Below are 72,089 nucleotides of genomic sequence, written 5' to 3'. Positions count from 1 at the left end.
CTCTCGACTGGAACTCCGCTCAGGGGAGACGGCTTCTTGATAGAGCGATGCGGCCAGATAAATTTTGGGCGCTGCGGCATATTAAATATGATTAATAGTTTTTCTGCGTGAGACCGGCCCTCAAAACACTACCGGTCCACCGGGAAAAGTCCCGACTCTCCCGATTGCCACTCCGCTACTGACTGTAACACATTTCTGTAGTTTCTACAGCATTATTACTGCAAAATGAACAAATCCTTACTTTAGCAAATTTATACAATAAATATATTTATCATGTGAGTCATAAATCAGTTTTAGCAAATTTTTTCTCAAATGGATTAACCAACTTGAAACACATTAACATGCACATATTTTTCCAATTTTACCATAAAAATAATGAGCAACTATACGTTTCTGTTATATTCATTATTTTTTATATAATATTTGCTCTAATTGAAATTAAAGTATGTGATTATTACTGCAATTTAAATTTCAGTGATGAATTTTGACTGTGATTAAATCTACAGTAAGTTTACTGTAAAGTAGACTACAGCAACTTACTTGCCAATTGCTGTCAGCAAGTTACTGTAGATTTCATAGTATTTTTTACAGGCTACAAGTGAACTAAGTCCCTCGCATCACCACCAAGCTTCTGACAGCTCTTTCAAACTTTATTAAACAAATTAAAAAACATATTCCCTGATAAGGAAATACTCTGTGGATGAATCTTTGTTGGGAATTGTGCCTATTTTGCATTGTTTTTTGAGTTTTTGATTCCATTCCACGGAGTGAGTGCCATATCAGTCTCCATGGGATCTTCCATTAAAAAACCATGTAAAAATTTTAAATAGATTTCTGAGGTTGAATTATTTGGCACCCATATTGGAAGTGGTCTGCTGCTGTCTGGGATATATTAGCTACTACTATACCTGTCAAGATGACTCACAGCACCTAGATAAGGATGTGTTATTCCGTTCAGATAGGGGTTATGGGAATAACAAACCTCAGGAAGAGATTTTATTTAAAGTAAGATTTCTTAGGAAGAACTGCAGTGTGTCCAGATGGGGAAAGATGCACACACATATTTCACAGTAGATTGCTTTAATTATAAGTTTATAGTGAGGTTTATTTGAGCATTATACGGTTCATTTCTGTGGCATCTCAGGTCACTTCATAGATCCTACAGCAGTGTTTCTCAACTGCAGTCCTGTGGCCTCATTCATGTGAGCTGAAACTGTTCAAATCTCAATTTCTAGATTCATTTGCGATTTATAGATTTAACATTTAAAAGTGAGCATATGCACATTTTCTGTGCATTCATTCGTACCAGGGCTGGAATTACTGTACAAGACACTCAGATGGCTCATTATCAGTCCAGAAGCATGAACAAAAATGATGACAGTGTTCAATGATCCCCAAACATTCATAAATTCATTTTGTGCACTAAACACCCTTGTGTATTTGTGATATCTAAAGGATTTTATGTGTGCTATTAATTGACATTTATCTGTAGTTGCTTGGCTCTTCTGTTTTCTAATCTCTATATGTGTTCTTGGCAATGTTAGTTTTTAGAAAGCAGCACCTGCTCATTATCACATCTTTCATTTTCATCTTTTTATTTATTCTGGAGGTCTGGAAACAGATGGTACATGACAGGGATCACCGGTGAAAAACAACCATTACAACTGGAGTAAATGCACTCTAGATAATGGTTGTGAATTGAAAGGTAACTTTAAACAATAAAAAATGCAAGCACATGCTATTGTTATTGTTTTAACATTTATTTCCTTTCTCATAATGACAGAGAAAGACATACTGTTTTTCACCAGGTCATTATGTTAACATTATTTGTGCTATAAATATAAAAGATTACACATGAAAATGTAACATCATCACTATAACCTAATATAACATCAGAGTCTTTTCTCAGCACTCAACCAGTAGAGGGCAATGTCACATGTCACACAACTTTTCTGTAAGTAAAAGGACTGCAAAGATTTAAGTATGCCAAGAGTGCATTTAATATTTACATCTTTTATAGCAAATACAGCCCAAAACAACTTGATAAGTATTACAGTTTTTTGCAGACGCTGGGACACATTTCTCAGTGCTTGGGTCACTTTTGCAAAACTCTTCACACAGTGAGCACAACAGAAGTCTATGTGGGCTAAACTGAGGATCAATTATCATTGCTTTGGCATAAAATGCATTCAATGAATACATCTCTCAAATTTCATGAATTCTTTTCTCACTCAGACACAACAACTGCCAAAACTCTTTGTACGTACAGACCAATTTGCACATGCTTACATATTGTTTTCAAAACTATTATGTTCAAAACCATAACATGATATAAAACTGAATAAGACAACAATTTGCTACACTTCTACAGTAACATTGTAATGAAATATATTTTATATCTTAAAATTAAATGCTATAAAACAATTGGCCAAATGTAAAAGACCGATTAGATTAGCATTACTACTGTATCTGTACCAGTCGATGGTGTGTATACAAATTCCTGCACTTTGGAATTACGCAGTGGAAAAAAATAAACGACATAAAATATTGAAGAATTCTGCATCATGTCTGATTCATTCCAGTAACATATATTGCAGTGAATTATAAACAGAGATGTGTCCTTGTTTTACACAAGAAAACAATGTATAATGCTACGTGTTGTTAGTGTTTTTTTAGGTCATTGTTTTGTGGGTGACAAAGTGTGTTTGTCGGCTGTCAACCCCCGCCAGTGTTCCGGAAGAATGAGCCGACTCGACCTGAATAAAGTGTTTTGGCAGCCGTAGTGCACCCTGAATATGAAATTAACTGCTTTGCCAAGCTGAAAGTTGGTTAGGAGAGCTGTGTGAAGAGTTTTGCAAAAGTGACCTAAGTATTGAGAAATGTGTCCTAGCGTCTGTAAAAAACTGTAGTGCTGGGCAAAGATTAATCGCAATTAATTGCATACAAAATAAATGTGATATATAAAATATGAGTGTGTGCTGTGTGTAATTATTATGTATATACTAATACTAATACTAATACAATACATTCATGTATGTATTTAAGAAACATTTACATGTGTATATATATTTATTTATATTTTTATATATTCTATATGATATATACATTTTTAATTATATATGAATAAAGAAATTCTGAAATGAGTGGTGGTTAAATATACATAATAATTACACACAGTAGGTACACACACATATATTATGCAAAAAATCACTTTTGTTATTTTGTATTAATCATTGCCCGGCATTAATGTAAAATCAGATTAGACAGCTAAATTCTCACGCATTATTTTGCATAGAAAAAAAGATTTGAAAATGTATGATAATTATTTGTTCTGTGGTATACTGTAGTTGTTGTGTTTCTGAATATGTTAACAACAGACAACAGTCCTATATAGTTTTGATGGTATTAATAGAATAGAAAAGTTTGGAAATTGTGTAAACTAGCTATAGTACGTTAAATAATAGTAAATAGGCTTTACTGTATAATTTCATGGTAAAAGAGCATAATAAGAGTCTGTCTTTTGTGTTTATATCTGTAAACACAAGCTGCATTTCTTGACAAGAAAATATCTATTTGCCAGTTTCTCTTGAGTGTCTTTGGGTTTCCCCTGTTTGTTTCATCCACTCTTTCTATGTACGTTCTCTCCATGGCCCCTCCCCGTGGGAAAGTTGGCCTCATATGTGATTGTGGTGGCCCATACTGGAAGCTGTGGTCTTAGTCTGACTCTGCTGGTGCCAAAGGAATACAGATCTAGAGCCACATACACACACAAAGTCAAGTCTAACCATTCACACGCGAGTCTGTCTACACACAGCGCAGCACTTGCATGAGAATCTGCCGCATACTTCCTCACAGCGGCACGTCCCTCACAGACGCAGAGTCCCACCACACCAGTCTAAAACACGCATACACACATTCCATGCCCATTTTGAAGTACAAACTGAGGAAAACACACAAGCAAACAAACAACAAGCCCAGAACCGAAAACACTCTCGGATGCCTTTAAAAAACATCACTTGTCCATCACATCTCATCAAGGCTTTGATGTTTTGTTATGTTGGTGATTAAACACATCGTTATTTGATTTTCATTGTCAATCCCAATCCTCATTTGAGTCTGGTTAGCTAATGATGCGTTCTGCTTTTCCGCTGGTGTTGTTGGAAATCTGTTCTTCTGTTTCAAGACGATCCAGTGAATCAAGCAAGACATAATTGATGTCCTCTGTTCTACAATGTGTTCATTTGTGTTGTGGTCTCATGTTGTTATACAGCACTTTCCCCCTGCTGATAAAAATGTAAACCATCACAGAAATTCTAATGGTTATTGGTTTTAATGGAAACTGTAATGGGTCTAATGTGTTGACTTTTACTGGTGGCATGCTATCTAGTGCATAAGAACCAATAGACCGCCGTTAAATCCTCCTTCTGTAGACCCAAAACTATAGAAAGAAATGTTTGTAATGGTTCGAATGGCTGATTGTTCACAGTGGTATATGTAATGGAAATCTTTAGATGTCTATTGTTTATTCAGCAGGGTCGCAGTGTTCGTCTTTACTCACCAGCTGTGTGTACGTTGTGATGAACTACATTTTTAACAGAGCTTTGAACTAATTCACAAGAGAAATAATGAACACGTTTGAACAGAAATAATCATTACGCCTTTTCATAAATCCAACCTGTTGAACTGTAGTACACAATTCCTGATTCGAAATGATTTGGTGTGATGTGATGGGTTAATTAGTGTGCTGTTGTGAATTAGGCTAAGGATGCCATTTTTAACACTGATTTACTGTTTTTGTTTATTTTAATTTCAGACGTCAGCTTTAAATGATTATAGTTTAGCAGGTAAAAAAGGCAGTACATCAAAGTTTTGTGCTCAGCCCCAGTTTCATTTCCGGCAAGGTTAAACAGTCCCACCACAATTTCGCGACATTTTCGTGTTTAAGTGCTATAATTGGGTCATTCTAGAAAATGTGAAAAAGATCAACCCAGTAACTTGGTTTTGGTAAACCATTCTCTGCAAGCATGCGAAAAAATAGCTCATTGAAATTGACTGTAACTGTAATGCATGGGTCCAATAAACACACGTCCAAAACTAAATTTTCCCTAAACTGTGGGTTATATAAGCGTCTTTGTACCTATTTTTGACATTTTTACCTGTGTGTATGTGAGTGTTCAAGTGTAAAGCCCAAGTGTGCCGCACAAGCCCTGAAAAGTGAAGCCAAATCGTCTCAATCGCCCCCCAGTGACTGGTCCCAGTATAGGTCATAAACCCCGCCTCCCCATGTTATTCACTGGGACTTGAGACCAACTAAACAATTTAATTACACTTCAATTTTATTTTTCCGAAGCTGGTTTCTGTCATTCACGCTGATGTAAATGTAAGTGTTTGTTTTTTAAAATAAGTTTGTTTTTAGTTATTAATGCTGTAAAAATGGTGGTGTGACATCATGATTGACAGCTGTGATATGTGCATTCTGCGAGGGCGCATGACTGGTCCCGAAATCGTTACTGCGCAGACTCAAGACCCAATATGTCAGCGCCGTGTCGGGACACTGACGGCTTCACTTTTCACCAATGGAAGACAGTGAACGGGCATCGTCCATCTTTTTTTAGTCTATGGAAAAGCCTGAATGGAGAAAGACGTGTTGACAGGTGGCATGCCCAGAGTTGCCACAGTCCTGCATGTGAGTGGGTACCCCCTTTGATATAACAGGTTAAACAATTTTAACGTGTCATTTGCAGGTGCACTGTAAAAAGTAAAAAAGTTGGATCAACTTACATTTTGGGGTGTTACCCATTGTAGTCATTTTAAAGTTTTTGACTTTGGTTTCACTTTAGGTGAAAATTTTAAGTTTATTCAACTTTTCACTTTTTACAGTGGATGAATCAGGGGTGCGTTTCCCGAACAACAACGCAACTTGCTGCTGAACCAACATAGTACAATGCATAGTTGGAGAAACGAACTACCTTGGCATGACTGTTTCCCAAAAGCATAACTTTGTTGCACATTCATCATTTGAACCATGTTGGTTTAACAACATAGTTAATGTCAAGTGGAAGATGCAGTACTAATTAATCTGTGCAAATCGATTTAATGTCACATTATTGCTGTAAATAACATATCGTCGAAGTGAAAAAACACCGTATTTCAAAAGCAGTTGAATGTAGCGATGTCATACTTGGTATGGCATCTTTACATGTATACATATTCTTGACAGTTTAATGATATAATCCACATTTGACCAAAATTGAGTTTAAATGGACATACGTGCATATTTTACAGTAACGGTGGTCGATACGCGTTCTTCCGATCATAAATTAGAATGGCCAAGTCGCGTTTCATATTGACAGATGAATACGCTCAGTTTATTAAATAGCCTACGTCTTAGTTTATTAAATATGCTTAGTTTATTTAATATTAATTATAATTTTATTAAATGTCTCTTGCAAACTATGAAGGGACAATGAATCAATACACTGACATGGTCATGCTAGACAGATACTTTGTTTGCACAGTCCTACCGTAATTTTGTCACTCCTAGACGTACGTCTGGCGTCAGGGGGGAAACGTTTAACTCGATGAAGGAAAGTCATTCTCTCACCAGACTATGCTTATTCGGCTATCCAGTGCTGAGCTGGACCAGTGACCAGTGCTGAGCCGGCGAGATGCTTCCACAGGGCGGGAGATACGTGGCGTGATTGACAGCTTTGACACCAAATGGATATACGTGAAAATCAGATGACATGATTTCACAACTTTTCATTGGCCATTTAGATATGTGAAGCATACTGTATACGGAAATGAACCTGGACATTCAAAAATCTCAAAATCGGCAAAATGGACATACATGGTTTTCATCGGACAGCGACGATATATTGCATCAGAAGACGATTTTGATATCGTGATTTAGTTATCTGTTGTTTATTTTCCAGATACTCAATTTATGAGCAAGTTACCTCTTACGTCACTCCTCCCAAGGATTCCCCAGGGTCTCTTTGGAGCTCGTATGACTGTGAACATGCGCAGTTTTCAAATCTAGCGCTTTAATTCTGTTTACAAATTTAAAGACATAAAATAAAATTTTAATATATTTTGCTTATTTTGTTCAAAAGCATGATCAACGTAAGTCTACATATGATAATAACAAGGAACGATGCTACTAACGACAGGTCGCTGTCGTTCAACCACACAAGTTTGCGATGCAGCTTGTGAATGTTCATTTGGACTATGGTTTTGGGAAACACCAAATCGTTGAACTTTGTCAGTAATGACGAAACTTACGACAGTAGTTGGCTAACGATGCTTTCGGGAAATGCACCCCAGATGGGCATTGTGCGTTAGCAAACTAAAGCGAAAAATGCTACCCCGTACCATGACAGAATCTTAGATAATTTTATTAATTATTTTTAATTTTGCGATTATTTTGCGATGCAATTAGAACATTTTATTGATTTTGCGCTTTACTCCGCGATAGCCAACTGGAGGGATTGATTAAAGCTTGTCATTGCGTGTAATTACCAGGATCTATTTCCAGGCATTTTAACAAGAGCTGCTGTTAAGATTTCAGTGTTTTGAAAAGGGCTGTATGTTTATTTTTTCTTAAGTAGACGTGTAATAAGTGGGATCATAATTTAGTCAAGTTCCCATCATCCTCTCAGGTTTGTTTTTGTCATAATGACTCCTCTGACTGTTTCTGTGATGTGTGATAAAAAGGATCTGCTGTTTTTATTTCCTGTGTGTGTGTGTGTTTTGAAGAGAGATGGTTTGTGAGGTTGCACTCTAATGACAGCCTGTAGTTGACTGAGGCAATGAGAGGGCACACAGGTTTCCTCTTCTCCTGTTGGAGGACCAGGGCCCACTGAACCTCAGTCTTCTCATCATTAACCATCCTGCATGAAGAAAACACAGATGCTATAAATGCCACCTTACTCTTATACAGTAGCACCCGCTGTAGATGGCATAAACCTCTCAGCTAAAAATATCTTACAAGCACTTTCCTGCTTTTGCAAACTGGTTTATTTTTATTTGTGTTTTCAATTAAAGAATCCATCTGATGGGGTACAGAAATTAAAGAGATGTCACTGGTCATTGCTTTTCCATTGATGAAGTGATTCAGGAAAAGATAAACATTAACATACAATAAGTACACAGTTTGCTGAAATGCTGCCACCTCCTGGAGGTTTCCATATCCTTACACACGAGTATTGTATGTGCATTGCATTGCACCATTTGTGGAAGATTGTTTTATTAAGGCACATTTCTCTTTATGAAATTGTCACATGTATGATATATTTGACAGAATCTATGTGAATGTAAGGTTTAAATGACAGAGTAAACAAATACACAAATGTAACAAGAAGACAAAGCATCAAGGCTTTTCTATCACAAGCTTGCAATGCAAAATCAAAGCACTCGTTCAGTTTCACTGAGAGTCTACATGGAAATTTTCAAGTGCTGATTTTACCCTCATTCATCTGGCTCATGCTGGTTTTTTCTTTAATGTCTTTTTTTGTTTCTGAATGCCATTGCAGTTTTTAAAGGAACCAGCTTACAACTTGGCACTGTGTGTCAGACTGATCACATCTGCATGTGTCCCAATGCTTTGTAGTTCCTTTAAAACACGGTTGATATTTGTCACAGGCAAGTCCGAATGACCCAAAATGTTTCGTTCCTTTTAAACTCCAAAGTGAATCAGAATGCCCCAATCTCCGTTCCCCAGCCCTGTGCCGAATGACTGGAGGTACCCAAACCCCTACGAGCTGTTGTTGGAGACCCTAGAGGTGCAAAGGGTCTGAAGGACACCTGGGGAGGGGCAGTGGATGAGGAGGAGTTGGAAGAAGATGATGAAGGTGGAAGGACGGCCTGGAGTGGTGATGGGATCGTGGGTCCATCTGGGGAGTGCTGTTGAAGTCTATGAGGATTGCCGGGTACAGAGGGCACCCGACGCACCTGGGCCAATATCGCCCCCTGGGCGCCCAGAGATCCCACGCGCAGGGCAGGCGAGGGGTAGCCCAGCAGGGCAGCGGTGGCGTGAGGCGCCAGATCCCGGCGAGAGGTCTGGGGAAAGTGGGCAGTGGAACCAGGTGGGGACGTGGTGGAGAGCTGAGGAAAGGAGGACCAAGGCCATGGAGGGAACGGTATAGCGGCCGGGCTCTGAAGCAGAGGGTCCAACTCACTGGCACAGTGGCTGAGGTGGGACACGAGGCGTGCACCTATGGGGTCTGATGATTCAACCCCCTCCAGAGAGCTGAGGTATCTCACCACCTCTCCCACGCACTCCCGAAAACCCAAAGTCCTGTAATCCACCGCCAGAGCGCGAGCGTCGAAGTAGCCTGGGAGAGAAAACATATGACATTCTTACATTTTCTACTTTATAGATAAACAGATGATGCTGGTAAGTGTTTCATGCTCATAGTATAACCTAGAGTTTGCCTTTTATAGCTCAGGAGATTTCATGGAGATTTTATTGTATTATTAACTTTTATTGTATTATCAACTGTCTCAAATGTTTTTATTAAAATATATCACATGATATATTTATTATAAGTGCAAGTACAAAGTTTTTAATTGAATGTAGATTGTATATAGGTAGAAAAATCTGGATTGTAAAGCCCTATTCAGATTAGTTTAACATTGAGAGGTGGGGTAAAGCAATTATTACCAGAGCTTCTCAATGATTTTAGTCCCGTCAGAATGTGTCATCTCACTAATCATTACAAGTTTTCCCTTTTGTAAAAATGTCTGGAGAAATTACCGTGGGTAATACTAATCCCATGGGAATAGACCAAATATTCCAGCATGTCCTGTAATTTTTTGGAGTTTTTCAAAATGGAGGCGCGTTTAGTTGTGTACACGCATGCACGCGCACACACACGCACGCACGCACACACACAGTTTTTCTAGTTTTAGTTTTTCTATATTAACTATTTTTAAGATATGTATTTAAGTAAAATGGGGGAAAAAACTACCGACAACATTTCTGCTAAATTCTTAATAGCTGATGTTTTTATTTGCAGGTATTTACTGAAAATGGAAAACATTACATTTTGTAATAAATTATAAAAAGATGCCGTGTTTTCCAATGTTCAATACTGCAGAGAAAACAAGTTCATATGAATTTCTCAACAACAAAATGCTAATGTTTTTAAATGTATTTTAAGGTTTAAAAAAAACACTGACTTTTTGTCAAATCTTTCATTAGCCTTGTCACGCTCTCAGTCTTTTAGATTTACTTTTGGGTGAGTTTTATGTCACTCCCGAGGTTTGCTTTTGTTGGAATTCAACAGACGCTGGACTGAAATGGTCACCATACATCTAGAAATGATGATTAAAGTCAAAACTGGAGTGGTCTCTTACAGTACTTTTTTCCACGGCTGTATTAATTAAATAATAATATCATACAATGGTCATACACTGTAAAAAAAAATCCGTAGAAATTACAATGTTATTGCAGCTGGGTTGCCGGTAACTTACCGTAGATTGAATTTATGTTATTTACTGGCAAGAGTTTGTTCAAAGTTAAATAAATTTTAAATATTAACAAGTCTTTATCTTTACAGAATAAATTTATACAATAACAGCCTCATGCAAAGCATTCCCGGAACCAGAAATCATAATAATAATAATAATAATAGATTTTATTTATAAAGCGCTTTTCATTCCAAAGAATCTCAAAGTGCTACAGTATGTAGTAAATGTTTAATGTTCATTTAACTTTGACCAAAATGTTGCCAGTAAATAACATAAATTTAAATCTACGGTAAATTACCGGCAACCCAGCTGCAATAACACTGTAATTTCTACTGAATTTTTTTTATAGTGTATGTAATATCAGAAAGCAACATAATTCACACGTCACGAGAGGGATGTAACGGCGATGCATAATTGATTTACCCCTCCCATTTCTGAGTTTTACTGAGATTTCTTGCGCGTGCAAATTGACAATTAATATTACAGACGTCCTGTAAATAAAAGAAATCCATTGGTATAGGGCTAAAATTGATAAGAAATGCTTGAGATCACATTAAAGTCTTTAATAATATTGACTATTGATTTTCTCACCTTTGCCGCCCATGGCATGCAACAGTTTGAGATGATCCACAGTCATCTGAAGAATCTCAGCCTTTTCCAGTTTAGAGGAACCCTGGTCGATAAGTGAGAAAATAAATGCCTTAATATTTTAACTTGCTTTCATTGACATAACACCGAAGTGAAGTGACGCATTGAACTTTGTCATCTGTCGAAGAACAAAGTCTTACCTGTTTCTCGAAGGCACTGGGTACAAGTCTCCTCAGCTCTGACAGACTGTGGTTGATTCTGTCCCTGCGTCTCTTCTCAATTATCTGTGGAATCCAGTGGAATAAATTCAAAGACAGAACAAGATCTGCAATGGAAAGCATTTGCTAACTGGATTATTTTTGTGGTCGAGGCCCAGTCGCAGGATTCTTTAGATCAGATTTTGGAAAAAATAAACACAAATTAAAGTCAGAGAAGTGAATGTTGCTGCAGTGACTACAGAAACTGCATAGAGTTTTGAGAATAGCAAGACTAATCCTCCGAACCCTGTCCCGAAATGACACATGAATGAAGCTCAAGGTCTGTTCTTGAACAAGCATTTAGGGAAACTATGAAAGGGGGAATAAAGCAGCAGAGATTGACGCAAACTCACCCCTCTTCTCTTCTTGCGAGCCAGGATCTGAGAGCTACTGCCTGGAGACATGGAGCCAGTGACGGGGCTGAGAACGAGAAACAGCGAGCGGGGAAGGGAATAAAGATTGAAGCTTTGATGTCAATGCATATTGTTGTCATTACTGTACTTAATACAAGGCAGAAACCAAGTTGCACATCATCAAACCCAGTCTAATTTGTCTTGGGGAACAGCGAGACGCAGGAGCGCCGGGGTAAACAGAAAACAAGATTATTTTGGTTTAACGCGTTTCTGGACATTATTGTCAGATGGTTGATATGTTATGATTCTTATATTTTCCCCTGCGTTTTCTTTTAAAGCTCAAAAGACACGATGATTACAGACCCGCAGGGCATGCTGAAATAGTGGCTTGTGCGTGCGATTTGAAAACATCAATACTTGGTATTATCCTTCAATGTGGATCTGGTTTGCATGGGCATTCTCTGCGCTCTGCCAACAGAACGACAGTCTTTGTTTCGTTGTTAGTTTGACTTTGTTGACACGCATACAACTATTATTTTGATCGTTCCTTTTAACATAGAGTATCTTCATTTTGAAACGTTTGGGTTGTTTAGAAGCAAATAAATGTTGTCCATAAAGAAAAGCAGTTTCATGGAGCAACTCTGTAAAGTTTTCATCACGGATGAGAGTTTTGACAAATTGGGCTTATCAAACCCGATAAGCTGAGAAAGGATTGGTCACCGTGAGGTGCGATTCAAAGGGACCGAACGGCGGTCGCGTGTGTCTTCGGTCTGCTTTTGATTTGTGTCACAGCTTTACTGAAAAATCAAAAAATATGAGTAAAAATAAAAAACAGACAGTAAGAAACAAAGCAGGCAGCGCTTTATGCAAATACAAGAGCAAACCAAATAAGATCAGTATGGGCATCCATCAGTCGCCGCGTCGAGCACCGGCCCTATACACGTATGTGTGAGTTTGGCAACAGGTGCCCAATCTGGTAAACACCTTCAATGTGACCCTTTTCATCATTTTGAGGGGATAACAACTAGAAAATACAAACTATTTTACGTTTTTCCCAAAGCTGGGTAGTGTCCTCGGTGTCCCCCATGAATCTCTTGTTCGAATATTAACATCCACTAAACTGATCAACTTTTCAACTGGCAAAGATGACAAAATTAACAGCAAATGAAAAATGTTTCTTTGCATGATAAGAAATGATTTCTATTGCCAAAACGTTAACTTTCTAAAGCTGAGATGAGAGCTGATGTCTACATCAGAAACCCAGAAGGCCCACGAGAAACCTTCTCAAGATCTGGTGATTCAACTGTAGTCATAAAACTGCATTTGAACTCATAAACGACACTTCTTATTGATCGAGCACATGATTTTATTATATGTGGAGATTAAGAGCATTAAAGTTGGACTTTGACTTGCTAATTATTAAAGATATCAACGTTATATTTTCACAGAATGTTCTTTACATTATCTTATACATTATATATAGTTTATGTAAAAAAAAACGTAAATAACGTTCATCGGCAGGGTCAAATATCTTCAGTGTGAGCTCATTCCTTTAATCTAAAATAATGCTATGCATGTTCAAGAAGTCACACTCGATACTTATGCATAATTTAACGTCCTCACCAGTAGCCATCCTCCTGTCCAACATCGATGAGTTCATCCGTGTCTGAGTCCGGGGAACTGTAATCGTGAGGTCTCTTCATCTCCACGAGGTCGATGCCCTCAAGCGACTGCAGGATCGATAAAGCAACAGAGCTACGGAGAACTGCGGTCCAGTTGAGAAGTTGTCAGATGATGGATTCCTCTTCGACCCTTCAAATGCAACCGTAAGGAAACCAGCCACTTTCTAATGCCAGCATGCCCCTCCCTTTTTCTCTTCTCTCCTCCACCTTCTTCTCAATCTATGCTCTGTCTCTGCTTTCCAAAATAAAAGTATACAGCTTACAGGATTTTATTGGAACTTTCTCGATTAGTCTGTTCCTTGTTTCTGCCCTTGTGTATACCAGAGTTTTGACATTGCCACTGGACGATGCTCCTTAAGATACTCCGATAATTACACCGTACTCTCCTCTGTCACTATTCTGAGCCCTATAGTCAATCAGTCAAGTTGGCTACCGATGTCCCTTTCTGTGCTACAGCAACAAAATGCACTGCATTCAAGTTGGGCACTTTGGCAAAGTTGCCAGTTTTTACTCCCTCTTCCTTACACTCCCACATCCCCTCCTTTTTCTCAACCCTCCCTCCTACCCCTTCATCAACCCTCCCATCCCATGGCTCTCTCTGTCCTTTCTTTCCTTTTAGTTAGCTCTCATCTTTACCCTGCCTCCTTTTCTTTCCATTTCTCTTTCTGTGTCTCTTCCACTCCTTTAATTAGTTTCCATCCCTCGATCACAGGACAATAGAAGAGCTGCTGTGGGAACCCTGCCTTAAATATGAACCCACATGCACATACAGTCTGCAAACATGAGAATGTGTGACTAGAGGAGTGCCAGGGGATTCCCAGTATCTGCACAGCACACAGGTCATTGGTGCTTGCTAGTCATCGATCACTATTACAGGTCTGCAAGTTGTGAAGAAACATTTTGCCAAAGCGACTTAGACAGCATTCAGGCCATTCATTTGATCAATATGTGTGCTCATTTGGATTCAAGCCCCTCATTTGTCGGTGCTGGCCTGAGCAAAAAAGTAATCATATACACAAACATACAGTACAATGAAACGAATACAAGCTTTCTCCGTGTCTTAATTTTGGACTGCCTCTGCACGAGAGTGCACGAGGGCACCCTCAGGCTTCACGCATGAATGAATAGACTAGTGTAAATGTCAGTTTAGCAACATCAATGGCTCATATCTTCGCGTTTGGAATAAAAATTGAATAAATATTACTCCTCTCTTTAGAAAGTAAACATATAAAATCAATCAAATTTTTTATTAAATAAGTAAACAACAAGAAACAGGCTGCACTCGTGAGGCCGTCCATGGTCAACACCCAGGGGTCGACGTTATCGCCATGCTCTTTTCCTTATAAGTGCAAAAGAGACTTAAAATACTAATTTTGAAAATACAGCTATGATTTATACATCATTCAAAACATTAAAGTTCTGCTTTCTTTGTCTCATTGAAGTCCTTCCAGAAACTCGAGAGATGTCCCCCGCACTTTTTAACTCATCACCACCATTTCTGCCTATGTTTTTTATTTGTTAAATAGATTTGAGTGAAGTAACATTAAGCTGATCACAAGTGAGCGTTATGAGGACAGTCATCTTTTGTGCATGCACGTCTGGTTGAGCTTCCAAGTTCAAAAGACGGGAGCGGGAACAGACTAGACTGTGCTGCGTTGTCACAAACAATCATTTCACATGCTTTTAGACATTGTCAATTTAAATGTTCATGCACAAGATGATGATCTCGTGGCATCAGGATGCTAACTGAGTTGATGTTTTCTTGTGCTTGAACCTAGGGGCAACCTTCCGATTTCTCTGATGCCAATACGGAAGTGCCTTAACTGCAATTCATTGACTGGCCGCTACAAGCTGGCTCCAAAAGGGAGTCAATTCCCATAGACCCCCATGTTAAAATGGCCATCTTTACAGCAGAAAAATATGTTTACAGTCTGGTACAAACATTGTTTTTTGTCTGTTTAGCTAATTTTGCCCTTCATGACAACTGAGAGGGGGGTGATTTTTTTTAACCCTTATAGTTATGCACAACAGGTAACTACTGCTGTAACTACCTTCGAGCTAGGCGAGTGTGGTTTTCACTCAGCTTTACCCATTTTTGGTTGCCCGCAAGTGATGCATGGCCAAGATGCCGGCAGCAGGCTCCGCCTACTATCGGCTTCAAAAATGCTCTTCACAAACCTATGGATGACGTCACAGACATATTTTTTACAGTCTATGGCTAAAAACATCTGGCTAGCAGGTGCATCTCAGTAAATTAGAATGTCACGGAAAAGTTTGTTTATTTCAGTAATTCAACTCAAATTGTAAAATTCATGTATTAAATAAATTCAATACACACAAACTGAAGTCCTTAAAGTCTTTTTTTTTCTTTTAATTGTAATGATTTTGGCTCACATTTATCAAAAACCCACCAATCTTAACAAATAAGAATATCATTACACTGGACTACAAGCAACTTCCTCCAGACTCTAAGATCTTGTTTTCCAAATGAAATACAAAACTTGCCCTCATCTGAAAAGAGGACTTCGGACCACTGGCCAACAGTCCAGTTCTTCTTCTCCTTAGCCCAGGTAAGATGCCTCTGACGTTGTCTGTGGTTCAGGAGTGGCCTAACAAGAGGAATACGACAACTGTATCCAAATTCCTTGACAAGTCTGTGTGTGGCGGCCATTCCTTATGAAGTTCACCCAAATCCTTGAATGGATTTAGCCTGACAAGCCTCTCAAGGCTGCTGTTCTCTCTCCACACTTTTCCCTTCCACTCAACTTTCTGTTAACATGATGGATACTCTGTTTAGCTGATTTGCATGTCACCCTAACAAAACTATTTAAAAAGTCTTTGATTTTCCTCATAAAAACTGTCTTAAGTTCAATGTAAGCGGATTTATATGGGATCCTTGCACTTACTCTTATTTTGTTTGTTTCTAATGTTAATTAAACAATGGACAAAGAAAAAAATCACTGATTTGCCTTGACTGATTAACCTTTGTAAAAATAATAATAAGGATTCATCTATAGTCAATGTATACAGTACAAGACTATGCAGTATTAATTTGATTTTATTAAGTTTCTGTAGTAGAAAACTACAACCTCTCTTCACTGTCCTTTTAAGAAAAAAGGTACAGTAAAAGGATAAAAAATCAGTCAATATTCTAATAAATTCAGTAAACCTTCTTTTACCGGGTAAAAAGCTCTTGCACTTCCCAATTAATGTTCCATGCACTTAAAGGACTTTGCTACTAAATCATCATGTCGTTTAATGGATTCTGCCAACAACCTCATATTTCTGATCATCCGGTTAATAGTATCATTTTTGTTTGAGGTGACGTTCAGCTCCTCCTCATATATACTGATATATATATTACGTTACTTTTAAGTTACTTTTGTGCTACTTTTTCTTACTTGTCTGAGGCTTGATCTCTTTCAGGCCTTGCAGGTGTTTTTTAGGATCACAAAAATGTCAAGCTCTTGCCTGCCATCTTAATTTTTGACTCAAACTTTTCCCGCTCAGGCGCACAGAGTGCGTAATTCTACGTTAATATGTTTAATTCAGTACATTATTTTATCTTTAAATTGAATTAATTAAACTTAAACGTAACTTGCTTTACTTTTTAAAAAAAGTAACTAAAATATGAATGTGTACATTTATAAAGTAATGCGTTACTTTACTTGTTACTTCAGAAAATTTATATTATTACGTAATGCACGTTATTTGTAATGCGTTACCTCCAACACTGCTGATAAGAGATGAAGAAAAGTCAAGAGTGAAAAAAACAATCACCTCAAGGGTGACAACATAACCGTTTCTGACCCCGCAATGACAAACATACAATCATGCACACAAAAAGCCTGCATGCACAGAGATGTTCCCCTTTGCCCACTACCGTGGGAAGCCGCAGGGCTTTTATAGCCATGGTAACTTGAATTACAAGTTCCTGGCAGGAGTTTGCTGTCAGCAGTGGTGCCTTACTGACCTGAGAATGACAACAACATGCCCTGCATTACACAAGACATCCAACACCCTCCATCTTGTGTGACATATGTACAGTGGTGGCCACCCAAAAAGTTACATTAAAATTAAAACATTACAATTTAAAAATGTGTGAATGTAATTTCATTAGATAAAGTATTAGCATCGGAAAACATCAACATATGGTAAAGTAAGTACACCATTCAAGCAAAATAGTTCATAAAAATAAGTTTGTTAGGTTTTAAATGGTTGATGCATTCAGTGGTAGAGCATTGCTTTAGCAGTGCATAAGGTTGTGGGTTCGAACTCATACTTTGACATAAACTGAATAATATGTGTACTGTTGACTGTTAAGATGTGTTTGGACACTTTCTGCTTAAACTTTAGTGGAATATATTAAATATGATGAAATACACCTGTGTAAACTTGAAGGGAACAGACTGAATAGCCACTTAAAATTACCAGATTGTAAAAAGTTGGGGAAATGTTTAGCATCATTTGTTTATACAGTAGATGCCACTTGTTTTGTTATTTTATTTAGAATGTAATGAAATGTTTAGATTTTGTTTGGGCCAGTGTACACACATAAAGCACATGTGTCTGTGCGTGTGACACTTTATACGTTTTCAATATCAACATCTCTCTCCATGATGTTTACATAAGTACAGTAGATAGTGGTACCAGTTAGCAGAGCACGGACATCTGACATCCGACTGTCGCGGGAGGCTTACGGTTTAGTGAGCCAGTCAAAACGACGTGTGTAAAAGATCCTTTTATTTTTTCCATCGTCCCCCGATGTCCTCCATCTCCTCTCTTTTATTCGCGTCTGGATCTAATTTTCACAGGCTCCATCAGAAAGCAAGAAGCTCGAGAGAAAATCAATGAAGTCGGGTGCCTCTGCTGTTATTATTGTTGTCCACCCGCTTCAAAGCCAAGCTTTCTTCTCGTTCTCCATTCAAATAATTTCTTTCGCAAGGTTTTTCTCCATCCTTTGTATTTTTCCCCTCGTCCTCCTCCTCTTCCTTTGAGTTTTTGATCTTTGTCATGGCACACTTCCTCCATTGATGACAAAATAAGAAGGAACAATTGCAGTGGAAATTAGACGAGAAAAACAGTGGGTGAATAATTAAATAAATAAAAAAATAAATATATAAATAAAAAAAACTTGTCTGAAAGAGAAAAAAATGAAGAACGAGATCCAGAGAACAAAGGAATCACTGGTATTGAGCAGAACGCGAGTTCCTACGCTTTTGGTTGGCCACTTCAGTGCCTTTTGAGGGTCCTCCCTCTTTACCACAACAAGAACAACTCCACACTCCAAATTAACAAGCTCATATTTTCCCAATTCACTCATACAGATATGCGCATGCACACACACACATCACACGCTTTCTGTTTTCTGTCACATGCATGTAAGTATAAAATGATCTTTTATGACACAAACTGTCAAATGACTGCACAAACTCACACGCTCTTTTTTTTAAGCGTTTATCATGCATTAATTCTTGCTGACACAAACACACACTTGGACTTAACCAGATCTGCCACATCTTGCTTGGCTTTACTCTCTTCATGTGTAAATCTTAGCGGCTGACCCCAAACTCAGCCTGTGTGTTTGATGCTCTTGCCCTACTGTGAGTTCTGTCGAATCCTATAGAGACTTATCTTTCCTCAAACCAGACACAGACACTTTAAAGCTCATATGACACAGCTCTGCTTTTTATGCATGTGTACAATATGTATATTTGAAGAGTTTGGTTCCAAAACGCAATAAATTCATTTTGACTAATTTCTGTAAAAACGTGTTTTCTATACCAAGAAAGTGACAAGAAGAAAACCACTTTTTTTTGTTACAAACTTTCACATAGCATCTTTAGGTTATAAAAATATAAAAAAATCAAATACATAATTTGATTTTCAAAGATTTATGAAAAACTGATTTTTTTTCACAAAATGCAATAAATCCATTACAAATTTTTCTTCAAAATGCTATAAATCTATTGAATCAACATATAAATGTGCATTCATCTTTGCCATGTTATATTAATTTAGTTGACTAGTGGTATTCACTGATTAAAAAAATAAACATTAATGGCATTAATCAAAACACTTACTTTGTCATATTAAGAACACTGTCATTGTTGCTGTAATACTTGGGACGTCGTCGCTTAACTTTTTTCACAGCGATCAGCTGTAAATTGTTTTGGTCCTGCTCGATTTTCGTTGGCTTCGCGTAAAATAATGGAAAGTTTTTCATAAGATCCGCTGGGGTTGATGTGTTAGCATGACAGAAGCTTGATGCTGTTGGGAGAACAAGCACCGAGCATTTTCTGTCTCCTGAGTGCCTCTTGCGTAAATTATTAGATGTTGATGGCTTACGTTTCGTTCCCATCACAGAAAACCATCACAGGTTTATCAATGCCATCAAAGTATTATTTTTGTTTGTTTGTTGATCACGAAGTACAAGATGAGAAAAACTAGGATTCAGTGTGTATTCAACGCGCCGCCATTGTCGTTTACATTGCGTGGAATGGTGCGCTGTGATTGATAAAGTGGATTTATTGAAAAGGAGGAGTGGTGTTTGTCGCGATTTGAGAAAAAATGGAGAAAAGATGACAAAACAACATGGCGGATATTATATTTTGCGTAAAATTAAGAATGTACCTTTAAAGTCTGACCTGATACAATACTGTTTGGGCAGTAACTAATTTTTTTTAATGCCGTTTATCACGTTTTGGAACCAAACTCTTCATATATAGGCATGTGTCCCATCTACACTAAACATAAAAGGGTAGTTTACTGCTCAATGTATGGAAACCCAGATATGGATAATACCAAAGACATTTTTGATAGATATGTTTTCTTTCCTATTTTTCATGCCAGTTATAATTATATTGTTATTCTTTTGTTTTAAATACAACACCTGTGTTTTTATAATTTGAACAAATGCCTCCTGATTTTAATCAACTTGCTTTAAAGTCCCCATTAAATTAAAACTTGACATTTGGCATTTAGTATGAATATGTTAATCCTAAATATGTCTCCACATTTAAAAGATAAAAGCATTAAAATCTTACAGTCTCTCACTTTCAACAATACTGTACAGATTGGAGATTTTTATGACATCATTCTGCACTTTATCTTTCAGGCTGTGAGTAAACTAAATACTATTGGTTTTCATTAAAGGGGCAGGAGTCACTCAAAATGTCCTACCTTAACCTCCTTTATCACATCAACACAATGAAGAAAGGTGCTTTATGTGTCTGGATATCAGTAGAATCACAGAAAGCTCAAAACCTTACCCATACATCACTAATCCTTTAGAGTCTTTTCATCAATTCATCAATGTTTAAAACATTTTTCTTTTCTGGTATTCTCTTCCCCACCTTTAACATTTTCCTACATGTAAACATAGTGTTGTACATCGTACTTATTGTTGGCTTTTTAGGCGAAATGTTAAAAGTTCGGTCTGTATATGTAGTAAATAAGATGCAGTTTTATTTATGACCCATTCAGTCACTTTGGGTTACGATGGCTTGATTTACACCGTCATGATGACAGAGCGTCAGGCAACGTCTCCAGCTATTAAAAGCATCGTGTGATTTCGGGTCATTTTCCCTTCATCTCTGCCAGAGGAAGACAGCAGTGCTGTTTACCCACTCCGGCATGCCCGGCTCATCCGGCTCCCAGAAGATAAATAAGAAGGGCAAAAGCCAACAAGAGGAAGCAGAAAGAGGCTTTTGTGGCCTGGAGCGAGGACCCTTTTAAACTCCGTTCCCACAGCGGCGGGCCCCCAATAGAGGGCCTGACTGCGGTAACTCTCGCTGGTGCCGGGGCCCAGACGGGCCAGTTAGGCCTCACTAGGCCACAAGCAGCCATTGTCTGTCGCCACAGAAACCAGCGTCTTCGTGTCAGACATGTTTTTCTGTTTGTTTTCTTTTCTTTTTTCGTCTTTAATGTGGCCAGGGGAATGTTTCCCCCACTGCTTCCCCCGACCCATCCACATTTCTTTCCCTTTTTTCTTCTCCCTCCAAATGCTGTCCTCCTCCCATTCTCTGTCTTTATTCCTCCAAAAGATTGTCATTCGCAAAGATCTCGAGCGGTAGGCAGGGACTATGTTTGTCGTGGTGTTGTGGCATGTGGATTTTTTTATCTGACTTTATGAGGTTTTGGCACAAGCTGACTCGAAAAAAAGCACACACACTCAAAAACAACAAAACGTATCCCCAAAGAATCCTGACGTTCCCACGCTAAGCCAATTTTCTTCTTGAGATTAAACGGGCCTCGACGACAGAAGGGAAGGAGAAAGTGGAAAAGGTCTGGTTATGATTCGAGGCTTTCAACTAAGAGAGGATGCCCCACAGACATCCAATGAGAAAAACAAATCAAGAAAAAAGAGAACTGTTTCTATTTTTAAGAACCTAAAGAATTTCACTGTGTGCCATGACTCAAAGGATTTGCAGCTCCATGGTAATCAGTTCATTCTGACTGAGATCGCCGACCACATCACACGCGCTACACAATCCTTTATGAGCTGGGCAAGTGATGTGGGGGCCAATGAAAGTCACAATAATTGATTTTACCCTCACATCCAATGCCGCTGCATTGTTTTGGCAATGGTACTCTAAAACTTTGCATTTCCAACCGCTGTTTGTGTTAAATAGCCATAAATTGGTGCGTGTTTTCGAACCGAAATATTTACTTGGTTTAAGTTTTCCTAAGCGTTGTTATTTCTCTGTAACTTACCACAGTTTATTTTTTTGGCGAGAAGGCTTTTGAAGAGAATCGATTGGAATGACCGTAGATATGACCACCTCTTCATTTAAGTCATGACTGCTACCTTAACTGCTGTTCTAAAACAAGCCAACTACAACACACACAGACTGATTAATAAGGATTTATTGCGCTAACATTTTGTCCTTAAGTAATTTATAACAAGAAAAAAGCAGTTCAGGAAAGTTATTGTAGCATTCCAAGGATTGAGAGAGTTCATTTAATAGGAAGAGGATTATAAAGGGTGTATAGGAATAGTGGATGAAAGGACTGAGCTGGAGGATGTGAGTATTGAGCCTATACTTGCATAGTAAATATGTGACTGCTGTAGTTAACTTATTTCTGTGGAAATATTTAGATGTTGTTATTGTAAGGTAGGCAATAAAGAATAACTAGCAAATGAAAGTTTGTCAGAACAAACTTAGACAAATGCTTGCTCTGAATGTTTTAAAGCCGCCCCGTTAGAAGGCTCTGAAATTTTAGCAAAATATATTTAACATTAAGTGTTGGAAAGCATAGATGTTTCTCAAATAGTTTTTCGTATTTTGTTGTTGCTATAGATAGAAAACATTTAGGGTGTACTCACACTATGCAAACCAAACCGCGCTCGGGCGCGTTTGACCACCAAAGCCTGGTTCGCTTGACTAGTGTGATCGCTCTGTTCCGCGCCCGGGCGCAGATTGGTTAATCGCGCCGCGGCCGGGTGGCAGAGGTGGGCCGGAGCGCGGGTCACTTGGGCTCAGGCGCGGAAGGCTGTGGTGTGAGCGCAATCGATTCAAAAGGTAAAGACGTCAGTTGCGTGATCACTCACCTTCATCTGCCTCCGTAAAAACCTTTTGATGCGCACAGCAGGGTTACGTGAATGTCCGAGCTGCACACGTGACAGATCAACTAAGCAATATAATGACATGTGAGAAGGCTGTCTGTAATCGCACACCAAACACTCCGAATAAAAAACACAGACTTATCATTATGGTGGGTTTCAGTGTTAAGAGAGTGTTTTACTTCCTGCTTTTTTCAAAACAATCCCACGAAAGCGCGCCCGGACTTGGGTCGATAAAAGTACAGTGTGAGTGCGTGCATCTGGGGGAGTAGGGAGGGGGACAATCGCGCTTGGGCATGGTTTGGTTTTGATAATGTGAGTGCACCCTACTCTCATCACTCTCTTGAGCAACTGGTTAGTGGTGTTTGATAGTGAAGGACCAGTTTAGCCAATTGACCAAGAAAGTCTTGCTAGTTAAGCATTAGAAGCCTGGTGGAGACACCAGAAACTGGAGACCATTTAAAATACAACATTTCTGCATGGCAGTATAGAAAACACATGAAAGCCTGGCCTGAGTTTAGTGGACATGGTTTAAAAACTCCCACTGGAAACGCCATCAAAAGTTTGCAATAGATGTTTATGGATTTTTTTGGAATTAGATTGTCCACTATGGGATGGATCAATAACAAGCAAGATGAGAACAGTAATAGGGTGATTCTCACGAAAACTTGGTTTTAAAAATGTCAAGCATGAAAATGTAAAAATTGCTTAAATTTACTTTTTTCCCACCAGACATTGAAAAACAAAGTCTGGAGTAAATGGGAACATTAATTTAAAAACTTTTACTTATCATTTAACACTTTTTGTAACATAATTTAAAAAATTAGTCCTAAAAAATCTCATTACCGCAACAGTCAGAAAACATCAACACTGACATATTTTCAAAATGACATGACAAACCTGAAAGAACTTAATTTGGAGATTCTGCATTTAAAATCAAAGTATTATGCTTCTATTAATTAAATTAACATTTAATAAGCATCTGTTGTGGTAATAATAATCAAAATGTTGTGTAATCATTCTGACAAGACAATATTTCAAATTAACTGTAAAAAAAATGATCTTACCTGGTAGCCATCTTGAAGTAACTGGTCCATGTGCTTGGTCACTCAAAATCAAACTTTATTAAAATTCTGTATGTGTGCTTAAACTGTTCTCAAAAAGTGCTGCGGAGGATGAGAACATCACGCATGGACACATCATTTTCCTAATTTTTCTTCATTATTATTATACATGAATATTCAGTAAATATTTTTTCTGTCATCTAAAGTAGTCTAGCAAAACATCCATTTATTTTTTTCGTAATATTTTTGTGTTAATTTGATTAAATTACAACATAACGCATGTTCAAACACAGCCGGACACATTGCGGTAATGAGAATTTCAGCAGAAAATGAGATAAAATTTACAATTATAAATTCTTATGTTGAAATCACACATTGTGCAAGGTAGAACACAGTATTGTGTTAATTCTGATGCTTTTTAATGTTACTATATTACACATTTTAAAGCTAAAATCATTAGTGCCGTGGTGTTTCAATGGTTTCGTGAGAATCACCCAATAACTTCTTAGTGTTTATTTCTTGTTTTCCAGTACAAATATCTAAAAAGGCTTAAATCAAGATTTACTCAAGAAGCAAATATGGGCTAAAAATGAAACTTAAATCAAGTAAATTTTTCTTAGCCCACTGCCAGATAAAAGCACTTAATTTTGATAATTTCTTTAGAAAACAAGATAAATTTACTTGACAAGCTAAATGATACAGGATTTTAAGAATTTTTAGATATTTGTTTGAATGTTTTTATTCAAAGTTCTGGTATGATTTACTGTCAAAAGTGTTTGATTAAAGAAACTCTGAGCCAAGTAAAGGTAAATTGGCATTACAACATATAGCAGTGGTCAAAAGTGATCTCTGGTCTGGGACTAGGTGAGGGGATTTCTACAATATTCACTTTAAAAATTGCCCTCTCGGCTTTGATTAAACCATTAAAATATTAGATGTAAACGGACAAAAATACTTAACTCTTAAGGTATTTATTGCGCAACCACAGTGTATTATAAAGTGAATCTGGGCATAGAAAAACAAAAATGTTATGTACAATTTCATCAATTATTTATTGATCCTTTTTGTGGTAAGATTTTTTGTCTTTATAAACTTTGCACATGTGTTGTGCATCATTTTATCCAAGCCTCCTTGAATTTTTCTTAAAGCTGATGAGCTTTTTCCAAAGACAACATTACATCTTAATGAAGTGAGTCTGGATCTTTGTCCATAGGTCTATCTCTATGTTTCTGTTCTGGCTCTTAGACTCTTAGAGTCCAGACTTAGCCTCAGTGTTCGGTGAGTGTTGGAGAGCTGTCAGTCTGTGGTCCGCCTGCATGATATTGAGGGCTGCAGGCCTTCAGCTCTGTCCACCGCGCTGCTATGTTTGAACTTAATTACAGCCAGTCGGCCCTGTCATTACAGCCCAGCACAGCCGAGCGACGGCCGGCCCGTAGGTAGTGGCGGCACGATCCCAAACAACAGCGTGCAGTCACACACTTGCTGGCTCGCTCTCCCGGGCACTGCAAACACACATTGGGAAGGACACGGGCTTATGCAAACCACTCAGAGACAAACAGAAACACACATGCAAGCAAGACTGTTGTCACGCACTCCAAATTGCCACAAACATAATCCCTTCCTTGCTAAAGACATAGATGATCATAAACACAACAGTCAAACAATGATTCTGCGGCGATTCAAAAGTAGTTTATTTTGATTGACAAAGAAGTGACGTGTGGCTGTAGTTAAAATAATAATAATAAACCCCTAAAGTGATACGATATTCTCCAGATCATTTGTTTTTTAGGTGAACGATAGCTGAAAAATGTGAGGGAAACCAAGAAGTGCGGTTACAGGTCTAGACGGCAAAGTTCCTCTTACGGTTCAAGCCGGAAGCGTGCGGTTATAGAGAGAGGGATTATTACTCTCTTATGCCTTTAAATAAATGATAATTAAAAAGGCTGACATGTTTATTTCTAGCAGTCAGCTTTGGAGGAGAATGAAAAAGACTCAAAGGGAACACGCAGACATATTCTCATATGTGTCATATAATGACACAAAGACATTAAGTAGTAATTACAGAGAGACTTTAAGGTTTCCATTCTGACCACAGAGGAGAGCGGTGTCTTCTCTCAGACAACTATAGAGGGGGGCCCGTCTTATTCATGCCCCCCAAAATGGGATCATATAACCAAGCAACCCCCCCATTTGATGTTTAATGCTGCAGATCTTTTGTTGTTGATTGTGGTGTACTATGACCGTTCCGCCTCAAATAAACAAACCCCACCTACCCACCCGCGACATGCACGCACACAATAAAGAGTCCGTCGAGCTCTGTCTCAGATCTGGGGATCAATGTGTGATGAGGGTCTGCGCTAGTGCCACAAAACAAATTCCGGACATTCTCGGATAATTCAAACATTTCGCTGAGCCCATCAGAGGCCGAGCTATGAATTGGAAAATGCCACCATGTCATGGCAATCTCTTCCCATTGTCTCTCTCTTTAATCAGCGCTCCTCTGTGGTTCTAAATATCCCAGTGGTGTGCATCTACGCCTGGGAAAATGCAGCTCTTTCCCCCGATCGGTGCCGGAACGCATCATTAAACCGTCTCCCCGTGCTGATCTCACATTATGATGACAGGAAAATATTCATGTGCAGGAGGTTGTGTGATCTTAAAACCGAACCGAGAATGAATTTTGAATTCCACTTCAGCTCATGAATTTCAATACAGAAAGGGGAATGCATGATGCATCACAATATTAAGTATTTTCAAGAACATACAGTATGATATCAATATTTACAGATTACAGGCCTAAACAGTGGCACTCGTGGCCAAAATGACACATTTTGTTTACAAAAGACTGTGCCAAAACATTTAAAATATGCAACAAAAACTAAAATTGCCTTGAAAAACAACTTGCACACAAGTACATTAGCTCTTTTAGTCAATCATTACAGAATGGACAACAAAATACAGAATTCAGTGCGAATCAGTACACCGTTGCATGTCATTGTAGCCTATTGCTAGCTTTCTATGTAGGCTGTGTCAAATTTGCATTTTTGAAAAGAATTAGATCCAGAATAAGAAATGCTTTGATGCATTTTTATTGATTCCATGACATTCATTTTTTTTCCAAATCGTGTCTGAATACTGAATACTGTAAATATTACAGAGAATACATGTAAACCAAAACACAGTAAAATCTATTGGAGTATAAGACATAGCCACTATTGATACTCTTTTGATACTCTTTTGTCTTGACGATGGGGCCTCATGGCCTCATCCACATCTCATTCAATAGCCTCTCTTGCAAGGCACTTGGGGAAAAATCTTCTTGCATGCCTTATCCAACCTTGAAATTCCTCTGCACCTTTCTTGGGCAGCAGCAGTCATTGCAAAGGCATTCATTTATAAGGATGGTGATCATACACGTTTCACCTCCAAGCACTGAAGAACTCCTCTATGGGATTCAAAAATTAGGAATATGCTGGGAGAAACAGCATCATCATATGAGGGTGTACCCCAAACCACTCATTGACAAGGAGAGAGTGGTGCAAAGCCTTAGACCGTCTCCATCCATGCTGGCAAAGAACAATACGGACGTGGCACCTTTTTATAAGGCCTGCAGACTGATTGCTATCTGAAGATTTGTGTGAATGAGTGTCAAACAGGTGCTTCAGTGAGTTCATACTGATCTAGGTAGTTCTAATAGTTAGGAATAGATGGTTTCTGTTTGGTTACCATAGCTAAAACAATGGAGTTTGGACTGCTTGAATGACATCCATGTTAATTGTTTAGCAAAAGGGTGGGGAAAATGTGTCAATCCAATGAGAAAGAGTTAACACATTTGCAAGACGTGTCTTCTGCTCCGCTGAGATAGTGATGATGAAAACTGAGTGGATCCTAGTTTCTTTAACCATTCAAAGCAACCAAGAAAAACTGTAATGTAGTCTATATCTATTTGCCAATAGTTAAGAAACATGCTTCATTTTGTGTAATACAAAACTGCATACCAGGTGTCAAATAGGAATCAAATAGGTCAAAATACAGCAATTACATAATACTGTATGAAAAAAGTATACACTTAACTATTAACCATAGTAAACAAAATGTCTAGGTACTGTTTTCAATCATACCAAAATAAATAAGAATGTCTACTAGAGTATTTACTACAGAATACTAATATACTATAGGGCTTATTCGCAAACACCGGAAGTCGCTTACCGCGGCCATCTTGTTGACATGACATCTGTCCTGCCCCTAGCCGCACGTAGATTTGAGTCGAGGGGAGCAGTAGCCTAATGGCTTCATCTCGTCTGTATTAAGAGAAGATGAGCTTGATTATTGTGGAACCATATCAAATAGACCCAATAGCCTTAAGTAAAGATCCGTCCTTATTGCCAGCCGTAACTTATCCGGATATTTATAACTATATCTTTCATACAGTATCCGCATTCATCATACAAGCACTGAAGGGCCATTCACATTATAACGATAACTATATCATCGTCCACATCACCAAACAATACGTTTATGCTAATTCGCTCACGGCACTCGCGCAAATCACTTGCCTTTAATATTGCCTGTAATAAAAACTTTTGCAGATGTCCTCAACACGCTGCGTTTCGCATAACTCTAAACAGTGAATCTAATAGTTTGTGTAATCTCTTACCTTTTGGCATAACAGTTAGTTAATGTAATAGATTAAAAAGCATTACGTATTTTCACAGCAACTGGAGGTAATCTTGTGTTATAGACCTCAGCAATGAGCTTCATTGTCATTTTAAGTGGTTGTGCACTTGAAGTTCAAATAGATTTTAATGCTATCAATGGTTTATCCTTCATCAGGTGGGAAAATCGCTCAGAAAGTGATCCCAATGATGTCGTTCATTGTATCTGTATCGTTATAGTTTTGGTGTGAGCTCCGCTATTCTGTTTAATATAAAACGATTTTCAAAACTATGTGAACGGCCCTTAATTCCCTACCTAGTATCAATGCCAGACCTATTATGTTCATATAGTTATTAATACTAATTTAATAACTGTCTTAATTTATGGCAGCTTATTTGAAAGAGCAGTTTCAGCCACTGCTTACAGCTAACCATATGTGATCAAATTATGGGGACAGACTTTGCTGTGAGGCATATATCCCTAATGTTACCTGGGGTAAAATGATGGGGACAGACTTTGCTGTTGGGAGTCTCTCCTTCGCTGGTTCAACTCCTCTGTCTCCTTCCTTTCATGTTTTCTGACAGTTGGTGTCGCATTAAAACCGGGGTTCTTTTTGCTGTTGTTAGAACAGCCGTGTATTACACACACCATCGCGCGGTTTTTAAAAAATTACATTGATAATAGCATGGATAATACCCACGCTGCCTCGCTTGTCAATTGACAGACTGACAGTTCTATGTCAACAATATGGCCGCCACGAACATTGATGACGTAGATCGAATAACCCCTATAGGTAAATATAGTATAGGATTTCTATACTGTATTATTTTACAGTACAGGACTACAAAATAGTCCAGGATTTCTAAATTGCCCAAAATGTCCGGGATTCGCTTTAGTTTTCCACAATCGCCATTTATTGTGTGCATTTTTGTATTGCTTTGACCTGTCTCTTTAAGTCTCACTCCCAACTTATAGCTCAGTAGTAGAGCAGCACAAAAGGTCATGAGTTAAAAATGTATACCTGCCAGTGGTAGAGCATTGGGTTTGCAGCGTAAACGGTCATGGGTTCGAACCCAAGGAACACAAATACTGTGAAATGTGTACTTTGTAATGCACTGTACATTGCTTTGGATTAAAGCATCTGCCAAATGCGTAAATGTAAAAGCATTCATTTACAGTTAATATCCTCCATCTTAATGCTAAGCATCAGTGTTTGCTTCAGGGTAAGTTTACAGGAGGTGGCAGGGCCGCTGGAAGTCATTTTGAACAGGGGGTGCTGTGAATTTTTTTTAACAAAAAACCTATATGAGCCTATAGGCCTATTTAAAATACATTTTAAAAATAAATACATTGAGTTTCACTACTTTATTGTCATATACACTTCAGTGCACACAGCCAGGGTCTGAAACACACAGACATCATCAGTTCTCAGTTCTCAGACGAATATATGCGCTATTAATCAGAAGTAGAAATACTTTTAATAACCCCAGGGGGAATTACTTTCGTTACAACTTCAGATATACATACATATATTAACATACAACAACATACAGTATTAATTCCAGTGCTTTAAGTGGGCCGGAACGCCCCGGTACTCAGTACCGCCACTTCTAAAAATAGCTCTTGAGCGTACCACCACCTCTACGTGCGCCCAGAACGTGCTTTTAGCGTACCGGAACGCTCATCTGTTTAAAAATCAGAGGTTTAATTTAATCATTTGGCTGCGCTGCCGCTTCCTAATTCGTTCCACCGAGAGCAGAGACTACATTACCCATACACCCTTGCGTTTACAAGTTAAAAGCGCATGCGTCCTTCAGTCAGTGTCAACGTGCTCTGGAGAGGTGTGTGTTTGTGTGTGAAACGCGCAACCATAGCTGCTCGGTTAAAATGAAAATTCAATGAACACGTAATATGCCCTCCTTGTTTTAGACTCTGAGTAGTAAAAGAACGCCGTCAGAATTAGAGGACTCGCTGACATCCCACCAAGCCAGAATGATAGCTGCAGGTCAGACGCAAGCCTTGTAGGTACGTGATAATCTCCGCTGTCGCGGCTTTCAGTTTGGTTCCCCTCGACGCAACTTTGGATTTCATCAGGCGATGTGCAGAAAACATTCTAGAAATTGCAATATACATTTAGTTTAATTGCTAAACTAAAAGTAAACGAAATTTCAATGAATTTGAACGACGTGCACAGTAGTTTTACCACCCGCAAAATAGAAAACAATGGGACAAAATAAATGACTTTAGAGTTTCAAATGGCCAGTATTTTGTTATTCTTGACCCCATAGACATGGTCTTGGTGTCATTTTAAAGTTTTTTTTCATGCTTTTTCTATCTGAACCACTAGTTTTAGCATTTACCATGCTGAAAATTTTACTCACATATCTACCTTTTGCACATTTTATTTATGTTCAAAAACACTTTCTACAGTATCTCTTTCTAATGGTATTTTTTCAAAATCCTTTTGCACATTTTATTTATGTTCAGTAGCTATTTCTAGCTCAAGCAAATCCACAAATTTATAAAAGGATTAATTATTTTTTACAAGGTCGTCTGTTGACTGCTAAATATAAAACCCCTTCAATATAGGAGTCGAGTCAAAAAAAAAAAAAAAAAATAGAGTACCGGTGTTATGGATCAACTGGGGATCGTGTTATCTGGGGACATGCGCGTGCACGCACTTAAATTTACCTGACATACCAGCGACCGCGTCAGTTTCGTCAAATTCGATTTTCAAAAGCCCTTATTAAAAACGTATATCAAATTATTAATAATTGTTGTTATCAATGTTCGACCACTTTGTTTCCTCTGCTTGTGTTTCCGTTTATTTGACGCAGTTTAAATTAAGTTTTATCCTATTTTCCTTGAAGCAATTGCACCACGCCCACGTTAAAATGGGACAGCTGTTACCTCTTTTCGATGCGATGTTATCATTAAACTTGCCAGCGGATTTAAGTACATTTGTAAGTATTTTCTTTGAAACACAAATGTATCGTAGGAAAATATGCATCTGTAGTGTACCGTCCTAATGAAAACATTTTGGATATTTATTAAATAAACCAGTAGTTAAAGCAAACATGTATAGAAACATCATTTACTTTTTTAGTGCAATGTAATTGCTTTTCTAAGCATTTTCTATGGTTCATTCTTCTTTTGATAAACAAGTAATTAAATGCATTCAACACGTCTAATTGTATAAAGTTCATTTAATATAAATTTAAGTTGGAGGCGAGGCAGCATAGATGCACTTGTTTTGTTTTAGTGTTTAATTATTTGAAATTACTTGCTTGAAAAGTATATTAGCCTGACTTAAATGGACTAATGTTTTAATTGTAGGACTTGGCTGAAGTTAAGAGAGGCAAATGACAGTCAAACATCAATCTGTTTTTATTTTTCAAGCAGATCAGAATTTGTGACAAATGTGGAATTATCTAAGGTAAATGACTGATCTTTGAAATTACATCCATACACGTTACATATGCTTACAAAATGCTATTGTTTTGTAACTCAGTGTAAAACCGAAAGTAAACTCTTTAAAATTGTATCTTGTTTCTGTGATTGGATATGTGGAGAATACATTGTTTTCTGTAAACTTTCTCAATAAATAACTGGTTTCTATTTTTCTGTGACATACTTAGTCTTTATAGTCTTTACAATTCAAAACTCATCATGCTGTAGGATATTGAGGTGACAATGGGACTTGCAGTTTTCTCCATCAATGCTACTAAAGATGATACAGTGATGATGATTTTATTTCTTTGTTACCATCCTAAGTTTCAAAAAATATTTTTCTCAGCTTCAACAGGCCTACTGCCCTTCTGTTTATGGAAGCTTTATGACAAGTGCTCAATGTAACCACATAAGCAGAACATATCAATAATTCATCATAAATTCTGATTTAATAACAATTTTTAATAATTTTTCTTACATGTATGCTTTAAGACATTCTTAAATACAGAACACATCATTATTCATTACTGTAACTTACTATTTGCAAACAAAGTTGTCTTTAACACTGGCGGCTGGTGCTAATATTTTTTTTGTTGTTGTTGGGGTTATAAAATTATATGGTTTACATTCAGATAACTCAACATATAAAGAACACTTTTGCCAGATGTTCAGTGTCCTTAGGCAAATCAGCCTGAGGTTGATTGGCAGGCTCTACAATCCTCTCTTATACACATAATGTGGTAGTATTGTATTTGAAAATGAATTTAAAATTTTACAGGTTGTAACTGAGTGCATAGGGAACTGGTAATTTAGCACAAAAAAAAACAATATGAAAAATATAAAAATATTTGTATATTTATCTAATTGATTGTTCTTCTTTTGCAGTTGTTTCTGATTATGAAATTAGTATTTTGTATATTCCCATTTATTTACAAGTTATCACAAGGACAAATGGTTTGTGCTTTTACTAATTATAAGAATATGTTTCATACTGTAGGTGTTGTTTCATATAAGAACTTCTTTTGAATACTAATTTGTTAAATCAGTTATGATCACTTAAAAATATATAAACGCTGGGATTTCACTTGTGAGAAAATAAAAATAAACATAAACGAATGAAGAAGGACTAGCAAGTCATGCCCAGAAGTGAGGTTCGAACTCTGGTGGTTTGAATTGAAGCGATGAGCACTGTCCACGAGGCTAAGGCTCCACAACGCTAACTTAGTATATTATTGCGTGACAGACTGCAGACTTTACGCGCTCACACGTCTAACCAATTTAAATTGATTAGTCTCAAAATAATATGGGCGGGGCTTAACATAAAAACTTTTTAAAACCCGCTTATGAACGGCATTTAATACATGAAAACAGACAACGAGAAAAAGACAGTCTCAAATAATAATAACAACATTTATAGGTGCTCTAATAAAGGTTTTCATAAGGGCTCCTTTGGATAATCAAAGGGACGAATCTGTCGCCGTCTAACATCTGCTGGTATATCAGGTAAATTTACGTGCGTGCACGCGCATGTCCCCAGATAACACGATCCCCAGTTGATCCATAACACCGGCACCTCTTTTGGGCCACTTAAAGCACTGATTAATTCATTCACAATTTTCAATGTCCATGCGGCAGTGGCGGATGCAGAACGTGGGTGGGAATGGATTAAGTCGGGGTGGGCTTGAATCTATGTGTGTCAGTTTTGAATAAGAAACTATAACAAGTCTATAAAATTCGTCAAAACTTCACGAATCACAAGCGTATTGGTGAGAACACTAATTTAAACAGCATACACACACACACACACGCTGCTCGTCACATTTTTGACATTATTGATACTTTAAATTGTCATGCAAAGTGACATTAATTAAGCCTTTTCGGTAAAAAAAAGTTATTGGGCTGTCATAGCCTACAAAAAAAAGAACCTGCACACAGTGACAAGAAATATAAATGAACACAAAAAAACTAATACTTTTTAAATAGCCTATTAAAGTGTTTATTACAAATAAATTAGGCTTCTAAATGCTTAAAATTAAGCTTCTAACTAACATCATATTCTCTTCATCCAAATAACTAAAAATATATTTTCGTTCTCACATATTTAAGTTAACTTACTAAATAATGAAAGAAAGAAAACGGGAATTGCTAGAATAATGTTAGACTCTGGGGTTAAATGAAATGACAAATAAATAAACATTTAATTCACTTTTTGATGAGCACAAGAGCAAGCGGGTAGCCTACTCGTGAAGAGCGGAGCCGAGGAGAGCGCATATCAGACGTGAACACGAAAGGAATAATGGGTTTAATTATGCTTTCACTTCATTTCGTGGCAGTTTCACTTGTTAGTGAGGATATAATGACTGACAATATGACGCCGAATTACATACAATATTATTACCTAACTAAATCTGAGAGAATGCAAACACATTATAATATTTTTTCCTCCACCCGACGGGCAGGGCGCAGATACATTTTTGTAACCCGAGAGGAATTCGCCATAGTCCCGGGACGTCGGGCTAGCGATTTTGCGAGCCCTGCATAGGTTTGTTTTTAGAAAGACTTTCTTTAAAGTGAATTTCGTTTTGTATAAATTGTATCTTAATATTAATCAATGTTTAATCAAACAATTGCATCGATTTAATAAATAAGAAGCAAACCAAGAACGTCGGGTGTGGTGTGGATTGAAGTGAACCCACTATTTCCGCAGCCTACGTCTTTCTGCTTTTAATGCATTTCTTAAATTAATGTCTCAATTACACAGTAGGCTTATAGAAAGTTATGATAGGCTATTTGTTGCTTAAAAGCAATAGGCTATATTGTATAAAGTGTATCAATAAACGTGGCGTGATTTATAGTGCTGAGTTACAGAGCTGGTAGGCTGCTATATCAAACAACATTACTGTGATCAGAGATGCTTTCTTTCTATTTTTTACCCCGCTGTCATATTTGTTGTGTGTTTATGTTATTGAGAGGAAAGCGCGCAGCACATATTTATAACGTGTTTTTATTCAAAATATGTTTTCCACTTGCAAGAAAAGTTCTCAAAGTGATCATGGCTGAAAGCTGCTCAGGAATATTTTTCTCATTAGAACCATAATGTAACGCAACATTCAACTGCTTTATAATAGTTTTTAAATAGTTATCAGGCTTACTTATAATTTTACTGTTTTTAACATAACATGCTATAGATAAAATACACCACATGAAGTAGTATCCATGTCTAACTATACAAAGTAGTATTTTTTTTTAATTTCTGATTGGGCGGGCCAGCTGTAGCTCCGCGCCTGCCATGTGGACGAACATTTTAACATTAACAGTGGTAAAATATTCTCACAGTAACATATTTTTATATAGATCTTTTTTTATTAAATAGTACTTTTACTGTCTTTTTTAAACTTATAAATAATTCATAAATTGAACAAAAATAATAATGGGTTGAGTTCTGATATTGTAGCCTATACTTTTATAAAGAAATATGGTGTATAATTACATTTTTAGAATATATTAGGCTTTATATAAGGTTTGTACTCTAAAAATACTTTATTTGTTACAAATAAGAGATAAAGAATTTACAAACGTTCTCATCTCATCATATCCACAGGTACAGAGTCATTAGAATAAATGTATACAATAAATCCGTGGGGTAGCAAAAAACATTTAAAAATAGATGCATTTGTTTAAAGCAAAACATTTATTTACTTAGCTACAGATGAAGCAGCTCTTTACGCCTTCTAATCGGTCATAATTTATGTCCAATGACTCAATAATAATCTTTCACATTTGAATCCTTTAATTTTTCATATTAAAAGGCGTTTTTGTGCTGCTGCGCCTCAATGTATGTGATAATAAGCAAACCCAGGTTGTCATCCCGTTAATACTGTATGCGCATTTTATCAACGCGCTCTTTACTCTAGCAAAAGAGACTCGCGACGCGCATTGCGCCGGTTGTATAGAGTCCAAAGTCTCTCGTAAGCTAGGGGACGAATGCCCAGGGAGTTCAGAATTTATGTGTGGGAATGCATCAGCGAAAGGTGTGTGAGTCTTGTCATGTTGCTGCGTACCCATGTCCTCAAAAGACGCAAGGCGGAGAAAGTGCGCTCGGATGAGGCCACGGAGATGGGTAGGCACAGACAGTAATGAAATTAAAATCCAAAATATACGTAATAACCTACGTGTGTCAACAATAATTTCCTAAAATATTCTTAATTAATATATACATTGTGCAAAATATCTTTACTTAAAAAAAATTCTCCCTCTCGCCAACAGGGGGTGCTGCAGCACCCGCAGCACCCCCACTTCCCGCGGCCATGGGAGGTGGGGAGAGTACTCTGCGTTTGTATATAGGAATTAAAAGGATGAATGGAATTTTATGAGGTTCTATAAATGTCATTTTCCAAAAAAGGGTGTATGGCTGCGTATGTCCACTCGCCTACCCTGTGGTTAAGAAGGGCCACCATGAAGCCTTTGTGCTCTGTGGGTTTACCATGGGAAAATTCTCCAAACAACTAACTCACCCACCCACCCGGTGACCCATCAGTGTTAAAAATCATTCGTCGTGAGAGCTGTGGATTGTGCTGCATGGGTGTGGTGCATTCTAAAGGAACTGCATGTTTGTTTTATCTTGGTCCAAATGTTAAAAACAGCTATTTTCAGGCTAAAGAAAGCAAATAAACACACATTCCATTGCAGACAATGGGGGTAGGGCACATAAATGGTCTGACACTTCTACCACAACCGGCAGCTGAGGCATGTAGGGATATCTGCATTGTGAAGACATTGTTCCTCACTCTAAACACACTGAGAGCAGATCTTGCCCCTAAAATAGTCATTATAAGCACGATGCTGAAAAATAAACTACTTTTAGTTTTAATGTGCTGCCATCACCAGTAACAATATTGTACTGTACATGTGTGCACTTGCTGAAGTGGCAGTGCCTGCAGTTTTAGGGATATTGCTCCCTCTTCTGGTGATACATTATATGGACCAATGTATTGAGATGCCTGACCATTACACAAACAGGGATTTAAATGCCAATGCACTCAGCTTTCACTCTGCAAGTAAGAATTTTCACAAGATTTTGTAGTGTTACTGTAGATAATTTAAGCTCATTTATTCAGTACAGCATTTGTGAGGTAAGGCACAAATTTTGGATGAAACGGCATTGCTCGTATACACCATTTTAGTTCATCTCAAAGGTTTTTGGTGGGGTCGAAAGACAGTTAAAAAGAAAAATACAAATGAAACCACTAATTTTTCTCTTTTGTTGTACTTTTAAGAGCATATCTCATGTTAAAAACCTAGTGACTTAAAGTATAGAAAAATAATGTAGGAACTAGATTTTCTTTCAAATATAAAGTATATGGTAACATATTACTTGAACACGAAGGAGGTTTTATGCACGTTTATGACAACTGTCATTAGGTGTCATTCCCTCTATTATGTCATTTTTAATGCAAAGATGACATGGTTTGTCTTTCTTATTACAACTTGTCATAAACCTGTCATAAACATGACATAGCAGATTAAATATCAAACGTAAGAAACAACCTAGCTTTATGGGTTAACATTATATTAAACTGTCATATGCAGGGATGCAGAAAACTTTTTTTGTCCTGGTTCTCAAAGGAGCACCTGGAGATGTTGCTTGGTATTCACACTATTCATAGCACAGACATCCTACATGCTGTCATCATCACTTATCTCCTGACTACTCTCTTCACCATATCTCATTGGTTTAAACATGGTAGAAAATGATGTACATAAAATACAATATCCCTGGTTAGTCTTAAAAATCTCAAGTGTTTGAGCTGTTCTTATATGAAATCAGTCAGGGTTTAGGCCTAATCATTCAACAACAACGGCCTTATTACATTTTACAAATGACATCTTTACGGCTTTTGATAATCAAAATTTTACAGGTGCTATTTTTATTGATTTCTCCAAGGCATTTGATACAGTTGACCATTATTTATTGTTGGATAAACTTTATTCGATTGGCCTCTCTAGAGATGCACTTTTATGGTTGAATTCTTATTTTCATTTTAGACAACAATTTGTTACAGTACAGGGTAAATTTTCTGAAAAGATTGTTATAAATAAAGGGGTTCCACAGGGTTCATCTCTGGGGCCCCTACTATTCTCAATATATATTAATGATCTCTCTAAAATTGTACAGAAATGCAATATTCATCTATATGCAGATGACACAGTTATTTATACCTCTGACCGTAGTATTAATAATATTCAAGAATTTCTTCAGGTTGATCGTAATCATATTCAAGATTGGCTCTTTTAACATAATCTTTTATTGAATACAAAAAAAATCTTATGGTATGCTATTTAAAAAAGGACATCCTGATTTAACTTGGAACCTTTCTATAAAATTAGCGGATGGAAGCTTTCTTCCAAACATTAATACCTTCAATTACCTGGGCTTGTGGGTTGACTCTGAGCTTAACTTTAAATCTCATATTGATTATATAATTAATAAAGTGTATAGATGTATTGAGCAACTCTACCGATCAATAAATTGTTTCACATATGAAATAAGGAAAAGAATAGCGCAGCAGCTCATACTCCCAATAATTGATTACGGAGACATTATCTATCAAAATACAACAGACACCATTTTAAAGCCATTGACAACACTGACCAATTCTCTATGCAGATTTGTATTAAGATGTAACTATTATACCCATCATTGTTTACTGTATCAATCACTGGAATGGTTACAGCCTAAAGAACGTAGGCAGTACCATTGGTTTATGTTTATTTTTAAATGTATCTATAAGGATTTCCCAAATTATTTGAAACAACATTTGGTCACATACTGTATGACTTATTATACAATCTTAGGAATACCACATATCCATACTTTAGAGTCCCCAATGTGAAAAGAGAAGTTGGTAAGAAGGCCATAAAGCACCATGGGACTGGAACAGTTTACCGATTCAAATAAGGTCATCAACATCAATGCAATCATTTCAGTCATCTCTTTATGTATATTTATGCTCAATATGCTCCTGTTTTTAACAGGTGATCATGTGAACTGTGTGGAAGTGTATTGGATGACTATTACACTGATGGTCGTCTAGTGCACTTTTATACAGTTTATATTAACTATTATCTTTCTTTTTTTTTCTTAGGTCATTATGATTAGCATGTGAAGGTTAACGTGTGAACGTTATTATGGTAAACATTTGCGAACAACTGGGGTAAGAGGGGGGTTGAGCAAGTAGTAGTGTATGTTTGTATGTAATGTAAATGTATGTTATTGTGTGTATCTTGTAATATGAGTGAAATGTGTTATTTTGTTGTAGGACCCCCTTGAAAAAGAGATGATGCATCTCAAGGGGCTATCCTAAAATAAATAAATAAATGGTAAACCATTCATTTTTATTAAGTTAGGCACATGCTTGGTCTCCTCTGTTCTTACGCCTAGATTGTGAAACATCGAGAATTATCTGATTGGAAGATCTCAATGATCTAGCCGGAGTATGGACATGTAGTATGTAGTCATTAAATGTTAATTCTCTGTCAGTAGTTTAAAAGTTTTAGAATAGTTTTTTAGAACAGCTTTATGACTATTTTCTTGACCTTAACTGCATTGGTACAAATTTAACTTGTCATTTAAATGCCATTACCGTACTTTCCGGACTATAAGCCGCACCGGAGTATAAGCCGCATCATTCAAAAATGCGTCATTAAGACAAAATAACATACAGGGACGTACTGGGACTGAAATTCAGCCCGGGACTTTAAGATGGAGAGGCCTTTTACGCGAGTGCCCTTGGCGCACGAGCAGGATTTTTTGCAGTTATTTTAATTCTAGTAGTGTTTTTATGGTATGAACTTGAAGAGAATCAGATTATGCTGAAGACCTTAAAGAAACTTTAGGATAACACCTGCCTCCTCAGGTTGTATAAGCAAGTCACCACTGCACTAAACACAACCAGGTCAGCAAAACCTAATCTCGAACACATAAGTCACAGTATACTGCTAACTACCAGCATGTCATGTGTACAGTCAGTTGGAGTGATAAAATTGTTACAATTACTCACACATACCCACTCAGATAATCAAAAACTACAATACAGTCCCATAAAATAGAGATTGTGTGTGTACGTACTCACTTTCAACTCTCCCTGGCTCCACTTCCCCTGTGCTGGACCCTGCCTCTGCTTACTGATTGTACAGCTACATATGCATGAGAAGAACATCAGTAAAAAATATGGCTAAGAATAATTCCTTTTTTTTAATTCAATCTGTGCTTTAGTTATAATCTAGTAAGTGGAACTATTGCATTTTATCCTATATGTAAATATGTAATATTGTGCTGTATTTTTCTATTTGTGTGTCCTTAATAAAGCTTTGATTGATTGATTGATTGATTGATTGATATGCCTACCCTGCTGAAAAAAAACAGCATCAAACCAGCATGGGAATTATGCTGGTCTATGCTGGTTTGGTGCTGGTTTAGCTGGTGGTCACCAGCATACCAGCACCACAACATATGCTGGTCTTGCTGGTATGCTGGTTTTTCCAGCAGGGTAATATGATTGCCTACCCAGCCCTGCACACTGACCCATCACTGTTTTTGTACTGGTTCCATTCTCCTCCTCCTCTTGTTCTGCTTTCCTTCCTCCTCCTCATCAATATGACTGCAAGGGTCATCATCAACCTGTCTCTCTCCATCAGTGACCTTAACAGCTTATACAGACATACAGGGATTCCTTAGACCATTTTATTGTTTGAACACAATGATGACGTGGAAACGTATGCACGCGCATGTTGGCAATGGAAGTATGGCAAGAATCAGTAGTGAAGCAACACAGACAGAGAAATATATATTTAAAAGTTGACTTTATCAAGTTTTTCAACACAGCTACCAGATCCGTGTACTATAGTGGAGTGAATAGAAGACGTTAGCAGATGGCCAAATATAAAGTGACCATATATACGTATATTAGTATATTATTAGTGCAACCAAACGCAATTACCAGACATTTTGATGCTGGGAAACTGTTTTGATAAACTTACTGAGTTGCTAACACGTTAAAACCACTTCTGTTGCCAAAATACGCACGCAGGCTATTTCATCCATTTCATAAGCGGGATAAAGTAGAGCGAGGCGGTTCTTATTATAGCGAATACAACCCCGTAAGGCTGATTCAAGCTCCGCTTTGCGTGGGGTCCTGATGTCGGGGTTGTATTCGCTAACAACCGCCTCGCTCTACATTATCCCTTATATATGCCTATATTTAAATGCAAATATAAATGATTTCAGTGTATAATAGATGCATCACTAATTGTGCACCTGTCCTGTCCATGCTGCTGGTCCTTCCTCATCTGCACCTCCTGCCACAGCGTCCTTTTGACTGCGAAAAAGGTCTGTTAATTTGGCGCATTTAGCTGCCTCTTGTGCAAAATTTTTTATTTTTTAGGCCCCACCCATTTCTTTCTCTTCTTTTCTTGTTTTCGCAATTTTTACCGTCTTGTCTATGTTGCATTCACACGAATCCAAACCTGACCAAAAGTAAACTCTTTTGATCGGCGCCGTTGAGCCACTCGGATGTGAGGAAAAACGAGGATCAGTCCAAGTTGGGAGGGGCCGCTCTTATCTCCCCTCAAGATTTGAAGAATTGGTTTGGCCTGGTCTGAAACAGACACAGCGTTCCGCTGCAGCTGAGCGCCTGGTCAGGCCAATAGTATATTCCTGCACAACCGGAGGCTGCAGTTCCACGACCGCAGCTCCACGACCGCAGCTCCACGACCCCACGCCTCTGCGACAGCGCCACCTACCGAACTTCCGCAGTTCTGGGCCCCTGGTGGTTTAGTTTGTAATAACGTTTGTACATAATTATATCAATATAGTAATCTCACTACTATTTCTAATATGATATGTGAGAGGAAACGTTGTTTTGTAGGTATATAGCTCATTAACGTGTCAACTCCGTACATTTTGTCTATTCTGAATGTGCTGCTGCTCAGCTTACTCAAACACATTTATTTTTGTACATTGATTTATTTTATTAAAAGACCATTTATTTATATCCCGCCATAAATGTAAGTCATCGCGGGATGGCAGCTCCGGCTTCCCGCATACAGGATTTTGCCGTCTGGCCGCGAAGAGATGAACATAACCTCCTGCCCTGACTGCAGATGGGAGAGACTCTGCTCTGCTGCACGAGGCCGCCTGTGAGTGCTTTGGTATGGGGGTGGAGCCCACGGAAGGAGCGGTAGCTGCTCGTTGAGAAGACTGAATGATCAGTGCTTTCAAGTCAAAAGCCGTTTCCCAATGTCAAGGAAGGATCCTCGGAAGCCAGAATTTCGAGGATGCCACGTCATCGTCATCCGTCGAAGGACTGTTCCAATGTCGAGGATCCTCGGAATTGCAACGAAGGATTGAGTGCTTCGTTCGAAAAATATCCCATATACAGGAAATGATGCATATGTGGCCTTTTCTCAATGTGAAGGAAGGATCCTCGGAAGGCAGAATTTCGAGGATGCTACGTCATCGTCATCCGTCGAAGGACTGTTCCAATGTCGAGGATCCTCGTAATTGCAACCAAGGATTGAGTCCTTTCTTCGGCAAATATCCCATATACAGGAAAGGATGCAAATGTGTAGCCTTCGCGCTCTCGAATCACCCACAATCCTATGCGCGGTTAACGCGCATATTTAAAAAAAAATGTCGGGCGGCAGCGCGAACGGACCGGTGACGGGGCAGTATGCTTTCAAATGTAAGTATTTTTGTTACTTTATTGAAGATTTGATATAACCACAGTAAATGTTTTATGTAACGTTTAAATGCCAGTTAAAATTACTTAAGTTACCTTACAGAAATATATAGAAATTACGTTATTGATGCCTAATGGACTTGTCCTGTATCAATTAACGTCTGATTGGTTGGAGTGAGCTACATTGCTGTCATAAATAAGAAGTTAGGTTTATGTTACGCAACTTAAGCAATGTAACGTTAATAGTACACCATTCATGGCATTATTCATAGCTTTTTCGTCTTTTTTAACAGGGACCAAGGAACAAACGGAGTCGTTCATTCGTCTCCGTGTGGAGAACAAGCTGCTGTTCACCGGGGGGAGAGACACCGCGGCAAACGGATATCGGTGAGAAGCAAAGTTTGCAATGTACAGAACTGATCGTTGTATAATGTTCTCCCCCCCCTTCATATAGGCTTATTTTGGAGAAGATGGGGCTCGAAGGGAGGGTTTCCCACGCACAGGCCAAAAAAAAATGGGACAATTTAAAAACCAAGTACAAGGTGGGACCCAACTATGGAAATAACACATTTAAATGTCACTTGTGAATTTCCAAGTCAGCCTTTATTGTAAACATAACAGACTTGCTTCCATTAAGTATATGTACATCATCTCAACTTTTTCATCTTCACTATTTAGGAATGCAAGTGTCCTGGCACAGGTCAAGGGACAGAGGATGGCAAGGCGACGGCAGGAAATTGGCCCTGGTTTGCCCTCATGGACGAGGCACTAGGGAAGTCTGCAGCAGTCACGCCCCCTTGCCTTATTGCCTCAATCCAAGAGGAACAACCAGGGCCAAGCACTGCTCAACAGGTAGAACAAGGAAGAGACGAAGATGAGGAGGACGAGACAGTGAGAAACAGGAGCAAAGACAGAGCAGGTCACAGAGGAGAAAAGAGGAGAAGGGAGCGAGAGGATCCAGTCCTTCAGCTTCTAAAGGAGGATATGAAATACCAAAGGGAGGCAGATGAGAGGAGGGAAGCCGAGGCCAGAGAGAGGTCCCAGCGCTTTTTTTCCCTCTTGGAGAGGTTGGCAGAAAAATAAAGCAAATTAAATTGAACTGGTTTTGTCTTTGTGTCTTTCATTATTTTATAACAAGTGTATATACATTTATAACAAACCATGTTCTTTCGAGTGCAATAGAAAAACAAAAGAATGTATGGCACAGTATCTCCCTTACTTACAACTTCTTTTCAATGTTTTGTGATGTGTGATTCCGAGATGGACACAAAGCCTTAATTTCATGTTTGTTACATTAAACACATTTATTTAAACAATTCTGTAGTCACAACTATGTACATGAAGCAGGAAATTAATATCTAATATTTACAACTATTTACAACAACTTAAACATTTATAACTATGTACAACAACACCAAAAGAACCCAATCGCCCATCAGCCACACTGCGTACAGCACCGCCGGTGCTGCTGTTGTTGCTTTAAGGCTGCAGACAGAAGAAGAATCTTTAGGTTAGTAAAGTGGTAATTCAATCTGTCATGTAAGAAGATGATTGATTCTGCATGTGTTGCAGTATATGTAAAGTTGTCTCACTGAAGGTAAAGAAAACATACTTAATGTACTTTTATGGTCACTTCAGACCACAATACAGTACATCACTGATACATTAAATGGATAGTTCACACAAAAATGAAAAGTGTTAACATTTACTTACCTCATGTTGATCTAATCCTGTGTGAATGTTTGTTATTTTGATGAACACAAAAGAAGACTTTTTGATAAATGACGGTAGTACACAGCTGATGGTACCCATTGAATTCCATCATATATTTCTATTCCGACGGTGGAACTCAATGGTTAAAAGAGCTGGGTGCATTCCATCGTTTCACAAACATTCTTCTTTTGTGCTCATCAGAAAATATACATTCATACAGCTTTAGAACAACATGAGCAACCTGATCTCACGAATTTCCGTGGCATAGTCACGGAATTTTGTGCTCATTTTTCCGTGACATTCTCACGGATCTCCGCATATTTCCGTGGCCCTGCCACGGACTTTCTTTTCCGTGGCATTCTCACGGATTGGTTACTCAACTGTTTTGTCCTATTTTCTTACCATTTTCGCTTCGGTTTAGGGTTAGATTTACATAAAATGACATCCCTACCCAAACCCAACTCTAACCCCAATGCCAGGTGACAATTGATTAAAGTTTAGAAAATATAAAAGAATACATCAGAAAAAATTGTATAAACCAATACTTACAGTGACAAAGTAATGCAAGCACCAAATCTAACCCTAAACCGAAGCGACAATGGTTTGAAAATAGGAAAAAGCAGTTGAGTAACCAATTCGTGAGAATGCCACGGAAAAGAAAGTCCGTGGCAGGGCCACGGAAATATGCGGAGATCCGTGAGAATGTCACGGAAAAATGAGCACAAAATTCCGTGACTATGCCACGGAACTTTGTGAGATCATGTTGACATGAGGATGAGGTAACAGTAACGGAAGTCATTTTTCGGTGAACTATCTGTTTGAGTATATTTCATTTACCTTCTTCACTGTGTGGCTGTTTATCAATGGTTGTGTTGCATGTACTTGGATGTATGTGCAGCAGGTCATAGTCCACACTTAATTATTCACCTGGCAAAAATAATCATGATCAAGAGGTGCCTGGATGAGTGCAGACACCTCGTTGGTCAGTGCAGTCCGCCAAGCAGCTCCACTTCGGCTCTCCCCACCATCAAGCTCCACAAGTGGCTGGTTGTCCTCGTCCTCCACAACCTCTTCCAGCACATCCCCGACACCAACACAAATGTTGTGCAAAATTACACATGCCGTCACCACCTGTGCACAGGGCAGAGCAAAATGACACAAGACTGTAAAAATATGAATTAATCATGGACACATAAGGCAGTGTTATTGTACAAGTTTTTAGGTATTAACTGTTCTTTTCACTTTGATTTGATTAACAAATGTACCAACAGAAGTACTGCAATGATTTATTACCTTAGGGACAAACAGTGTATGTACTTCAAGTGCTTCTAAAAAGATGCACCTGAAGCGGACTTTCATCATTCCAAATGCACGCTCAATGATTGTGCGACCTTTGGAATGATGGTAATTAAACCTTTGCTGTGCCATGCCTCTCACTGGCCTCTTATATGGTGTGATAAGGGCCAGGGGTTCCTGGAGACATGGATAGCCACCGTCAGCTAGGAGAAAGTACCCAGGCGGAGGGTAAATCCGCCTAGTGTAGATGGGGCTGTTCTTCAGAATGCGTGCATCATGCACACTTCCTGGGTAACCCACAAAGATGTCAATAAAGCGACCCTGATGGTCACAGACTGCCTGGAGCACCACTGAAGGGAACAGCTTTCTGTTGTTGTAATCGTGACCATCAGGACCACCAGGACATTTTATTCGTATATGGCAGCCGTCTACTGCCCCTGCTGCCTTGCGAAATGCTTGGTGATTAGCCAATAAAGCAAAACCATCCCCGACCAATTGGAGCTCCTACTGTGTGCGAGGGAAGCAGACAAATTGATGTAGCACAGCCACCACCTCATCCACCATCTTGTGGACAACTCTGTGCACTGTGGAAATAGGCATGCTAAAGGCCCTGGCGACAACTCTGTAGGCTGAACCGGATGCCAGCCAGAACAGGAACACGAGGGTCTCCAGAGTCTGACCCCATCCATGCTGCCTGTCAGTCTTCAGGGCCACCATCAGCTGTTGCATGGCGTCTCTGCCCAGCCTAAAGTCTGGCGTAGTGTCCTCCCCTCTGTAGTACCGCTGCAGTACTGGCACTGTAACATTGATGGTACAGTAGTGCCGAGCCTGTACAACATGTAGAAATGAGGAAGGTTTAAGTTTAATTTCAGTTTTGACATTGTTTAATGTTTCATAATCTATTAAAGGGACACTTCACACATAAATTCTGTCATCATTTACTCACTGTCATGTTGGTACAAACCTGTAGACATTTTGTAGTTCTGAAGAATACAAAGGAACCTATTTTGAGCAATGTTTGTAATTAAACCATTCATTGACCCCCATTTACTTGCATAGTACTATTTATCCTATTTGGGAAGTGAATGGGCTATGCAGACGGTTTGGCTACAAACGTTTCTCAAAATATCTTCCTTTCTGTTGAACAGGACAAAGACAGTTATGCAGGTTTGAAACAACATTGCAGTTACTAAATGATGACAGAATTTTCATTTTTGGGTGAAGTATCCCTTTAAACATATTGACATAACTTACACAGGGGGGATTTAAAGTTGTTCCCTTTGACCAGTGATTCGCCTTGTAAATCTTACTTCATATAGCCTACTTTTTTTTTAGTTTATCACATATTTTACCATTGCATGTGTTTGTCAGTGTGCAACAGACCACTGTAAAGTGTAACACCGTTGCCATGGAAAATAGAGCGATGCTACGGACGCGGTCCTGTGCACGGTCTCAAGCAATATAATTGTTTAGAAATCAATACACAAATTTATGGTCATATTCATTCTTTCACTGTCCAGTGTGTTTAAACAGTTCGGGACAGTTTGACCCATAAAATAATGTATGTATTTATTTTTACATGACTGATACGAGCGTTAACGTTACTTACCATCCCACGTCTTTGACGGCACAGGTTGCGACAAAGTAAAAATCTCCTCCTGCGAGTGCGAGCCTGCCGCCGATGCTGCCTCACCAGCTCCATTTCCATCTCCGACAAAATGCTGTACAGCAACCAGACTGTTTGAACATCCATTTTCAGCGCTGAAATCAGACCTTTTCAATGGCGTAATGACGCAATGACGTGCACCTGCTAGCCTGTTCCATTTATGTGTTCTCCGAAGGCTACAGAGGAGCCTCGCCTACCCTCTGAAGGAAGTGACTTGTAAGGATTAGTCCTGCAAAGGAAGTATCCTTGACATTGGGAAATGGCTAAAGTCTCCAAAAAGTCTCCAACAATGCCAGAAAAAGTAGCTAGATTTGTCGCTAATAAGTCGCTAAAGGGGTCTGAAAAGTCGCTAAATCTACCGACAAAGTCGCCAAGTTCGCAACACTGCCAGTTCGATAGTTGGCGCTGTCACAAAAACGTAGGGTCATAGAACTGCGGTCATAAAACTGCGGTCATAAAACTGCAGCTTCCAGTTGTGCAGGAATACCCTTCTCGGTCAGGCATTAAAAAAAAACTTTTTGAACTCCGGCCGGTTCGGCCTGAAATGGACCGGCCGTTCGGGATTGCTCCCGGAACTCCCGATGGCCAGTCCGCCCCTGATAACATATATAAGTTGCAGTGGACTATGCGGCACGTTTATTTAGAAAATTATTTCACAAAATCCAAGCCAAAGAACAGACATTTAATCTGGAAAGACGAGTTATTCAACTAAACAATAGCAGACAGAACAGCAGGCTGAATAGATGTCTGTACGTTAAAGTAATATTACCAGTTATTTAAACCATAAACCATAGCATACAGAACTTACCTGGAAGATTGAATAGGCTAAATTAACCGAACAAGCCAACTAGCGTGAAGTTCACATTACTGAATCCTTGAATTACATAAATACTGGAGCAGAATATAGCGGACTCTCACGGCTGTAGACGGTAATGATGTCTCTTGCCTCATAAATGTCAAAATTATTCATACTGACTTACAAGGCACACCTGACTATAAGACGCAGCACCAGCCAAGTTATGAAAAAAAAGCAGCTTATAGACAGAAAAATATGGTAAGTGTTACCAAATAATTTTAAATACCTCATCAAAATGCAACAGACAAGCCAAAAGATTATACTTAACTTTATGTATGTGCGCAATACATAATAAACTGACAACAAACAGAACTTATTCTTCCTCACACAGAGTGTTCTGAAATTTTCTGTCATTTCTAAATGAATTACTTTACTGTAAATTACTGTTTTTGCTGAAATATGACCAAAACGCAGCATGGCTTAATCCACAGTTGTACGGTTTTCATTTAATTTTAGGTGAATCTGTCTTTTAATGCAATAAAATACCATTTTAATTAGTATTATTGGATAACTGATTTTATTTCTCTTAACACCTGGAGGAAACTTAAAAAAACATTATAAAATGAAAAATATTCATGACGGTATTATAAAACTATTTGACTATTAACACCTAATGACATTTTAATCACAAATTCAATATGCACCACTGTAGTTGAGGTCAAGAAAAATATTCATGACGCTGTTATAAAACCATTTTTAACTACTAACACGTAATGATATTGTAATGACAAGTTCAATTTGTATTACTCGTAAAAAAGTAGTCAGACACAATTATAACAGCCAATTAAAACTGCAAGCAGTGATGGAAGGGCCCTCGCACACATGACACCGCCACGACGTGGCATAAGAATTCAAGAGAACAGTCGTAAATAGGCATTTAAGCATGTAAACATAGGTGAACCATTGTGTGTGTGTGTGTGTGTGTGTGTTTGTGTGTGTGTGTGTGTGTGTGTGTGTGTGTGTGTGAGTGAGTGAGTGAGTGAGAGAGACTATATGTAAATATTGGCACGTAGATGCGTTCAGTCCAGGACTCTTATTGATCATGTAAAATGTAGGGCAGATCTGACATTAAATAATCATTGTAAACATGACACTTCTTGTTGTCAGCTGGTGGTGCTATAACCACAAGTGACTAATGGTATGTAGATGTGTTCAGTCCAGGTCTCTTATTAATCATGTGAAGTTTGGGACAGATTGGATATTGCATAATCATTGTAAACATGTCACTTCCTGTTGCCAGCTGGTGGCGCTATAACTACAAGTGATTGTTGACATGTAGATGTGTTCAGTCCAGGACTCTTAGCAATCATGTGAAGTTTGGGACAAATCAGACATTGCATAATCATGGTAAACATGTCACTTCCTGTTGCCAGCTGGTGGCGCTATAACCATAAGTGATAAGAACCATAAGAAATTTGAACATAAAATCAAATCCTTCCAAATTTAGCATCACAAAGGCCATAAGATGATACTCACCAAATATGATGATGATTCGATGAAAACTGTAGGAGGAGTGACTTCCTGTTTGGTTTAGGGCGTTGCTCCAAGAGACTTTTTTGTAGGGCTTGTAATAATACATACTGAAATTCATATACATTAAACACAGTCCAAAGGCTGCTTCGTTGAATATTTGAAAGGGGTGCTAAAACATGCGCCTTCAGGTTGCCAGCAGGTGGCGCTATGACTATAAATGAAAATGGGTATGTAGATGTGTTCAGGTCAGGACTCTTAGCAATCATGTGAAATTTGGGACAGATCAGACACTGTATGCCTGAGTTCCAGCAACTTCCTGTTTCATGGGAAAACATCAAACTTTGTCGGGACAGAACAGACACAAATTTTTACGTAGAGTCAAATCCATCACAAAGGCCTTAAGATGACACTCAGCAAATATGAGGATGATCCGACAAAATCTGTAGGAGTAGTTCATTAAAGTATGACGCCTGGAAATGACAAAATCTGCGCCCAAATCACAAAAATAACTCTGAATAGCTGACTTCCTGTTTGGTTTACAGCTTCGCTCCAAGAGACTTTTTTGTAGGTCTTGTCATGATACAGAAGCGTGATGAATTTCGTAATTGTACGTCAAACACAGTCCGAGAGCTGCTTCGTTGAAAATTTGTAGGTGGCGCTATAGAGCCATTTTCCTAAATCCTACACCACATGTAAATGTTCATCACTCTTGACATCTGTGCAAAATTTCATGAGTTTTCGAGCATGGTTAGGAACTCTAAAGTCCCGCTGAATTCTGAGAAGAAAAATTAGAAAAACTCCTTGAAGAACAATAGGGTCCTCACACACCGGTGTGCTCGGGCCCTAATGACAGCCAATGTCAAAACCATGCACATGACAGTTTAATGTAATGTTAACCCTTAAAGATAGGTAGTTTCTTAAGTTTGATAATTAAGTCATGTTTATGACAGATTTATGACAAGTTGGGTTGCCTTGGTATTGTCAAGTTGTCATGACAAGTTATGATGCATTGGTTTATGTCAAGTTGTCATAACAAAGACATCTCTAACAATGTCATCTTTGCATGAAAATTACATAATTAAGAGAAGGACACTTAATGACAGATGTCATAAACGCGCATAATATCTCCTTCATGTTCAATGCAAATCATTTCCTATAACAATTTATTTTTGGTGGACCTAAACAAAATCATTGAACTATTATGAACTATTTATGACATTTACTAGATTATGAGTGATTCACAGTACAGAAGGATTCGACTATATGAAGGCTTTTTAAGGAAAATATTAGGAAACGACAGCAATAAAATTGTAACGGGGTGCTTTAAAGAAAGCGATGAAGAGGAGAATCCATGTGCAAAAGGTGTTTATTAGTAAAATCCCAATATGGGCCAGCAAACAAATCCAAACAGGGTAAATCCACAATCGTAATCCAGAGACAGGCAAAATATATCAGGGCAGGCGGCAAACAGGCATTATATCCAAAATACAGGCAGAAGTCAAACACAGGCAGATGCAGGTAACAGAAACAGATTAACAGATACAGATACAGATACAGATAACAGGCAGATACTAACAGGATGTGGCGATGTAATAATCAGCCGCGAGCAGGTGAACAGGAAGTGACTTATATACAAAACAGACAGGAAGTGTGAAGCGTGACATGGCAGGATGTATATCAAAATAAAAGCCAGAACAGAACAGGATGTCAAAATAAAAGTCCAAAATACAAAAATACACAGAAAACCAGAAAACACAGAACAAAACCTTACAAAAATAGCCACCATTTAATCCACAGGACCCTTCAGTGCATAAAGCTGAATTTCTACCCCCCAACCAAAGCTTGTAAAAATGAAACATTTACTGTGAGCTCAGAAAACATAAAGATTATTTTCAAACAGTTTTACGTTTACATTTAGTCATTTAGCAGATGCTTTGTCCAAAGCGACTTACAAATGAGGTAACAATAGAAGCAATTAGAGCAACACAGGAACAGCAATACATACGTGCACTAGAGCTAGTCTCATCAAGTCTAACACAGTATCCATAGCCAAGGGTTATTATTTTATTTATTTTTTGAGAGTGTACAGATAAGGATAGAGAAAGAGAAAATATAAGCAAGTGAGGTGTTGGTGGAAGAGATGAGTTTTAGCTGATTCTCAAAGACTACTACAGTGTCAGCAGACCTTGTTGCAACCATTCCAAAGATGAGGCACTATAATTCGAAACATCAACTTTGGGATGCCTGTAAAAAGACTTAATGAAATAGTTTAATGAATGGGAGAGTTAAAGTCATGTCAAAGATAAGCTCATATATAAGCTGCTAATGGCATTACCAGGGAGGTATGGGGGCAATATTTTGCGATATAATCGGGATGATCTGCTGCTTCTTTGAAAAATGGATTATACAGCACTGAACTTGGAAAACTTGGGAGAGTTGATACCGGGACAACTGGGCCTGGGCCGTGACCATTGATGGAAATCTCCCATGAGGAAGCGAGGAAGGAGCGGTGGAGTTAAGCAGAGGCTGAAAAGGCTCACCGGCACACAGAGGAGTCCACCGTTACCACCGGACTCCGAGCTCTCTCTGGATGGATTCGGCACTCCCCTTAGACTGGATCGGGATACCATGAGTAGCATGAAAAAACACAGGGGTGGGCTGTGCGTATATTTTAATAAAGACTGGAGCAGAACTGCTGATGTCAAAGACTCCTGTTGTACACCTAATTTAGAGATGATTGCTGTGTCATTCAGACCTAAATATCTCCCTCAGGAGTTTGGTCAGCTGGCTGTAGTGCTTGTTTACATCCCTCCCTCTGGCAACGTAACACGCTCGGCTGAGGCCATAGCGGCGCGTGTCCAACAGATTGAATCTATATCCCCAGTTCTCATTTTAGGGGATTTTAATGGATGCAGGCTAAATAAGTCACTTCCAACCTACCAACAATATTTGACATTTGCCACTAGAGGCAACAAAACAATTGATCTCTGTAATGGCAATGTAAAGAATGCATACGAAGCGTATTAAAAAATACCTCTTAGCACTGCAGATCATAATGTGGTCCATTTGATCCCTGCTTATCGTATGAAATTACAGAGAGAAGGCGTGACCAAGGAGCTGGTGAAAAAGTGGGATGATAATACAATTGAGTCTCTAAAGGGTTGCTTTGATAGCACAGACTGGGAGGTGTTGACTGAGTGGAGCATCTTAGAAGAAGCCACTAAAGTAGTAACCAGTTATATCACCTTATGCAAGGATATGATTGTCCCGCAAAAAACTGTGAAGGTTTTCTCTAACAATAAACCCTGGATTACAAAAGCATTAAAATCCACTATTAATGAAAAGGAAATAGCATTTAACTCAGGAAATAGAATTGAGTCTAAACTCATTCAAAATAGACTGAACAAGGAAATAAAAGTAGCAAAGAAAGGATACAAGGAGAGAGTGGAGAAATTATTTCGGGAAGGCAAAGCCAGGGATGCCTGGCGAGGTGTTAAAACACTGGCTGGCCTTATCTAGTACAAAAGATTCAATTAATATGGCAGAAGACCTTAACCAATTTTACTCCAGGTTTGACCAGTTTGATTTTTCTCAAGAGAGGAAGGAGCTAATAGCTGAGATCACTCCTATGATATCTGTTCACGCAAACCTGGAGCTGCGGCAGGAGGAAGTGGAACTTATGTTGAAGAGGATGAAACCCAATAAAGCACCAGGACCTGATCAGATCTGTGGTCGGTTGCTAAAAACCTGCTGCAGCCAGCTGGCAGGTGTTCTCTGTCATCTGTTCAACCGCTCTCTCTCAGAACATTCAATCCCAGTAACCTGTAAATCCTCACTCATCTGCCCAGTAGCTAAAAAGAGCAATCTCACCTGTAATAATGACTATCGGCCTAGGTGGCATTAACTTCCTTGGTGATGAAAGGTTTTGAAAGGCTTGTTCTACGGACATTTAAATGAACAATCTTCAAACCAGGACGACATGAAAAATCAGAAGGAACATACATGTTTTGATATTTCGTTTTCAGACAAACATTTCAATGAGTCAAACGGCTTCACATTAAAACAACAGAATTTGTCTTTGACCAAAAACAAATAAACTAAAGAGAAATCAACTTTGTGTCCATATTGAAACAGTTTGTGAAACTCCTGTGTAGGAGTATGTGTATGCGATGTACATTTTGACGGTAACTTTTCATGTGAAGCAACAATTAGCGTCTTTTGTGTATTTAGTACATTTTCGTTTGTATGACAAGTCTTTAACTCTAGAAGACAAAGTAACCATATTACCTGTAATGCAACCATGGCAAAACAAACTGTGGAAAATCCAGCCACGCTGAGTCCAAACAATCGACGCTGTGATCAACTTTGTTGAAATTGCAGCCCTACATCGACGCCAGCGTTCGAAAAAGCCGAATATAGAATGCAGCACCCCAGGCAGGCGAATAGATGTAAATAGCAACGCCGATTTTCAACAAAAGTAGATTTGGAATTTCCAAGCTTTCTCGTGATTGCAGTCCTACATCGAAACTAGCGTTCGAAGAAGCAAGACTTACAGCTCACGGAATTTCCAGGATTTCTCATAAGCTGGCGTTCGAAAAGGAAAACTCACAGCTGTAGTAATGGATACATGTGAAGCTGGTGTTTGCCGATTTTTGCCAAGGTAATAGAAGTTTCCACATTTCCTCTTATATGGACAGATATTGTAGTTATTGTCACTTATAGTCGCTCAACTTTCAACATTGTTAGTATAGAGGAACAAAGAACAAAGGAACAAAGACACAGGGACGTAGACCAGATTACAAGCATGCCGCCATCTTGGGGACACTCCCATCTTGAAATGCCCAAGTCCTTCATTAGATTGGTCTTTGTGGATTTCTTGAGTGCTTTTAATACAGTGCAACCACACTTGATGGGAAAAAATAGCTTCAAATGGATGTGAACCCGCACCTTATTTTATGAATTTTATCATTTCTGACAAACAGACACCAAAGGGTCTAAGTCAACGGTCACCTCAGCTTGTCTAAGATAGTTTCCACCGGTGCACCACAGGGCTCTGTAATTTCACAGGTTTTGCACACATTATATACTAATGACTGTAGGAGCAATAATCCAGGTATAATATACATTAAATATTCTGATGACACTGTGATTATGGACACCACTAATTCACTACGAGAGTTGCAGACTGAGATGGACATTTTTGCAGTGTGGTGTAAGCAGAACTGTCTTGACCTTAATGCTTTGAAAACAAAGGAAATGGTTGTTGACTTTCGTATGGATATCTCCATTATCCCCGCCTTGTTAGTCAACAATCAGCCAATAGACAGGGTTGAATCATATAGATACATTGGGACAATACTTGATCATAAACTTTCATTCAAATTGAACAGTGAGAAAATGTTCTCTAAGTGTCAGCAGTGACTCTTTTTCCTGAGGAAGCTACGTAAACTTCAAGTGCATCAGTCAGTGTTGATAGCTTTTTACAAATGTTTTATTGAGTCTATAATAACTTCTAATACATCAGCTTGGTTTGGATCATTATCTAACATTCATTGTAACACACTAAACAGAGTTATAACAATAAGCAGTAAAATAATTGGACAGGTGCAGGAACCACTCATTAGTATTTATTATAGGAGGACAAAAGCAAAAGGTACACAAATAGCCTTAGATGCTACTCATACACTGCATAGTCACTACTGTCTTTTACCTTCAGGCCAGAGATATAGATCACTTGTATTCAGGACCAAGAGAGTCATGACAAGTTTTGTGCCTACATCTATCAGAAATATGAATGAATGATGAATGATACATTCCATATTTTAGCTTTTTCTTAATTTTTCTTGGTTGCTTAAAGAGTAACTAAACCCTAAACCAACTTTTTTTAGTTAATGATCTGTAAGAATGATGCTTTATTGGTGCTGTTTGTTGATTTTAGTAAGTTTTTTGACATTTGGATATAAAGTGTTTCAATACTACTGCATTAGCACATTTTTATTCATTCATGTGCTACACAGCACAACTGTAAAACATTTTTTTTTTTAAATATTCTGCCTCAACATCCCGTCTTTGTTCTGTGTCAGGCCAGAGAATCTCATCCACATCACAGGCTATATTGGTCCTAGCCAAACAGCGAGGGTAAAATCCTCTTTCATGATCCACCCCTGGCATTCATCTACTGATATGTCTATCTCTATGGAAGACCATTTTATGCACTTCTTTATTTCAGTAGCATAGTCCAATAGTGTATGCACACTAAAGTTACTGTACAGAGCAGTCTTACTGTAAATACACCTATCTGTTTTCCTCCCTGAAGGCTCTGAAGATGGAGGCAACAGTGAAGCGACTCAAATTAGGCTTTACTCGTCGCTCAGGGTCCCTCATAGTCATATAATGGACAAGGACATGGTCAGCTAGAGTGGCCCGAATTTCATCTGAGACTGCTTGTCACCTTGCCCTTCGTCTCCCTCCTCCTCTTTTACCACGTCCTCCTCCTCTTTCTCCTCCTTCAACATGTCCTCCTTCTCTTCCTACTCCTTCACCACGTCCTCCTCCTCTTCCTATTTCTTCACCATGTCCTCTTCCTCCTCCTTCACCAAGTCCTCCTTCTTTCCCTCCTCCTCTTCCTCTCCCTCCTCTTCAACCTATTCCTTCATTTCTCTGTGGATCCATTGTTCCAAAGCTCAGTGAACTGATTCTGGCCCTTTTATTTATCTATTGAAGGATCTGATTGATGTGTGTTCAAGTGTAGTGTTTCCACCTTGGTAATTGTTTGCTAAGCTGTGCTGACTTGAGTTAACAGTATTGAATGCTAGTGCGTTCCATATGACCAGATGTTGTAAGCACTGAGAAATGTAGGGATTTGTGTGTAGAGTTTTTAAGTAAAAGTTCACCAAATCTGACTCATGTGTTAAAGCAGGGGAGTAGTGTTTATTGTTCAGCAAAATGATTGTGCTTTTGAAAAATGGCATTATGGTTTTGAAATTTTAGTTCAAACGCCTGGTTATAGTGTTTTATCAATTAATTGAGAAAAACTGTAACAACTTTTTTTTTAATGCCTAATGCTTATTATGCCTAATGCTTATTTATTGTGTATTTATTTACTGTATTTAACAAGCTTTGGTTACTATTTATATTACGATCTATTGGTAAATATTTACTGTTTGCCTATATGTTTGTGTGTATGTGTGCGTGCGTGCGTGTGTGTGTGTGTGTGTGTGTGTGTGTGTGTTTGTGTGTGTGTGTGTGTTAGATTATGCTGAGTTGTAGTACTGTACATGCACTGATAATCAAAACAAATGAAGTTCCTAACGTATAAATAAAGTTCTTTGAAATTGAAGTGAAGTTGATTTAATTATGTAACTTGTGTACTTTTTTGTGAAAAAAATCTAATCTATCCATGCAGCACATTATAATTATATCATTAAACATTTAATTAAAGTGCATTCTGCATAATAGTTTGGAACAGCATATTTAAGTATTCCACTCTTAAGAGACTCCATGAGGGCTGATGCATTTGCTGGGAGAAGGAAGCACAAGTTTAGATCACAGTTATTGCTGACTCATAGTCTGACTAACTTAATGATATTTAGAAACTTCCTACCGTATGATGGATTTTTTCTTCACAGTGCGGACTATAAGCCACATTTGCAGAAACTTGAGTAGCATACCGCATAATACACCTCACCATGGTTTGGGCATCTATCTCTGTTGGCATTGCGGTTGAAATGCAGTGCTGCCAAGAGAAAACTGTAGAAATAGTATAATTTCTACCCATTACAAGTTGTACATATGTGAATACACCCAGAAGTAAAAACAACATACAGAAAGTTTGAAAAAACATTATATAGTGAAAGGTTTCTTGTGATTTAAGGGGATGTTGCACCCCTATGTGACTAAACAGTGCCCTTACTCATTGACAGAAGAGAATATTCAAATAAATTACATTTGTTTGTTAAAATAGTGTACACTACGATAATATAGTTCTGAAAAAAGTCAAAGTGGTTTTAATTGTTTTGTTTAAGCTCTTTCAAGTGGTTCCTCATCAGATAAAGTCACTTGCATGTATTTTCCTACTCTGGGATCCATTCAACATTATTTTAATTTTGAGAGTGGTATGCGATGCTATTGTTTAAACATTAATAATATTTGAACAATCTTTTAACAATTAACAATCACTTACTACAAATTTAGAAGTATCTCTTATAATCCCTGCCTGCTCATTCTGCCATGCCTTCATGATGGTAAGAATTGTGTACATCTGCTGATGGTGGAAAGTGCTGATACCAATCCTCTAACGCACAAACAGCTTCAACATCCTGATGGTCTGGGTAGCCACGCAACCTGAAAAGTTGATGAGCCCCAGTCAGTAAGAGGTTGCAGGTTGGCATATTGTAATCAATCCATGTATTGTAATTAGAATCCATGTGCTGAAGTTTATTAGGAACAGTCCAAATAGAGTGTGAAGCCAGGCAAAGGGTCAAAACCACAATAATAGTTTATACTAGTATATACTAGTAAACAGGTAAAGGGATAATTCAAAAACAGGTGTCAACAGGCAGGCAAGATGGTCAACAACAAAAGCAATCCAAATAAGAAGCCAAGTCAAAATAGAAATCCAATAATCAGTAATCAGAGAAAACAGGCAAATACTTTGCAAGGCCTATTAGGTCATGCCATGCTTTAAAATGGCTGCCAAACAGAAAATGACTGTAGAGTGAGCAGAGAGCGTGGGAGTGACACACAGAATTCTGGCATTACAGAACCCCTCCCTCTAGGAGCACATACTGACGCTCAGTGTGGATGTCCCCGTGGTCGTGGTTCTGGTCGATCAGGTCTGGCTCAATGAAAGTCCTCTATGAGAGACAGTTCCAGGATGTCGTTGCCAGCTACCTATGATCTCTCCTCAGGCCCATAACAATCCCAGTCCACCAAGTATTGGAGCTGACCCTCTCTGCATCTTGAATCTAGCAACTCATTGACCTTATAAGCTGGTGAACCATCTACATCCAGTGGTGGTGGTGGCTCCTGGTTCTCGACATTGGGGTCAGCATCTGGGTGGACGGTTTAAAGAGAGAGACATGGAAAGATAGAGACCTCTGTTGGCCTGGAACTCCTGTGTTCTGACTGCTTTTTGCAAACGGACATGGGCACTGTCCCACACCCTCTTACTATGCCTGATCCAGTCATCCACAGTGAAAACTGACTGGGTTCACCAGACTTAGGGAACAAGGGTGGTCAAGGAAGAGTGAGTCAAGGAGTTTTGGGCATACTCCAGGCTTGTGCACAATTCAGAATTTCAGAATTGGCCTCCATTCAATTCATGAATTGGAATTTGAATTGAATTGACTCCCCCCTACAGGAAGTTGAATTTGAATTGGAATGAGAGGAAGTGGAATTAAATTCATGGCAATTCAAATAAATTCCACAGTCACACAACAGAAAGAATCTCACATACATTCAGTGTTAGGAAAGTTACTTTGGAAAATTGTTTGGCAACCATTTTAAACACTTGGTAAAATTAAAGTATTCTGGGAAATGAAGTCATGTTACACCGTGTTCCATAAAATTACAATTGCAAAAAATCAAACTTAATTATTTGTTATGTGACTAGAGTTTTTAAAATTAATTGCTGGGGGAAAACATTTCCTGTTAATATAATCTGTACAAACGAATATATTTATAGAATATGTAATGTAATCATATCTGACATAGACTGAAAGCTTTATTTTTAACACTTCACTTACTGTATAATATGTATGAGAATTTCTTTGCAATTCTGATTCCTTTAATTCAAATTCGAAATGTAATTCTAGATCCTGTTTTTGACATAAATTCAAATTCAATTCAAATTCAAGAATTGAATTGGAATTTAGGAGTCATTCTCAATTCAATTCTGAATTCTGCACAAGCCTGGCATACTCAGCCCAAGGGAGGAATTCTGACCACCGGTGTTGTTCACAACTACAGTAGCTTCTAAGGTACCTCTTGGTTCTGATGTTTCACTTGTCCATTCGATTGTGGGCGGTACCCTGATGTAAGGCTTATTTTTATATTCAGGTGCCTGCAGAAGGCTCTCCAGACCTAAGATGTGAATTGGGTCCCTCTGTCGGTAACAATGTCATCTGGTATGCAATAAACCCGAAAGACATGGTAGAATAGAGCTGGTGCTGTCTTTTTGGCTGTCGGTAGGACTTTTAAGGGAACCAAACATCAGGACTTAGATAAATGATCAATGATTACCAAAAAAGCCATGAAACCACTTGAGAGGGGCAGGTCAGTGATGAAGTCTATGGACAAGTGGGATGTTGTGGGGTAGGCAGTGATTGAAGGAGGCCTGAGGGCAATTCCTTGGGGGTCTTGGATTGCACACAGACATGGCCAGAATTAACATAGATTGTAACATCCTTAGCCATTGATGGCCACCAGAAGTTGTTTTGTAACAGACGGATGGTACAGGAAATTCCAGGATGACCAGAGCTTAGACATGTGTGGACCCATTGCATGACTTTTAGACAAAGAGCTTGTGGTACATAATGTTTGTTTGGGGGACTGTTATGAGGCGGTGGTTCTTGTTGATGTGATCATTGGATATCCTCCATTAGGTCCCAAGTGACATGAGCTATGATGACTTAATTATCAGTAAGGGTGTAAACATTTCATCAGTTGTTATTAAGGATGTAGCACTCTCTGATCATTTCTGTATTTTCTTTGATATATTAATCTCTCCTACTATTGAAACTAGATCTGTGTCTGTCAAAAAGAGATCCTTAAATGAGAACACCAGTGTGCTATTTATGAAGGCTATATCTTTAACACCAAGCATATCTGCAGACTCTGTTGATTTTCTCCTTGATTCCTTTAATTCGAAAGTTAAGAGTGTAATCGATGATATTGCTCCTGTAAAAGTCAGGAAGAAGAATGGCAGGCAAAAATCACCTTGGAGAAACTCAACAGAGGTGCAGAATATGAAGAGACAATGCAGAAAAGCTGAGCGCATGTGGCGGAAGACAAAACTTGTAGTCCATTATCATATCTATAAAGACAGCCTTCGTGCTTTCAGTGTGGAACTAGGCAAAGCTAGACAGACTTTCTTTTCAAATATTATAAACAAAAACATAAATAACACACGCACTCTTTTTGCTACTATAGAGAGACTAACAACCCCACCAAGTCACATTCCAAGTGAAATGCTCTCAGACAGCAGATGTAGTGAGTTTGCTAACTTCTTCTCTGAGAAAATCAATAATATCAGAAAGGTGATCAGCACATCCTTGAGCTGCGCCGGGGTCAGACAAATCAGACCACAACATCAGAAAGTAGTTACGATGTCTGATTTCGAAGCAGTTGATGGTAAAATTTTGGAAGAAACAGTACAGCATCTTAAAACATCAACCTGTGCCCTTGACACACTCCCAACATCTTTTTTCAAAAGTGTCTTTAACTGTTTAGAAGCAGATCTCCTAAAAGTGGTAAATTCATCACTTAACTCTGGCACTTTTCCAAAGTCCCTTAAAACTGCAGTTGTTAAGCCCCTCCTGAAAAAGAGCAACCTAGATAACACTGTATTGAGCAACTACAGACCAATCTCAAATCTTCCTTTCATAGGCAAGATCATTGAAAAAGTTGTTTTCAATCAGCTGAACAAATTCTTAATTTCTAATGCTTACTTTGACATTTTTCAATCTGGTTTCAGACCACACCACAGTACAGAGACAGCGCTCATAAAGATAATAAATGATATTCGCCTCAACACAGACACAGGCAAACTATCAGTGCTGGTGCTACTCGACCTCAGTGCTGCTTTTGACACTGTCGATCACAACATACTTCTTGACAGGCTGGAAAACTGGGTCGGGCTTTCTGGGGTGGTCCTGAAATGGTTCAAGTCATACTTAGAAGGGAGAGGTTATTATGTAAGTATAGGTGGCCATAAATCTGAGTGGACATCCATGACATGCGGAGTCCCGCAAGGCTCAATTCTTGCGCCACTCCTGTTCAACCTGTATATGCTCCCACTAAGCCAAATAATGAGAGAGAACAAAATTGCCTATCACAGTTATGCAGACGACACTCAGATCTACATAGCTCTATCCCCTAACGACTACAGCCCCATTGACTCCCTGTGCAAATGCATTGATGAAGTTAACAGTTGGATGTGCCAAAACTTTCTTCAGTTAAACAAAGAGAAAACTGAAGTCATTGCGTTTGGAAACAAAGATGAAGTTCTCAAGGTGAATGCATACCTTGACGCTAGGGGTCAAACAACTAAAAATCAAGTCAGGAATCTTGGTGTGATTCTGGAGTCTGACCTTAGTTTCAGTAGTCATGTCAAAGCAATAACTAAATCAGCATACTATCATCTCAAAAACATCGCAAGAATTAGATGCTTTGTTTCCAGACAAGACTTAGAGAAACTTGTGCATGGTTTCATCACCAGCAGGGTGGATTATTGTAATGGCCTCCTCACTGGCCTTCCCAAAAAGACCATTAGACAGCTCCAGCTCATTCAGAACGCTGCTGCCAGGATTCTGAGCAGAACCAGAAAATATGAACATATCACACCGGTCCTCAGGTCGCTACACTGGCTACCAGTTACATTTAGGATTGATTTTAAAGTATTATTAATGGTATATAAATCACTCAGTGGACTAGGACCTCAATACATTGCTGATATGCTCATTGAATACAAACCTATCAGATCACTCAGATCATTAGGATCACATCAGCTAGAAATACCAAGGGTTCACTCAAAGCAAGGAGAGTCAGCTTTTAGCTATTATGCCAGTCGCAGCTGGAACCAGCTTCCAGAAGAGATCAGATGTGCTCCAACAGTAGCCACATTCAAATCCAGACTCAAAACACATCTGTTTAGCTACGCATTTACTGAATGAGCACTATGCTGCGTCCGAACTGATTGCACTATATTATATATGCACTATTTTAATTATTTTCTATTTCTATTGTTTTTATTCTTATTTTTAACTGTTTTATACTTTTATTCCTGTTTTATTCTTTTTCACACATTTAAACAGTTTTTTATTAAAATCACATTTATTTTCTTTTAATTGATATTTTAAATTCATGTATCTTTGATTTTTGTTTTCTCATTTCTATGTAAAGCACTTTGAATGACCTTTGTGTATGAAATGTGCTATACAAATAAACTTGCCTTGCCTTGCCTTGCCTTGCCTTGCCTTGCCTTGCCTAATGGGAGAGAATAGACTCAGGTGAGAGACTCTCAGTAGAAAGATTGTGGCGTCTGGACAAGGCGTCTGCCTTACTGTTCTTGCTGCCTGGTCTGTAGGTGACAGAAAACTGGAAACATATGAATAAAAGGGACCAATGAGCTTGATGTAGATTCAGATGTTTGGCATTACTAATGTACTCCAGGATTTTATGATCTGTGATAACTTCATGTATAACAATTCTTTGTTTCCCACATCATAATTGTGTTCGGCTGACATCAGTTTCCTTGAGAAAAAATGCACAGGGGTAGAGTTTAACTGGATGACCATGACGTTGCGAGAGCACAGCGCCAATCCCACAATCAGGGGCATCTACTTCAACCACAAAGGGGAGATTAGGATCAGGATGCTTAAGGATGGAAACCATGATAAAACTGTCCTTTAGTTTAATGAAAGCTTTTGTGGCTTCTTCAGACCATTTGAGTTTAGCAGGTTTGCTTTTTAAAAGTGATGTTAAAGGAGAAGCAATCTGACTGTAGTTTCTAATTAAGCGTTTGTAGAAGTTTGCAAAACCTAGGAACCTCTGTTTACCTTACATACAGCTGGTTATCCAAAAGACGAGTGAGCACTGTCTTGACATGGCTAATATGGTCTGCTTCAGACTTGGAATATACTAAAATATGGTTTATGTAAGCCATTACATACTGGTTCAAAAGTTCACAAAAAATCTCATTAATGAAGAACTGAAAGACTGCAGGTGCGTTAACCAATCCATAGGGCATGACCAGGTATTCATAGTGCCCCCTACTGGTGAGGAAGGCCATCTTTAATTCATCCCCTTCACAGATTTTAATTAAGTTGTAAGTGCTTCTAAGATCAAGTTTGGTACAGATCTTGGCCTTATGTAGTTGTTCTAAGGCGTCAGGAACCAGTGGATGGTGACGTTATTTAATCCCCTGAAATCACTACATAGGCGTAAGCCTCCATCTTTCTTTTCTACAAAGAAAAACCCTGCAGCAGCTGTAGGGCGGATAACATTGAACATTGAAGGGCGGATAAATCCAGAGTTCATGGCCTCTTCTATATATTCCTCCATAGCTTGAGTTTCACTACGAGATAGGATATACACTTTGCTTTTAGGGGGAATTGCATTGGGCAACAGGTCAATGGTGGAGTCCCATGGTCGATGAGGTGGAAGTTTTGTGGCTTTAGCCTTACTAAACACTTTGATTAGGTCATTATAACAGGCTGGAATCCTTGTGATTTGCTTTGTGTCTGGGCTCTTGATGCTTGTAGTGAGACATGGTTGGGTTACAGTGGACTGCATGCAATTGGCTAAGCAAAATTCAGATCATTGAGTCAGCTCACTGTAATGCCAGGAGATAACTAAATCATGGGTGATAACCAGGGAAAGCCAAGGATGATTTCATGTCTGGGTGAGTCAATGACATAGAAAGAGATGGCCTCTTGATGGAACAATCTCATTTGAAGTGTAAGGGGTTGTGTCTGTTGAATGATTCCATCTTCTATAAGTGCATCGTTACTGCACTGATCTTGTAGGTGGTGTGCATAGTTGAGCTGGAATGTTGAATTTGGCAATGAGGTCCTTATGAATAAGGTTGAGCGCTGCTCCAGAGTTGATCAATGCTGTTAAATCAAAATAAATATTTTTTGTAGTCACCCGAACAGGAAAAGTAAGTGACTTGATAGGGAGGAGAGAAAAATTTACCAGGGTAGTATTCTTGTTGGTTTTTTAGGGAGGACAAGAGTCTGGTTATATTGCAAATGGAACAGCAGAGTACTTGAGGTCATCATTCAGTCTAACCAATACGTGCAGTCCTGGGCTGGCTATTCTTGTTTTAATGTATTTTTAACTAAATATATAAAATGCAAAACCCTAATGTGGTAAAGGCAACAAGTGAATACGCTGATTAATGTATTTATTACAAAATTAAGTTTGATATAAAACACATTTATTTATTTATTTTATTATAAAACCATTTATTTTAATACTACTAAACGATTGTACAAAATGAAATAAACACAAGAAAAAAATCCAGTTAAAGTAAAGCGCAGTAATTTACTACAGTGTTAAGATTATATAAAAATAAATAAATTGATGAGACAAAAATGCCAGTTAGATATATCCAAAGAGAATATTTTATGTTTGACCATCAGACACCGGAGGGCAGAGCAGCTGCACTTAGACAGCGAAAAATTTCAGAAGGACTTGCCAAGATAAAGCTGTCCTCGTTGGTGTATATGCTGCTGACCACCAGTTGATTTCCCGGAACTCACATGACCAAAAGGAAATTTTAATATAGGCGCTATCTTTAATAACTGACCACATATTTGAAGTTTATTCATCTATATTCTCGACTAAATAGCTCTTAAAACTACATTTTATAACACAGAAAGAGTAATATTTTGAACAGTGTTGTATTCGAGACCAGCTCTTTCAAGACCGAGTCTAGAGAGGGTTGAGTCAGGGTTAAGTTCGAGTCAAGACCGAGACCAGAGAAGGTCGAGTCTGAGTCAAGTCCGAGTCGACATAAAGTTGGGTCTGAGAAAAGACTTAAAAGTAACCCTCAAGCATATGTACAATTTTTGGTGGAAGCAATAAAAATGAGCAACAAGCTCAATCAGAAAACCATTATATATCAAATGAAAGAACAGACCTTCTGCTTTCAAACAAACAAAATGTTTCATCCTATCTTCATTTGTTCTATATTATCACCTCTCAAATATGCGTAGGTTTCTTCAAAAATACAACATTTTAAATAAAAAGCTGAGATATTTGTATTTTTGTAAACATCAAGGTCAAGGTATCTTTATTGGTAGCCAAAGGTTAATTTGTTGCGCAGACTGGACATTCAGCAATCCAACCTTAAAAACAATTCATAAGACATAATAACATACAATAGCAATAAAATATTACAATATGTAAAAAGGTCATGACAATTTGCTTCTGCACACACCCTCAATACCCAACTAAAATATATAAAATAACCATACATATCATCTCCTGCTTTTTTCGTTCAATAGTTTTATAGCAGCAGGTACAAAAGTGTTTTTATATGGTTTAGTTCTCCACCTAGGGGCCACGAACCGACATCCAGAGGGGAGTAGCTGGAACTCATCATGTAAAGGGTGGGACCAATCTTTAATAATAAAACTCGCCTTGCGCTTTAAAAATTAGAATAAAGGTCTGCTAAGTTAAGCTGTGGCTCACCTATGATCTTACTTGCCCACCTAATAATTTGATTTAAAGAGTTTTTGTTCTTCAAAGACAAATTTCCAAACCACGCTACAAGGGAGAACGACAAGATTGATTCGATAAATGCCCGATAAAAGAGGGTCATCATAGTTTTATCAATATGAAATCTAGACAGCTTTCTGAGACAAAACAGATGCTGATGGCCCTTTTTACATACCACCTACAGTTCTTTTCAAAAGTCAGTTTAGAATCTATGACTGTGCCAAGATATTTGTAGCTTTCTACACAATCCACAACCTGATCTTTAAAAATTGTGGTGTCATGGCGTGAAGCACAAGTTCTAAAATCTATAATCATGTCCTTTGTTTTAGTAATATTTAACTCCAAATAGGATTCATCACACCAGGTGACGAACCCCTCAATAACAGGACCATGGCCAGACTCATTTTCATGTAGCAAACTAACAACAACAGTGTCATCAGCAAATTTCAATATGGTCCTGTTTACATGATTACTTTGACACATTAGTATACAAGATATAAAATAACGGAGAAAGAACACAGCCCTGGGGTGAACCAGTGGACGAACATAATAAATCTGATAAAATGCCATTTACTTTTACCCTCTGGGTTCTATTTGTCAGGAAATCCAGTATCCAACCTACTAAATTCTTTGTCAGCTTAAAATGCTCGATAAATCTCATAGCTAAAATGTGAGGTTGGATACAAAATGTTACTGGGTACAAAACTAAAGCACTTTTGTTAGATTTGTTAGAGTGGGGAAAGAGTTAAAGTTTGATTTTAATCATTAATTTTACCATGATTTCAATCTTTGACATGATCAGTATTAAAGATAACAAGGTTATAGATGTATTTTCACAGAATGTTCTTTACATTATGTAAGATGGTTTTATATAGAAAACAGTACATCACAAAAAAATACTTTAGCTGGGTTTCCACAGGCAGGGTCACAAGTTTTAAATAATATATGAAATAATAGTGGCATTAAAATGTAGCAGACTGGAGAAAAATACTAACTGGTCAGAGTCCTCTTTACATCTTCTCTGTACATCTTTAGTGATGTGGCATCATGGTTGGTAACATCTAAGTCCACCCAGTTAAGACGAAATTGTGGATGAAGTCTTGCAGAAAGAAAGTACACATCTTGGTAAAAAGGCATGGGTTCTTCACACTCCATGGCCATTTTAGCTTTCACAAATATTCCTGAAAATCTTATTTGAAGAGAGGTGTGAAGGGCCTTAATTAAAGACTGGGACTGGGATCTTGTCTCTCCCATTTTCAGAAGATGTGTGTTTAGGACCAAAACAGTAGGAACCACCATGCTTATTGTCACAGAAGTTTCACCTTGTGTTAGGTCAGTTGCCTCTGAAAATGGTCCTAGAACTGCACTCAGCTCTTGTTCAATTCATGGAGAGTAAACATCACGTTTTCAAAGTCTTTAACACAGACTTCTGCCAGAATTTTGTAGTCAAGATATGTAATGGCTTGCACCTGCTTAAACGTTGAATTCCAACAAGTAACGTTCGCAACTGGTAGTGATTTGTTCCCAAAAGCAGCTTTAAAACGGGTCTTGAAAGTAGTGCTGCTGTGCAGTAAAGAAGTAAGCTTGGATGCTTTTGCTATGGCCAGAGATATGAATTTGGCTTCTCTTAATCTATCACCAATAACCAGCTGAAGAGAGTGCGCACATTTCATGTTTTCTGCATTATCTGTTAAGATGTAATCAATCTTGTTTGTAATTTCATACTACTCTGTTATGTCATCAAATGCCATTGCAATGTTTTCAACAGTGTGTCTACTTGGAAAATATCTACAATCTAAAAAGTATGTAAGTTTATTTATAAAGCACATTTAAAATCAGCTCTAGCTGACCAAAGTGCTGTACAGATACATAACCCTTTAGATTTAAGCCTTGAGCGAGGGACACAGAGAAGAGATAGATCATTGGACCTAAGAGATCTGGGTGCTGTGTAAGGGTGAATGATTTCTAAAATATAATTGGGTGTTTTACCACTAAGAGCTTTAAAAACAGTTAAAAAAACTTTTAACTGTATTCTAAAATTAACTGGAAGCCAGTGTAGAGAGGCTAGCACTGGCGATATGTGATCAAACTTTTTCTCACCAGACAGGAGCCTAGCAGCTGCATTTTGAACTAACTGTAGACGATTTAAAGAGCAGTGTGGAAGACCAACATACAGAGAATTACAGTAATCTAATCGAGATGAGATAAACACATGTATTACCTTTTCTAGATCCTTAAAGTTTAACATTGGTTTCAATTTGGAGATAGTTCGTAGTTGATAAAAACTGCTCTTGACAACAGAGCTAATTTGTTTCTCAAAATTGAGTTCAGAATCAAAGATGACCCCCAGATTTTTTACAGAAGACTTTACATGAATAAGGGCCCAAATATTTCTCAGACCGATTTTTTGTGGACCAAAAATAATGACCTCAGTTTTGTCACGGTTTAATTGGAGAAAATTATTTTCCATCCATGTCTTAATGCTGTCCAGGCAATTTAATAGGGGCTGTAAAGAGGCATTGGATTTTAATGGGATATACAATTGTGAGTCATCGGCGTACAGGTGAAAAGAAATGCTAAAACTTTGAATGATATTCCCCAGAGGTAGCATATACAAATTAAAAAGAAGTGGGGCTAAAATTGATCCCTGTGGAACCCCATTAACAAGAGAAGCAGTCGTAGAGGAATACTGACCTATCGACACTGAGAAAGTCCTAGATTGGAGATATGAACGGAACCACTCAAGAGCTGAATCTCTAATGCCCACCCAGTTCTCTAAACGAGATAACAAAATGTTGTGGTTGAGAAAAACCCTCTTCACAGCAACAAAAAATGGGTCTGTTTGTCTTATTGTCCTCGGGGTCGAGAAAAATAGACGGAGAGAAAAATAGAATCCTATTAGCTTAGGGGCTGTCCGCATGTAATGCAAGTGTCATACAGTATTGTGGTTTAAAATCCGCTCGGTTCCAGACAGGCTAACTATTGCGGCATAAGTATATTACCCAGATGAGTTACGTGAATGTTTTGTTCTGGACAAACTAGCTATTGCGGGATAGGTACATTTACTTGACATTTTATGAGAATGCTTTGTTAAAGAAGAATGTCTTAAGCTTAGACTTAAAGGGCGTGTTGCAGGTTACATTTTTCAACAAATTTGTGCAATTTGCTTGTTGATAATAAACATTTAAACTGTTATTCATTGTATTTTATGTTGTTGGGTACAGTGCCGCTGCTAGCCATTTTGGTGCCCTAAGCATAATTCCTTTATAAAGCCCCCCACCCTGACCCTGAGGAAAAAAACGTTTGTTTTTGCCAGTTTAATTTTTTATTACCAAACATATAACTTAATAGCAGAAAGTAAAATCTTCACAGCTTTAGACAACACACACTACTCATTTGAAAGTGCAAACTTTTATAGAATAGCAAAATAGAAAAAAATACCAAACTTAAATTATCAAAATAATCCACACATGTTTTCCCAAGTACAATGTCACTTCAAATAAATTACATTAAATAAACATCAATAAGTAAACAAGAATAATCAATATTCTTAAATAAAACAAAGATTCAGAGACCAAAGTGCCACAGTAATGTTTGCTTCATATCATATATAATGACGTTTTATATTTATATATATTTAACAGTCAGGAAATTGTTAGCCTACCATGAGCACTGACTGCTAACGTTAACTTTTACTGAGAAAGTATTAACCATCGTCACGTCAAAATAAACCACAAAATAAACTACTGCTCAATATCTAAAGAAACGAAGTAAAGAAAGTTTGTAAAATGCATATCCATAGGTAATGTTTTACAGTAAAATCTCAATTTAGCTTGCACTGAAGTTATAAATTATAACAACATAGTTTGCTAACATTATGTCAGCAAAGCAAGTTCGAGGCGCATTACGATTAGGAGCAGGTGCAGCCCATGCACATTTCCCATATTTAGAAATAATTAAACATGATGGACTTACCTGGGCCAGCAAGTGATGCACGGGCATCATCCCGCAGTTTCTTCTTTTTTTCTGATCCTGACTTCGGCTGTCTTTTCTGACTGGCCGTTTCTCAATCCGAAGGCTGCAGGCTGCATACGTCATCAAGTCTGGTTTATTTCAGTTAACTGAACATTACATTAGCGAGTCATAAGCATATTACAACAATTTACGATTAACTAAGAATAATTGTCAACTGTATAATCGTTAATATTACGAAATAAGAACGCTTTGATGACGTATACAGCCTAGAAATGCGACCTCTGGAGGCTGCAGCCTTCGGATTGAGAAACGGCCTCTTTCAAACTTCGTCAGGCGCCCGCGCGATCAACCGGCACTGACCATCAAAGGCTGGGGGACATACTTTCTATACTAGAGCAACTAAATTATCTCGTCCCACCTTTTTTGTAACATATATATGGATAAAAAGTGCCTAATAATATTTCCATAGGCTAATGAAATAATATCAGCATTATAATTTTTTTTCATTAGGCTATTAGGTGTGTTCGACATCGGCTGTGGCTGGATGTAACCGATCGGCGAGATTAGCCGCGTGCAGGTGGGGAGGAGCTGAAAACGGAGACCTGAAGTCGGACGCGCTGTGCTTCCCGTAGTTTGCGGCATTTACGTCAGGCATGGCAGATCACGTGCCGTATGCTTGCTTTATCGCAATAAACATGATTTGTAAGATGTAAACTACATAAAAAGTGAATTATACTGTTTTGAATGTCCGTGTATGAGCATGAGTGGAACTGAAGAGGCGTACATCATCTGTTTTTACAATAATAAAGTTCAAAATAAGCATAAATTATTTAAATACCAATGAAGTGGGGTCTACGTTTTTTCATTTCTATTTCCATTTTATTTTGATGAAGACGACACAATATAACATCGCGACTACATGAAAAGAGCTTTAACTGTTATAAAAATACAGATTTGTGAGCATTTGTGGAACTGAGGGCGTGAAAATAAGCACGAGACACACGTGATTGTTGTCATGTGGTGAATCCGACCAATGGTGAAACAGCTGTGTCGTCATTACAGCCCGTGCAGCTCCTCTTCGGGAAATGCGCTGGCTAACTCAGGCGGCTGATCTCGAACCGCTCTCGCGGTACTTAAAAACCATATGACACAGTCACGTGCCTGCAGCGCCAGCTGAAGTCGGACAAAAATACTAACCAGAATGCACTGCTTCAAGTCAGCCGCCGATCGGTCTGCGCAGCGCCGCATTTAGTCGAACACACCTATTATGTTTGGTGCCCCCTCAGCACGTGGTGCCCTACGCACAGCGCATGATGCGCGTTATGGGAGCGGCGGGGCTGGTTGGGTATCACAAAACAGAATTTAATACGAAAAAGTACAGCGGTTTGCAATGATTCTCCTTTCCCCCACAACGCACTGTATTACGTCACGCTGGGCAGAGAATTTACCAAAGCCGCCTTGAGAGCATTGAGAGTGACTGTAGAGAGACGAGTAAAGTACTGATAGCGCAGATTATAGATACAGACAGACATACAGACAGGCTAGTATAGAGAGATAGGCAGACCGCATAATGTTAGCATAACTTCGTGTAGAAAGTAAACAAACTATTAACATACTCATGCATGCTGGCTTGAGGGGACCATGATCCTGCCTGAAATGGGTGTATGCGATCTTCAGCACAAACGGATTTAGGCAGCATGTCTCAAATCCTGGACGCTGAGTGAGCACTCACTTCCAGCCAGTAGGGGAGTGACAATCGTGAGAGTCGGGACTTTCCCGCTGAGCCGGTCTTATCCCTTACGAAAGGAAAATATATTTACCAATATATTACTTGAAA

The 72,089-nt window shown here is 38.4% G+C and overlaps 3 protein-coding genes and 1 long non-coding RNA gene across 4 annotated transcripts; 1 reads left to right on the top strand and 3 right to left on the bottom strand.

Annotated features, from left to right (window-relative positions):
- Nucleotides 1-8,009: 8,009 nt before the first annotated feature.
- Nucleotides 8,010-14,499, bottom strand: heyl (hes related family bHLH transcription factor with YRPW motif like). The gene is made up of 5 exons (XM_055220812.2): nucleotides 13,295-14,499; nucleotides 11,672-11,738; nucleotides 11,262-11,345; nucleotides 11,065-11,146; nucleotides 8,010-9,335 (listed from the first exon to the last, which is right to left on the bottom strand). The coding sequence occupies exons 1-5, from the start codon at nucleotides 13,372-13,374 to the stop codon at nucleotides 8,695-8,697; spliced, it is 954 nt and encodes a 317-aa protein (XP_055076787.1). The 5' UTR covers nucleotides 13,375-14,499; the 3' UTR covers nucleotides 8,010-8,694.
- A 25,311-nt stretch (nucleotides 14,500-39,810) lies between these two features.
- Nucleotides 39,811-41,782, bottom strand: LOC141351368 (uncharacterized). Its single transcript, XR_012359606.1, has 3 exons — nucleotides 41,405-41,782; nucleotides 40,673-40,797; nucleotides 39,811-40,284 (listed from the first exon to the last, which is right to left on the bottom strand). It is a non-coding gene; the product is annotated as an uncharacterized lncRNA (long non-coding RNA).
- Nucleotides 41,783-42,374: 592 nt separating this feature from the next.
- LOC129432512 (uncharacterized) lies at nucleotides 42,375-43,926 on the top strand. The gene is made up of 4 exons (XM_073858002.1): nucleotides 42,375-42,830; nucleotides 43,121-43,214; nucleotides 43,282-43,369; nucleotides 43,506-43,926. Exons 1-4 carry the CDS (start codon nucleotides 42,779-42,781, stop codon nucleotides 43,908-43,910), a joined length of 639 nt encoding a protein of 212 aa, XP_073714103.1. The 5' UTR covers nucleotides 42,375-42,778; the 3' UTR covers nucleotides 43,911-43,926.
- Nucleotides 43,927-43,947: 21 nt separating this feature from the next.
- Nucleotides 43,948-47,967, bottom strand: LOC129432505 (putative nuclease HARBI1). The gene is given in 4 exon segments (XM_055190958.2): nucleotides 43,948-44,312; nucleotides 45,468-45,671; nucleotides 45,834-46,664; nucleotides 47,446-47,967. Coding segments are annotated over 4 exon segments (1,185 nt in total). The 5' UTR covers nucleotides 47,590-47,967; the 3' UTR covers nucleotides 43,948-44,306.
- Nucleotides 47,968-72,089: the final 24,122 nt, after the last annotated feature.

This window comes from Misgurnus anguillicaudatus, chromosome 20 (assembly GCF_027580225.2).
Source record: "Misgurnus anguillicaudatus chromosome 20, ASM2758022v2, whole genome shotgun sequence".
In the NCBI taxonomy this organism is placed as follows: Eukaryota; Metazoa; Chordata; class Actinopteri; order Cypriniformes; family Cobitidae; genus Misgurnus; species Misgurnus anguillicaudatus.
This window is presented reverse-complemented; position numbering and strand designations above follow the sequence as displayed.

Coding starts and splice junctions, on each gene's coding strand:
- heyl (XM_055220812.2), bottom strand. CDS start 13,374: ATGAAGAGACCTCACGATTACAGTTCCCCGGACTCAGACACGGATGAA. Junction 11,739..13,294: donor GGACAGGAGGATGGCTACTG/GTGAGGACGTTA, acceptor TCTCGTTCTCAG/CCCCGTCACTGGCTCCATGT. Junction 11,147..11,261: donor CCAGTGCCTTCGAGAAACAG/GTAAGACTTTGT, acceptor CTTATCGACCAG/GGTTCCTCTAAACTGGAAAA.
- LOC129432512 (XM_073858002.1), top strand. CDS start 42,779: ATGTCGGGCGGCAGCGCGAACGGACCGGTGACGGGGCAGTATGCTTTC. Junction 42,831..43,120: donor GGGGCAGTATGCTTTCAAAT/GTAAGTATTTTT, acceptor CTTTTTTAACAG/GGACCAAGGAACAAACGGAG. Junction 43,370..43,505: donor ATTTAAAAACCAAGTACAAG/GTGGGACCCAAC, acceptor TTCACTATTTAG/GAATGCAAGTGTCCTGGCAC.